Source organism: Ornithodoros turicata, chromosome 2 (assembly GCF_037126465.1).
Source record: "Ornithodoros turicata isolate Travis chromosome 2, ASM3712646v1, whole genome shotgun sequence".
Classification (NCBI taxonomy): domain Eukaryota; kingdom Metazoa; phylum Arthropoda; class Arachnida; order Ixodida; family Argasidae; genus Ornithodoros; species Ornithodoros turicata.
The window spans coordinates 64,767,670-64,839,758 of record NC_088202.1 but is presented as its reverse complement, the minus strand read 5'-3'; the positions used below and the strand labels follow the sequence as shown (position 1 = coordinate 64,839,758).

The following is a 72,089-nucleotide window of genomic DNA, read 5'->3' as shown; positions in this document are numbered from 1 at the left end:
AGGCACTATAGATCTATAAGTTGAGTGAACGTTGGCGTGGATATGTCACGGTGTCCTCTAGACGAAAAAAGTGCTTAAGGCTGAAGGCTCGGCAGTGCAGAGAACCTACGGATACGTATGTAAGATGAGGGAAGTAGGACAACCATGCACACACACGCGCATGACGCTGAACTATAAAACCGATCTATATATTCCGAAACTCCGAGTGGATGAACACACCGTTTGTATAGACTGCCGGTTTCGTTTCTTCTTTCCCGCTTTCTCCTTTTTCCTTTCGTTTTTTTTTTTTTTTTTTGGGGGGGGGGGGCGTGGGGGCTTATTAATACCTGAAGACAATTTATGATACAGCTATAGGATGTCAGGCTTCCTCGCGAACGCAGGAGCCTCTCTCTAGGGAGGAAAGCGCAAAGGCGGTCACGTGGTCGGTTTGTATTACAACACATTACTCTGCTCTCTTTTGACCACAATAATGCTCGTTGCCTTGTCGATGTCGTCTGCATTTTTTAGACACTGTAGATATGTCGTTCACCTCGAAACTACAAAAAAAGTTAAGAAATCACGACTTTTTGCCGTTGATTTATGCTGCTGTTTGATTTGCGATTATCTGGCGACTTTCTGTTGTCGTCATCTCTCAAAATCTCTCAAAATAAGCACAATTTCAGACATCGAAAACAAATAGAAAAGTAAAGAAAATATATCGTTCTACTTTCCTGTCTTTTATTTTCCATACTTAATACAGCAAAAGCCGTAGTGGCTCAAATCTATCCCTACTGCAGCCTAATGCCGCGTGCTTTTCGACAGCCGTACTCCTGGCTTTTCTTTTCGTCAGTGGAGAGGGTTCTAGCAGGTGTGCTGTCTTATCAGCGTAGTTCGTCTGAAGATTTACAATCTTGCTGCTCGCGCTTTCAGCAGGCTGCTTGGGACTGTGTTGTTCGCTATCGCGGCTTCTTTCATTCGATCATCTTTGTTTCTGTAGGTGAAGCGTATACGAAGACGGGAGTCAACTCCTGTAGATCACATAAACAAAATACAGAAACATCTTCAGAAAAAACAGAAAATATCTTCAGTGTCGGTTTCTCTATTTTGTTTCTGTAGGTGTGCAGAAAAGTTTATTGACCAGTTGATAAGCAACTGCGTGCACCACGTAAAAGTCAGTTGTGTAGCATCGATTGCTAATACGTATGAGTTGAATAGATACGAATGAAGCACGATGAACATTTGATTTACACATAAGAGTTAGTGACGTCTTCATGTTGGGAAAAACTTCGCCTGGCTGCATATGCGATCACAATGTCCTCCTTTTAACGTTGAAGCCAAAGCAATCGGGGGCACTCCAAACCACGTTACTCAAGCTGTGATGCAACATTTGCCTCAGCTTGCCGTCGTCTGGATCTTTGGACGTCGTTCCCGATTTCCGTTCTTAGCTCACCTCGCGTCATAGAGTCCACATCTAACCTGCGTGACACGCGCTGGTTGAGTTCGACACTTATACGTGGCCTCTTTCCTCTTGGATGCCATCTTCTTCCCAGTACATGACGTCACGTTTCTGATATCTCCTAGCCTGTAGCGCAGATGAATTCTTCTATCCTTTAACATATTTTAGCCCATCCCATGCTTCGTCCCATTTGTTTGTTCGCCGATGATGTAGGTCCTCTAAAACACAATTTTCCTTTTTTAGTCCTTGTCTAGAAGGCCATCCTAGTCAGCGCTGCTGCATGTGGCTCATCGCGGCGTGATGCGAAAAACATGTATATACGGGGTCACGCTCTACTGTCCGTACCCCTTGCATTTGTTTCCCAGATCTAGAAACATAGTCAGGACGTTTAACGTCTCCTGACGCAGATCTTTCCCTGCAGTATCTTGCTCAATTCTTTTACAACACCTCTGAAAAGACCCCATAACTATGCTAGTTCATCTCTGGTGTCCGAGGGCAGGGCTGGGGTCGCAAGGCGTGGTAGACTCTCAAGAAGTAAATCGTCATTCTTCCCTGTTAATGATGTGAATTTAGCAACTTCCGTTTTGCTGTCAGTGAGCAGTCTGACGTTCGCACCAGATCCCTTTATAATCTCTGCCAGCTTTCTCACGGACGTGTCTTTTCCTTTTGGATCGCGCACACTATTAGCAGTGTCTACGTCCTGCATTTCCATAGCAGGTTTTCAAGAAGCTGCTCGACTATTCGTATCTTCATGTGCAAAACATCAGGGACAATGAAGCGGGGTTCCATAGAGAACAATGGGGGGTGCCGCACTAAGTTTTTCATGTTGCCGTACATCTGCGTCTGCTTTCCACTGGCCGAACAATAACTTGTGAGTGTTCGTTTCACAAAATTGATTATCATAATAATACCTAAGAGGATCCTTAATTCAAGTGCTTATACGCGTTCGATTACCGATGCCAAACAATTTAAGAAATGCTTAAGCGACCATTGCGGGCGGAGGGGTGACGTGGAAATTGGAGCGATCTGCATGCCTACACTGGCGGCACTTTGCTGGGGGAAGGGATGAAGAGGGGGAGATGAAGGAGGAAGGCTCACGCGTCTGGCTGGCATGACCATTGCGCTGCATTGCCGTTTTTCAATTTCCACTTTGTACGTGTTGTCATTATTTCCTCCAGTTGACCAAAATGTTTCATGTACTTGTTTATTTACCTCCACGTATCTGCACATTTTTTTTCATGTGGTTGTATGCTGCTATGTTAACATTATGCTACGAAATGCTAACCTCCCGTTTGTATTGCCTCTATGGCCAACAGGGGAAATAAATACATGAGTCTGTACGTCTCACAGAAAACAACCGTCCACCTTCCGCGTACATGCTTTGAGAGCGATAAGAGATAAGAGCGATAATCAGCTTCTTTTGCCGGACTCGCCGATGCCACTCGACTACTGAAGTTTCTCTCTCTCTCTCTCTTTGTTTTTTTTTCTTTTCTTTTTTTCTTACAGCGGTTGCAGACCGGCCACTGCTGCACGGCTCATGATGTACTCGTACCGGGGCATCAAGCGCGGAATTATTATTTTATCTGTATCTTGTTGAGTTGCCCGCTTCATCACGGCTTCCGCGTTAACCACATGACAGACAGAAAGGCGAGGGGGATTACAGCAGCTATCAACGAAACCCGTGCACAAAAGTAACGGCCCACTTATTGTTTCCTTTGATTTTAGTGACTTTTTTTTTTTCCTTGCATACTTCATCTAATGAAATCATTCCTTGTTCATCAAGATATCTACTGGACCTGATAGCACTGCGGTCTTGTCTTGAGTAGAAAGTATGCTAGGACGTTGCCAAAGCTTATTCGCTCTGCGCGGGTTCTTGCTATTGTTCCTGTATGCAAGAGCTTTTGTGCCCCTATTTTCTGCGGCTGAGAATTCTGGGAGTCTGCGAAGGGAGTACGAACAGATGGGCCTTCCTATATGTCTTCAGACTGCCTGTAACTGCCATAGAACGAACTGCCATAGTCTGTCTTCAGACTGTCACTGTCTTCAGACTGCCATAGAACGAATAATTGCTAAAAGGGTATTCGATAATCTGTATGGGAATATACAAGGAATATATTACACGTCCGTGAGAAAGCTGGCAGAGATTATAAACGGATCTGGTGCGAACGTCAGACTGCTCACTGACAGCAAAACGGAAGTTGCTAAATTCACATCATAAACAGGGAAGAATGACGATTTACTTCTTGAGAGTCTACCACGCCTTGCGACCCCAGCCCTGCCCTCGGACACCAGAGATGAACTAGCATAGTTATGGGGTCTTTTCAGAGGTGGTGTAAAAGAATTGAGCAAGATACTGCAGGGAAAGATCTGCGTCAGGAGACGTTAAACGTCCTAACTATGTTTCTAGATCTGGGAAACAAATGCAAGGGGTACGGACAGTAGAGCGTGACCCCGTATATACATGTTTTTTCGCATCACGCCGCGATGAGCCACATGCAGCAGCGCTGACTAGGATGGCCTTCTAGCCAAGGACTAAAAAAGAAAAATTGTGTCTTAGAGAACCTACATCATCGGCGAACAAACAAATGGGACGAAGCATGGAATGGGCTAAAATATCTTAAAGGATAGAAGAAAATTCATCTGCGTTACAGGCTAGGAGATATCAGAAACGTGACGTCATGTACTGGGAAGAAGATGGCATCCAAAAGGAAAGAGGCCACATATAAGTGTTGAACTCAACCAGCGCGTGTCACGCATGTTAGATGTGGACTCTATGACGCAGTGTGAGCTAAGAACGGAAATCGGGAACGACGTCCAAAGATCCAGACGACGGCAAGCTGAGGCAAATGTTGCGTCACAGCTTGAGTAACGTCGTTTGGAGTGCCCCCGATTATTTTGGCTTCAACGTTAAAAGGAGGCCATTGTGATCGCATATGCAACCATGCGAAGTTTTTCCCAACATGAAGACGTCACTAACTCTTATGTGTAAATCAAATGTTCATCCTGCTTCATTCATATTTATTCAACTCATACGTACTAGCAATCGATGCTACACAACTGACTTGTACGTGGTGCACGCAGTTGCTTATCAACTAGTCAATAAATTTTTCTTCACACCTACGGAAACAAAGATGATCGAATGAAAAAAGACGCGACAGCGAACAACACTGTCCCAAGCAGTCTGTTGAAAGCGCGAGCATGTACGACGGCTGGATCAAGATAGTAAATCTTCAGAAGAAATACGCTGATGAGACAGCACACCCGCTAGAACCCTCTCCACTGACGAAAAGAAAAGCCAGGAGTACGGCTGTCGAAAAGCACGCGGCATTAGGCTGCAATAGGGATAGATTTGAGCCACTACGGCGTTAGCTGTATTCAGTATGGAAAATAAAAGACAGGAACGCAGCACGATACGTTGTTTTTTTTTTTTTTTTTTTCGTTGTCAGAAATTGTGCTTATTTTGATAGACTTTGATAGATAGAACAGAAAGTCGCCACAAAATCGCAAATGAAACTCAAACAACAGAAGTCGTGACTTCTTAACTTTTTTTGCAGTTTCGAGGTGAACGACATATCTACAGCATCTAAAAAATGCAGATGACATTGACAAGGCAACGAGCATTATTGTGATTAAAAGAGAGCAGAGCAATGTGTTATAATACAAACGGAACACGTGACCGCCTTTTACAATTGCGCTTTCCTCCCTAGAGAGAGGCTCCTGCGTTCGCGAGGAAGCCTGACATCCTATAGCTGTATCATAAATTGTCTCCCCCCCCCCCCAAAAAAAAAAAAAGAAAAGAAAAAGGAAAAAGGAGAGAGCGAGAAAGAAGAAACGAAACTGGCAGTCTATACAAACGGTGTGTTCAGCCACTCGGAGTTTCGGAATATACAGATCGGTTTTATAGTTCAGCGTCATGCGTGTGCGTGCATGATTGTCCTACTTCCCTCATCTTACATGCGTATCCGTAGGTTCTCTGCACTGCCGAGCCTTCAAGCCTCCAGCATTTTTTGCGTCTAGACGACACCACCTACGTCACCGCGACATATCCACGCCAACATTCACTCAACTTATAAAGACCTATCGTGCCTCAGAATACCTTGTTTGTATAAGCAAACTGATGGTTCGTTAGGCACACTTTAGCCCGCCAATTTTAGTCAAATCTTTTATTTTTGTATGTCTCAAATTTTGCAACCGTGTCCAATTTGTTAGTTTCTTTTTTTTTTTTTTTTGCGCTATTTCATAAACACGATTTTATATTCGGTCTACTCGAACGAGCCTCGAATTCTTCCGGGAGTCAGCATGGAAACACATGAGGATATACAGGTTGTCCTTTGTTAGGTGCCATAGTTGTTATTAAAAATTTATGAGAGCCCCGGACGTGCCGTTTGGGCGCCTAACATACCTGGCCTCTCGGATATCTTACCTAGCCGGTCGCATCAGTGTTCGATGGCTAACTGAAATGGTATACATAATTAGCTTCAGTAATTTTCAAAGATAAGAGATTGACCGAATGACAGCATCGAATCCCTTGGAGTCATTGTACATTCTCTATGACCGACGCATTGGTGTCTATAATTATTAACCTATCCTCGATAAACTTGGTTTGAAACCCTAGCACATCGTAGAACCTCAGATATCACATTTTCCAATGCAAAGTAGTACATGTCTCGTCTTAAGCTGTCGTTGATCTATTTGCTGCCGTTCATTTTAGTTCTTTCTTGAGTTTTCATCCTTCGTTCATCATCTTCACATAATGCTCCACGTGCAGTGGGGTAGGGTGCGCACCTCCGCGGTGAAACACCCCATCTCATTGTCATCATTTATTGTTGTTTTTGTTGTGCCGTTCACTCCGACCACACCTTTATTTTATGTTTTGTTTGATTTCTCACAGTTTAGCAGATACCAACAGACTTCGTAACAGACATAATGTACACACGTTTGCTCAACGATGTTAGTTCTCCTAACAGCTGTCAAGTTTTTAGCTTTTTATATCATATACCCTTACCACGTGAAGTAACACACAAATCTTTGCTCCTCGTATTGTTATTTCCTATGTGTCTTCTTTATCTGTTGTAGTCTCTTCTGCGGCGTGCGATTTCCCAAACCTGTGGTTGCGCGTGGCCTTGAACGTAGGCTTCGCCGCTACGCGTTCGTGCGGCGATTGAAGGCTCCTTTACATGTTCAAAATTTGGAACCCGAATGGAACCTTGAAGATGCCACTATTCATGCCAAAAAAAAATGCTCAAAAGTTTCGTCTTGGCAGAGGTAACATGCCATTAGAGAACGAATGCAAAGCGCTGCCAGCAGAATATGTAGCACGCCCTTTTCGTTCCAAAATACACAGGCTCTATGGGAGCTGTTTTAGGTGAAGCCTGCTTTACGTTTTGTCCCTAATTCTTGGGCATGAGCTTGTCCAGAGCGAGGTGAGTTGAGGCTGGCACGCTTCGCGCGCATTATAAGCCCCGCGATCTCGCGATTGAAAACATCTGATGGGGTGCTTGTCGCCAGCGCACACAAAACTCACTATGTGCAACGCACTTTTCGAGCACAGAAAGAGCGACAGGCAATCCACGTGGGAGGACCACGTGCTTTGGAGCGATCGAGCTGATTGGTGTAGGCGCTAATCTGTTGGCAAGATAGATCCCTTTCCAACCCAGATAAGGCGAACGTCTCGTCATTTCTGCGCTCGGAAATTACGTACTTCTTGTTTCGGCGCATTTGCATGCGACATTCAGCGTTGGATATTTCAACACACGTGCGCGTTTAAGGATTTCTTAAACATAGAATTGCTTTCAACGAGGAATATCTCCCGTCCTGCTATCTCGCTTTTGCGCGAAATCCCTTAATTAAAGAATTAATGAATCTTATAGCGTCCTCGATAAACTTGCTCCGGAATTGCCCCGAAACCACAGTGGTGCGTGGTGCTCTACACTGGCGGTGCCCTGGGCGGAGGCATTATCGAACATGAAACTGCACTGCACTGGTGGATCTGATGGATACTAGCATGCGCCACCTAGAGATCTGTGCTCGTTGGGGCTCGTAGGCTGCGCGACCCGTAGCGAGAGGCACCTGGCGAGCGGCACCGGTCGAATGCCATGTTGACGATGACTGTCTGCTACTACTTGCACGGCTACATCTGGCTTCTTGCCGCTTCCGCCTTCCTCCGTGCTTCCGGCAATCGCGATGCTTCTTGGGATTGCACTCTGGCGCTCGGCCGATTTTCTCGGTGTGAGTTCGGGGCAATTCAGTGCTGCACTGAACGGGTGCACTCCTTTAATCGAGGACGTTCAGTGCGCACCAGTGCAGTTTATCGAGGATGGCAAGCCGCACCAGGTCGCACCGGGGCGCACCGGTGCAGTTTATCGAGGACGCTATTAGGTAATTGATCTTGTAGTTACATACTTTCTTCGAGATAATCTTAGCCTGACCAACTCAAAAACGGCATCCATTTTGTTCCGCTAGTTTTCTTTTCTTTTTTTTAAAAACCAAATTCTGTAACGAATTTAAAAAAAAGACCCTGCATATGGATAATGACCAGTGCTATGGTGTTGGTGGATGACCGGCAAACAACCTGCAGGAATTGAATGACAACTTTCCCTGGAGTTGTGCCTCCAGGGTGGACTGTGAAACGAAACTGTGAAACATAAACAGCATATCAGTGACGAAATTCTTACTGCTAAAAACACCGCAAATGAAGCCTGGGACCTACGATACAAGAAAAACAAATTAGGTGTATAAGAGCTTTTTTTATGGAAAACTGATCAAAATGGACACTATCAACAACCGCGCCGATTTTTCAACATCGGCGGCGGCGGCGGCGCGCCGAAAGTTTTGAGACGGCGGCGGAGTCCAGACCATAGAGTTATAGCGTCCTCGATAAACTGCACCGGTGCGCCCCGGTGCGACCTGGTGCGGCTTGCCATCCTCGATAAACTGCACTGGTGCGCACTGAACGTGCTCGATTAAAGGAGTGCACCCGCTCAGTGCAGCACTGAGTTGCCCCGAACTCACACCGAGAAAATCGGCCGAGCGCCAGAGTGCAATCCCAAGAAGCATCGCGATTGCCGGAAGCACGGAGGAAGGCGGAAGCGGCAAGAAGCCAGATGTAGCTGTGCAAGTAGCAGCAGACAGTTATCGTCAGCATGGCATTCGATCGGTGCCGCTCGCCAGGTACCTCTCGCTACGGGTCGCGCAGCCTACGAGCCCCAACGAGCACAGATCTCTAGGTGGCGCATGCTAGTATCCATCAGATCCACCAGTGCAGTGCAGTTTCATGTTCGATAATGCCTCCGCCCAGGGCACCGCCAGTGTAGAGCGCCACGCACCACTGTGGTTTCGGGGCAATTCCGGAGCAAGTTTATCGAGGACGCTATTAATATAGGAAGACTCTAGAGAACGTACTTGACGCGCCGTCAATGGGATTCTCCTAGATAGGAGAATCCCATTGACGGCGCGTCAAGCAAAGCAAAGCAAAGGGTTGGCAGTGTCGCAGGTAATCTCATGGATGTGATTCACGTTGGATACGACAACGTTTATCTTGTGATTCCGATAGCACTACTCAATTCTGCACGTATCTCGAAGATTCGTGCGTACTCAACGCAATTACACGACTGGCCTCGCTTCCTACGGTGGACGCCGTTGCCTCCATCGGCTCGTTCCCCTGTTTGTCATACAACGCATTGTACAACGTGACTGCACAGCGTTGGCAACAAACGGAGCAGCTCCGCTGTAGTTAGGGGGCTGAAATTCGTCCACTAACACTCTCCATGACCAACGGATGGCTGCGCCCGGGCGGTCACGCTCGGGTGCTCGAGCGTGACCGCCCGGGCGCAGCCATCCGTTGGTCATGGAGAGTGTTAGTGGACGAATTTCAGCCCCCTAACTACAGCGGAGCTGCTCCGTTTGTGCGCGAACGAACCGTCCTATTTTCATTGTAAGAGATGTACTTGGGGGTATCAATACGAAGTAATAATTTTTAATAATTGGGGGTTTACGTCGCGAGACAACTGAGATCATGAGCGTGCGATGAAAGGTCATCACACGGCACCCCGTATTTAACGTCCCTCGCGGAAGACGGCGTGTCTAAGCAACTTGTACCCTGCCACCAGTTTGCTGGCGTCCTCAGCGTTGGAACCCGCCATCTCGGGATCAGAAGGCGAACACGCTACCGACTGAGCCACCGAGGCCGGTCAATACGAAGTTTACAAGTACTTAAGTAGTTAAGACGGTCGTGTTTACGACGGGATTCGAGGGTGACCACATCAGCGAGAGCATAAAGAGGTGAAACAGAGTCCGTACGGCGATACTTGTTAAATATGAAGCGAAGAACTAATCTCTGAACATGTTCAAGTTGCGAAATATTAGATTGTGTGTATGGATTCCAAACTGAACTGGCGTATTCGAGTGTAGGGCGTATAAGTGTTTTAAATGAAAGCAGTTTGTTTTGTGAAGTTGCGTGCGTTAGGTGTTAGTTGCGTGCTTCCTCGTAATCTCGTTTTTTGTGAGTGTTCCAACTTAGGTTCGAGGAAATATGTACCCCTAAGTATATATGTAGTGACTTTTGGGATAGTTGTACCTAGAAGCGAATATGGATCGAGTAGGGATCAATAGGGACTCCGGATGTGACCGTAGTTGGTGGTGATGATACAGAGCTCACATGTACATATTGGGATCTGTTAGTTAGGTATGCGTGAAGCCACTTTAGTCTGTAGAATAGAGTCATTGATAATCAGTTTTGCTAGTTTTCGCAGAAGTTTGGCGTGTGAAACCCTACCCAATGCTTTCGAGAAATCGAGGAAAACAACGTCAACTTGTCTGTCCCGATTTACTAGGTACTTCAGCAAGGTCTTAGGTGATCTCTGTTAGCTGAGTCACCGTCGAATCACTTGCCACCCTTTCCGAAATCCGTGTTGATTATCGAATAATGTGTTGTATTCTTCTAAATGTGCAATTATGTACTTGAATACTATGTGCTCTAGCAGTTTGGAACATGTACAAACACGATCGAAAAATTCAACAAGACTCCATCAGAAATTCTAATGGTCCATTAGAATATTTTGATGGACCATCAAAACAGCCTGTCGGCCCATTATAACTCCTAGAGGTTCGATAGGACTGCTAGTTGTCTGACAGATGCTGTCCCACAGCCCATCAGGTGGGCCGAATGGCCCCACAAAGAGGCCTGATGGTACCACAGGGCCCCTGGCAGCCCAACAAAGGGTAACCAACTGCCCATCAGTTGGGCTTAGTGGCCCCACAAGAGAACCTAATGGTCCGCCAACGAGGCTTTGCGGTGGAACAGATTATGCTTCATAGTAGATCAGGAGCTCCTAATGGGACATCAGAGCTATGACATAGCGTATAATCGCTAAAGCACTCCATGCAAGACCCCCTAAACGACAGAACTGCAAAAGATCAGACTGAAACTGCGTCCTGTCCTAGTCTTGTCATTTAGTCCTTTAGTGTTTCCTTGTATCGAAAGTTCTAGCTGTTATAAGAAATGAGCAACGCTGTAGCCGACGTTCTTACAGTATTCAATATGGCAGCTCGTATTGTCCTGTCCTGACAGGCCGATGGACTTCCGACCGTCAAGCTACTAATGTTTTATGCTGTCTGCCTCATTGCGACTCTGAATATTCTAGTATTGCTTCAAGAGTTAGTTAAATATGGTTCGTGATACGTGACACCCATAAAACGTTCCTAAAACTGATCAGCACTCAGAGACCCAAGCCGCAGCGTGTAAAGACGATCCAACATCGCCGCAGCGTGTAAAGACGATCCAACATCGCGCGATGCTCGCAGCCTATAAAAGGCCACGAGCCATGCGCCAGTACCGTAGGCATCCCCAAAACGACTGGGAGCTTCATAGGTGGACGTCCCTTTCCATATATCCGGCGGATCGTCGCGTGTCGGCAGCTTCAAAAACTTCTGACGGACTTCTCTGATGGAATGGTGTGTTGCGAGAGAGAAAAAAACGCGCGATTGCACTCCGAAAGTTCGATTCTCGATGGACCTACAGAATATCTCAACCAAAAGCACTAAGAAACACAGACGTTTTGTTAGTCTTGCGTTAATACCCCAAGCCATTCCTCACTTCAGTGTTGCTTATGTGAGTAAATGGAATAAATTTAGACACCTCACCCCTTTTATTTAACCGCAGCAGCAAACAGTAGTCTCGGATTCGCCAAATCACGGAAGACAAGCTATAAGTATGGTATTTGTGCTATCTGCATCTACTAGCTTCCACTTTGATGCCAATGCATCAAAGGAAATGGACACTGCCATCCTGAGTTCTGGAAAGTGGTTTCTTTTTTTTTTTTTACTTTTTCTGTTCACTTCTTGAAATGTTGCGCGCATCGTATATTTTGAAAAGTCTTGGAAACAAAAACAAAAGAAAGAACTGAAGCAAGAGAGATTAAATTGTGTCATGACAGAAGCGGGAGAAAGACTAAAAAAAAAAAAAAAACGTTTGCTTTTGTGGAGCTCTCATCAAGCCATCAGACCCTTAGGTTCTAATGGTCCCATCAAACCGCTAAACCGTTTGTCCTATTGGAGATGTCCGAAATTACGATAGGCCTATTTGCGTAATGGTTCGATTAGGATTGGCTCTGATGGGTTTTCGAGCGGGAAGTAATGATATTGGACGGAAATCGGAATAATTTCTGCTTGAACCTGGTTTAGGTATCGGTATGACCTTTGCACATTTCCACTGTGATGGAATAGAGCCATCCCAGTCAACAAAATTTGTTGCAGTAATATTGCACCAATGTTACCATGTCATATTGATGTTATATTGCTATTGTCCGCCCTCGTTATATTGCAGCAACGTTATAGAAACAACATTGCAGGAACACCGCATTGACACATTGCACCAACATCCCAGGAACAACATTCACCGGTAATCACACCCTCATATCCTACAGTCTAGAATCCAACATTTTATACATGTGCAGTGCAGATGCACTGAAAACATGGAAGCAATAAACGCCACCGATCTGCTTGTTTGTGTCATTTTGCTCCTTTCTGATCACTCCGTCCTTTTTAATATCGAGCGTTAGCAATGTTCCTGTGACACTGCCACAACATAGTATCAGCAACCTTGCTGCAATGTTCCGCCACAGTTTCATTGGAAACATTGTTGCAGAGCCAAACTAGCAATGTTTCCAGAACATAACCTGTGCAGCATTGTTTCAACATTGAGAATATGATGTGGTGGTAATGTCGCGCTTGGTTGTGAAAGATTGCTGCTACACAGCAACATTGCAGCAACATTACTGCAACACTTCTGCAAGTTTCTGTGTTGACTGGGATACTCTAAAGATTTCATAAATAGAATATGCAGGTTCCTAGTACACCATTCAGCATACCTTATGAGGAACTGATTTGGGATACCATCATCACCTGGGGATTTTTTAGGGTCAAGATTTGACGAGTCATTAAGTACACCATCTCGTGAAATCGTGATATCGGGAACACTGATGGAGTCACAAGCAAAAGGTGGTACGTATCCATTATGGTGACTGAAAGAAGAGGCAAATTGCTCATTAAAAGTATTTGCTATTAAAACTGGGTTATCAACATCAGAACCGTTTACAAAGATTTTATCAAGTTTACGTTTTGAGAGGGAAACGTAGCGCCAGAATTTTCCGGGATCGTTCTTTAGAAAGAGGACATTTCGCTATTGTAAAAATTAAACTTTGATGCTCTAATTTTGTCCTTAAGGTTACGTGGAGTGTCCACGTATAACTGAGTAGACTGTATTTTCTTTCTCCGAAGTTTATTTAACTTGCCTCAGTTGTCTCGCGACGTAAACCCCCAATTATTTTTATTTAACTTGCGTTTTAGGTGAATGATCTCCCTTGTTATCCAGGGATTGTGGCTTCTAGCGCGACGTACGGTTCTTTCTCGGCAGAAAGCGAGATAAGCAGTGTAGGACCATATCGCTAAAGAACTCCCACAACGCCTCCCAGGTTATCACACGGCATATCACACATGTTTTGAAAAGTATCAAATGAAAATTGAAGGTGATATCTAATATGTTGGTGTCATCAGCATTATTAAAATCGTGTATGAATGACGTTGCATTACGAGAAACATGTCGATTGAGTCCAGTACACTCAAAATGTACTATATTATAATCGGATATGCCTTCGGCGACGTCGCAGTTGTATGGACGTCTCGAAAGAGGTTCAAAGATAAACAGTAAATCAAGTACTGGAGATCGCGTTTCGCAAACACGAGTGACATCGTTCACAACCCGTGGGAGGCCATGTAGCAAGCAGGTACTTAACAAAGTACGCGAAATTGAGGAATTGTGGTGACATGTCCCTGTGGGCCAGTCAATGTCTGGCAGATTGAAGTCTGCCGCTAGAATTAACTTATTATTAGTGGCATGAAAAAAGGTGAGCATATTGTGAATCTTGGAAATTGTGGATTCATGAGAATCGGGTGGCCTGTAAAAGTCCGCCACAATGAGCGTATTAACAGGAAGAAATCCCTTAACCCACACAGCCTCCAAGTCAGAGGGTCAGTAGGGGACACTGTTATTCAAAACAATAGCTACTCCGCCACTGGGGATCCCTCTATCTTGTCTAATAATGGACTACCCTGGCGGGACGATTTCGGAATCATTTATTTCTGCGTGAAGCCATGTTTCATTAAGAATTACTATATCCGGGTTGTGGTGCAGTAATACATATTCGAAATCAGCTAGCTTGTTTAGTATGCTTCTAACATTCAGGTATCATGTATCACGTACATGATTTAGTAGCAATCTGTGCCCACGTCTGATGAAAATATTATTCGAGTGCAAAATAAAGTATGCCAAGCAAAGTTAATGTTACATGATGTGGTGTTTGTGGCTATAAATCGCCAGGAATGCACGTTTGACCAATATGTGCACGCTAACTACACGGGCCGCTAGCTGGATTGAAAAAAGTAGCCCAAAAACACCCGATTGCATCAATAGCGTCCGATTTCATCCCGAATTTCAGATTTCGAAATAGCATCCGAACCCCATCCCCAATCCATGAAAGACATTTAACCCGAACAAGTCAGACCCTATGTTAAACATGGAGAAGAACAGAAAACCGGACTAGTTGGTTAAAGTCAATCCCTCATGTAGTTGGCAGACAAAACTCGGACACGACACAAACACGGAACTGCACTATAAAATAACAGCATGACATTTTTTTTAAACTCCGCGTCAGCGCCGTGTAGCAACTGTGGCTATGAGAGGCGTGCAGATGTGGACAGATGGAGAGAGGACAGCAGGAAGGAGTGGCGAACAGGGGGGTTAGTATGCGGCCTGGGCGGCTTCAGGGAGAACTGTGCCGACATTCGTCTGGAAAGACATTTGTTACAGATGACGTTGATCGCGATCGTCGAATAAATTGTCGACGAGGAAACAAACTCAGACGACTCAGTAATATTCGCAACCAACAAACAACTGTGTATTATAACCACACTAGGAATACATAAATGAAGCTCTTGATAACAAAACTGAATACAAGTACGTGCTGCTCGCACGAAGCACAGAGTCCAAGTCTCCCCTTTTCGTCATGAGCATTCCCCGTTTTCTTTTCCTGGAAACGGTAGCCTCTCCCTGTGACCGGGAAGTCGGCCACCTTCCCCATTGGAGGCTTCGGACCAGATTCCTGGGTCATAAAAGTGTCGAGTGACAGTGACACAGCTCTGTCTTGCTTCCCAGCGAAATGGCCTCTGCTGTTTCTCAAACTTCGTTATTTTCTTTAACATCCTCCCCCCGAATGAGCTTCGCTCATTTCAAGAGGATACAGGTGTTGCACAGCTCTCCTGAGTCGTTGGCCGTTGTGCAATTGTACCTCGCAAGCCCTAACGTTGTTGTCACGGCCGCGATACAGGTCGCAAATTCTTCCCATCTTCCAATTTAACTTAGGTGCGTTACTGTCATGAGCAATCACCACATTTCCAATTTTTAAATTGTGGTTTCCCTTGTGTTTGTCCAAGTGTGCCGATCGCAACTGAAGCAAATACTCGCGCTGCCATCTATTCCAAAAGTGCTCGACGACACGTCGGCGATGCGCGAGACGGCGTCTCATATCCTCTGCGATGTTTGCACCGGGAGGCACGGGTAACGGTAGAGATGGAAGCATGGAGATGCGCTTGCCGATTAAAAAATGCGCTGGTGTTAGCGGCTCCATCTCCGTCGCTTCGGCCGATATATTTGTCAATGGCCTGGAGTTGACAGCCGCCTCAACTTCCTGAAGGATAGTCTCCAGTTCCTCATAATTTACCCGTGATCTGCCTAAAGTCTTGCGGAGGCATGTTTTTACGGTACGAACCATACGCTCCCACCACCCGCCCCACCAGGCGGCTCTCTCAACAATGAACTTACAACTGATGCGGTGAAGGGAACAGAAATCGCGCACAGCTGGGCTGCTCAAAAGCTCCCATAAGCAGCGTATGTCTTTCGCCGCTCTTCGAAATGTCAAAGCGTTGTCGCTGTAAATGACTTGCGGTAACCCTCTGCGTGATACGAAGCGACGAAATGCCATGAGAAAGTTCGTAGTCGTCAAGTTTGACACGATCTCAAGATGCACGGCTCGTGCCACTGCGCACGTAAATAGGGTTATGTAACTCTTGATCTCTCCGTCCGCTGTCTTAACATAGAGGGGTCCAGCAAAGTCAATACCCACGATAGCAAATGGGTCTTGCTTGTTGATTCTGTCACTGGGTAAAGGCGCAATGGGTGCTGTTGCTGCCTTCAACTTTTGCCTGTGACACAGGCTACATCTTCGAATTAATTTTTTCACAAGTTGACGGCACCGTGGGATCCAAAAGCGGTCTCTTATGTCGGTCATCGTCTCCAATACTCCGCCAAGCAGTATACGCCTATGTGCACTTGTCACGAGGAGCTCCGTGAAGGAATGATCTTGAGGGAGTACGATTGGGTGTTTCACTGCTGCTCCCATTTCTGCGTGCTCGAGTCTGCTCCTCATCCGTAATAACCCCTCATCGTCGAGGAAAGGATTCAGTTCGAGCAGCTTGGATTGAGGAGGAACTGGATATCCCTCACGAAGCTTCTTGATCTCGTGTGGGTAGGCATCGCGCTGTGTTTGCCGCAACCAATAGCTTTCCGCGGATTGCAGCTCTTCAGCGGTGAGTGGTCCTGTAGTATCCATGTGGGTACGTCTGCATCTATTAATAAATCGTAGCATCCACGCAGTCACCCGTAGGGCCCTGGACATGCTGCTGTAGCGATCTATCTCCAACAGCGATTGCGTTCTGTCTGACACTTGCAGCACGACGTGCGGATCTGTATCTTTGAATGTTTTCCGCTCTTCCTCTGTCACTGGCGTTTCACTGTTGTCCTCTGGGGCTGGAGTGTATGATTTGGGCCAATGTTCTTCGTGCTCTTGCAACCATGGCGGCCCTTCCCACCAAAGTGAACTACCAACGAGGGCATCTGATGAGATTCCTCTTCTGACCAAGTCCGCCGGATTGCAGTGACCTGGACAATGCCGCCATCTCGATGGGTCTGTCAGTAACTGGATCTCCATCACTCGGTTGCTTACGAAGGGTTTCCATTTCGATGCGGGTGAATGTATCCAGCAGAGTGCCACAGTAGAGTCCGACCATAGGTAGCACTGAACTGGTCCTTGAGCGATGATTCCTGCCACGCACTTCATTAGCCTCGCTCCCAGCAGTGCACCCATCAGCTCCAATCGAGGTAGTGTCAGCCGTTTAATAGGAGCCACACGTGATTTCGCTGTCAGTAAATTTACGAAGACGTGTCCCGTTTCTGCTTCCACTCGAAGATAAATTGCGGCGCCGTAAGCGCGCGGACTTGCATCGGTGAATACGTGAATCTGCATGGTGTATCCCGTATGCTCAGCAGTAGGAACAACGCACCGCGGCACATTTAACAAGCATAGTTTCTGAATGTCGTTGCACCAGGCTCTCCATTCTGCGCACAAGTCACTTGGAAGTTCGTGGTCCCAGTCGGCTCCGAGCTCCCAAAGTTTTTGGAACAGTACTTTTACTCGAATTACGAACGGCGACAGAAATCCCAGGGGGTCGAATATTCTGGCGGAGGCCTGGAGGACGCATCTCTTTGTGTTTCGCTGGTTTATCAGGAACTCCATGATGGTGGAAGGGTTGAACCTGAAGTTGTCTTCGTCTCTGTGCCAAACAACTCCAAGTACCTTCGTCTCCTCCTTTTGTCCTAGAGTTAGTATCGGATCTGTTGGTGGACCAAAGACGTCTTCAAGCTCTCTACAATTGGACGACCATTTGTCCAATATCACTCCTGCCCTCTTCATTATTTCGGTTGCCTCAGAGTGGATTCGTCGGGCTTCTTCCAATGTCGCAGAACCGTTGATGAGGTCATCAACGTACATAGACGTTTTTAGCATAGACGCGGTTTCAGGGAACTCATCTTTCATCTTGTCCAGGTGATGCGAAAGAGTGGCAGCGAGAAGGAATGGGCTCGCAGTTGTGCCAAATGGCACTCTAGTCATTCGCCATTCTTCCAGCTCGCGTTCTTCGTTGTTGAGTGCAGGGGAATTGGCGAACCACAGGAATCGAAGGAAATCTCTATCTTCCTGTTTTATACCTATCTGCAGAAACGCCTTCCTAACGTCTGCTGTTATGGCAATCCTGTGAAGCCGGAACTTTAGGAGAAGCTGCACGAGGTCGGGGACCATGTTTGGTCCTTTCTGCAGGAAGTCGTTCAATGATCGTTTCCCCTCCGCATGGCTCGAGGCATCGAAGACGACGCGCAGTTTTGTCGTAGATGACGACTCACGAAGCACAGGACGATGCGGCATGTAATATACCTGCCCTGTGTTCTGTTGTTGCACTGAAGGTGGTACCTTTTCCGCGTGTCCGTCTTCCAGGTAGGTTCTTATGGCGTTGTGATACCGTTCCAGAAGATCAGGATTCCGATGTAATTTCTTCATTAAACCGTGAAGTCTGTTGTATGCTACTGCTTTGTTGTCATGGATGTAGCCACTTGATTCCTCTTCGAAAGGCAGACTCACATGGTAACGTCCGTCCTCGAATTTGATGGATTTTCCAAAACTGTCTAGCAGTTCCTTGTGTCCTTTGTCTTGTTTTCCATCTTCTGTAATTCCAATGTGTTCGAGATCCCAGAACCGCCGTAACTCCACTGAGGTATCATCTTCAATTTCGACAGCAGTACGCAGTATGCATACCAGGGGATTGCTCTGGCTTGAAAGCGCGCTCTTTGTCATAGTTGGTCCTTGAAGCGTCCAGCCAAAGGTTGTGTTGATGGCCACCATTGCATTGTTTTGCGGATTGTGCTGAACATCAGTCTTTACCAGTTTCCACAACTGGTCTGAGCCAATGAGCACGGAAATTCCATTTGCGGTGCCTCCATTGGGAAACATCACTCTGTCTGCGAGGTTCATTCCACGTTCGTTCAACTGCTTGACGAACGCGTCGTTCACCGGAATGGCAGCCATGTCCTTGCAGACTATAGGGATTTCGATGGCTTCCAAGACGCATTCGGATTGATCAAACTGGCTTCGAAGCCTCAACTGCACAACGTTCCGCCTCTGGCTGGGTGTCGACGTGTCGTCAGCGAATGTGCTCAAGCGGAGATCAATCTTTCGGATGAAAGGCAAGTTAAGTCTTCGCGAAACGTCTTCTTTCACGAAAGTCCGCTGACTACCACCGTCAATGATGCCACGTACATAGTCGCAATCACTCCCAGTCACAGCCCACGCTCGAAATGTTTGAAGAACATCACCGTCGAATTTAGAAACTGTGTTCTTGTTGGTAGCAAAGAGGTTGATGCTTTCGACTTTGTCTTCTTGTAGCGCTGGTTTCCTACGCGATGGATCGCACATGGTTGTGGCATGGCGACCTTTGCACGTTGCACACGTGATTTTCCGACGGCAGTACCTTGATCTATGTCCTCGCCATGTGCAAATGAAACATCGCATGTCGCGTGAGAGCCGGTTTCTTTTTTCCTCCAAACTCAATGATGCCCTGCAGCTCTCGGTTGAATGGGTCTGCGACTTGCAAAAGAAACACTGAGGTGTCTCTTTCGCACTGGTATGGAGCACTGCTGCAGTAGGATGTTTCATCTTTCCATCTGGGCGCTTGTCGTATCCATTTCTGCTGTTATTCCTTTGTGGGTCACTGCTAGTGTCGCATCTTTCGCGGCTCTCTACCTCCACACAAAGAAAATCTAATATTTGGTACAGTTCTGATTCAGAGGACAGTTCCGCTTCTACTGATGCCTGAGCAGCACGAACTGCCTGCTTAACACTTCGGTGATAATCAACAACGATGTCGGGTGGCATGGCCTTCAGGAGTATATCGCACATCATTGATGAATATGTGAGAGGGCTTACCCCGAGTGCCTGCAGACCTCTAATATTTCCTTGGACGTAGTCATACAGGCGCCTCAGGCCTTTCACGTCACTCGACGACTTGACTTGGTTGAGCAACCGCAGTCTTGAGAGATATTGTTGCTCAATTCTTTTCTTGTCGCCGAATCTCTTCGTCAGGATATCGATGGCATCGTTGTAGCAGGCTTCGGTGGTCTGCAGTCCTGCCACTGCCGCTGCCGCTTGGCCGGTCAACCGAGATCGAAGATAGTGAAACTTCTCGGTTGCGTTTAGCCTTGGATTCTCGTGCACGGCACTGCGGTATTGCTCCCAAAATGGTTGCCAAGATAACATATCACCACTGAAGGTGTACAAGTCTAATTTCTGCAATTTTATCCCGCTCACGGTTCCTGCGGATGTATCTTGTTCGGTAACAGGCGACCTCTGGTGAGATTCGGGAACAGGACTCGCAGTCGTTGTCATGACCTGTTGTGGGGATGTTCCGTTTGTGCCTGTACCCAGTCTCTTAATTGCACACTTCAACCTGGCAAGCGTATGTAGTGCTTGGTCTTCATACTCGGCAATTACTGTATATTCCTCTTCAATTTCCTCACTGGGAAGCAGTTGCTCTATATCTTCATTAATCTTGTCTAGCTTACTGTTGCTAGCCTCTAGTCTTTCCATGAAAATAGCTAGCTCTTCTACAGTGACATCAGGTCTCTCAAGAGCGGAGCTCACCTCGTTAACGGTTTTGGTGTTCCGCCCTCGCTGTGCAGCACGCTTCGGCTTCAGTCTCTCGAAGGTGACACCTTCTGATGAAGTGCTCATGATTCTTCCGTGGAGTATTCCAAGTGTGGTCACTCACTGATCAGTCCGAGTCACAAAGTCCCGGGTTTCGGCACCATAAATGTTACAGATGACGTTGATCGCGATCGTCGAATAAATTGTCGACGAGGAAACAAACTCAGACGACTCAGTAATATTCGCAACCAACAAACAACTGTGTATTATAACCACACTAGGAATACATAAATGAAGCTCTTGATAACAAAACTGAATACAAGTACGTGCTGCTCGCACGAAGCACAGAGTCCAAGTCTCCCCTTTTCGTCATGAGCATTCCCCGTTTTCTTTTCCTGGAAACGGTAGCCTCTCCCTGTGACCGGGAAGTCGGCCACCTTCCCCATTGGAGGCTTCGGACCAGATTCCTGGGTCATAAAAGTGTCGAGTGACAGTGACACAGCTCTGTCTTGCTTCCCAGCGAAATGGCCTCTGCTGTTTCTCAAACTTCGTTATTTTCTTTAACAACATTATTGCCGACATTCGTGTCGTCGCGAAAATTTCGAGCAAGAATAGACACCTTGAAAACAATGCTGCAATCGCGAACTTTATTTTCACAGTTGGCTGTACCAGCCGCATGGCCGAGCGGGTTAAGGCGTCCCGCTCGTTCGTGGTAGCCACGCTCGTGCTGAAGACTGGGAAGTGGTGGGTTCGAATCCTACCACCGGCTGTGCTGTCTGAGGTGTTCCCTGGTGTTTCCGAAGACTTTCCAGACAAATGTCGGCACAGTTCCCCCTGAAGTCAGCCCAGGACGCATACTAACCCCCCTGTCCCCCACTCCTTCCCGCTGTCCATCTGTCCACATCTGTACGCCGCTCATAGCCACAGTTACTTCACGGCGCTAGCACGGAAACAAAAATAAAGTGCTCTCTGCTGTAGTTGTCACCAGCAAGCGTATGAAATGCTTTGCAGATAGCAAGCATGTGCAGTGCCGCCTTTATCAAATGCGATAAGGGAAATCTCGGCCGTATCATAACCCAAGCAGCACAATGTACTGAAAGTCGAGTGCAATAGGGGTGGCCGGTATGCGTCTTATCAATGTTCGTTAGTTTCATAAGTATGTTCAAGGTCTTCTACCTACCAGTCCGCCCCTATTGCACTCGACTTTCAGTACATTGTGCTGCTTGGGAAAGTAGGCCAATCAAACAACACATTTTTTGCATCCAGATTTCGCGAAGTGTAGGTGGCCCCGATGATGTACACTTGTGTCCGAGTCGCAAAAAATTCACGCAAGCAACAGCAACGAAAACAACAACACGTAAAAAAAACAACGGACATAGTAGCCATCGTCATTTCACCACGCGCAAGTCGGAACACAATCATTAGCATCGTGACTAGCGATACTCTACTATGGACAGGTCTTACTACAGAGGTCGAGTAGATTACCGCAAGGACCTCAGGAGGAACTGCATATCAGCCGTCATCTTTCTCTTTGTTTGCGCGGTTATAATCACAATTTTCACGGTCGGGTGGCTCAAGGGCATCAACGGCTATGTGCTACTTTTTATACCCGTCATCTTGGGATCATCCGTGGTGGTTTCTGGATCCCACGCTGCACCTAGTCCCGTCTACAGCCCTCTCGTGACACGAGGGTATTACGACACCCATTCAGGATCGCACACCGACGACGAAATGTACAGCCTCGCGAAACGGGCTTCTTCGCGTTCACCCTTGATAGGCTTCAGACGCAGTTCGCGTGGTCAATCGAACCATCCCTACAGGCGAGTGAGACAAAGACGTTGCTTCTCAACCCCAAACGCCCCGGGTGCTATCTCTGTGTGCAACACGATAAGTATACTCGATCTGAATAAAGGAAGGTGGTACGCAGGTGAGCACGAAGCCGGAAAACGGAAGAGCAGGTCGTACCCCTGTAGTCGGAACCACGACCACGGCGGCGATGCTGTTCAGCTGAGTGAGTTTCAAGCATTACCCTTCAGTGCCGTCGGATTAGACAGGAATAAGGCGGACCGAAAGTACCGCAAGGAGCTCAAATCTGGGCAGACATTCGCTGAAACTTTTTCCCGGGGCTTTGAACGTAATCAAGAAGCAGAAACTACAGCAGTGTCATCCGAGACCTTCACGACGGTGCCTGCTCCTCCTCAACGTCATTCCAGCCAGGAGGTGACTCCGCTTCACTCGAAAGGCTCGCCTGTTGACCCACACAATGCAATGCCTCAACAAGGAACTGATTGTGCACTGTTCAGCTGTCGCATTTCTATGCCAGGTTCCAGACATCTGCAGCCAACAAGCACAGGAACAACTCCAGAGCCTCGACTCCAGCATAAGGAAAGTTACGAGGACAGCAGTTTTTCCGACAGTGACAAAAGTGGAAGCAGCACAATAGACGCGCAAAACAACATTTATGACCATTTACATAGCCTTAGTTGCCGTTGTGACTTTGTGACCCCTGTGGCACCATGTCGTAGTTCAAGCGAGTCATCGGTCAGCCTTGGGTCGTCCAACTGGACTGGACAGGTCACATCAAGCCCTGCGCCTGTTTCGAGGCTATTAGTATCTACGTCGGCGTCGCCGTCGTGCTTCTCTCCCTCTGACCATCGTTCCAACCACGTAAGGGCTTTCGTAAGCTCGAGCTCAATACCGTCGAATATGAAAACCAGAGCGACAGGCCTGAGAAACGACGTCCCAGCTCTGTTCACAGGGGCCTGCAATGGAGAGCAGACGCTTGCGAAGAACATCTGAACTGATGTAACCACAATCAAATCTGTAGTTTAGTACAATACAATGTTGAATGTTCATTGAAATTACAAGGTGTATGACCGCTGGGATATATCCCATGTTGCGGTTGCCTAAGGCAGAAAATAGTTCTTGGAATATTTACCAACATGTAAATCAATCGAAACGGTCACATCAACCTCAAACAATGAAAAACGTGATAATCGATTGAAATTTGTTTTTACAGCACTCTCAAATACATTAGTAGATGGGTAGAAATCCAGCGAACCGGTAGAGATGTAGGAAGGGAGTTGCCTCAGGACAGAAGCCGCCGATATTTCGAACAGAGACTGTTCTTCTTCTGGGCACCGTCCTCATCATTGGCATGGTATTTAAAGGGTTAGGTGTGACGTATTTAAAGGTTCATGCGAATTGTGGGTCAACAGCCCGGAGGGAAGAAAGGTCCGTACGGGTTTTTACGGCGGGAGTGAATGGCTGCTTTGTTAGAGTGTGGAGGGGATTATGTGAACGTAGTGATCTAGGCTACAGACCGGTTGCAGAAAAATGGAAGGTTCACGAACACGTGGACGAAACGGGACAACAGGCAAGAATTCGCAAGCATAGCGAAAGATAAGGAGGTTAGTGGTTACGTGGGGAAAATTCCAGAACGAGCAATTTTTTTTTAGTATATATTTGTAATACAAAGTTGTGGCATGCAATAAAGAGAGCAGAAAGCAGTGGCCATGCAGAACATAACAGATGATAATGGAGGTAGATGGGAAAAGCATATTTTATTTGTGAAGTGTTTCTAGGGTGCCTTGTGATTTGTTGATACCGGACGGGTGGAGAGCGTTGAACTTGTATATGAGATAAGACTCCCTATCACGTCTGTCACGTGTGGATCTAAACCCGGTTTCTAGAATATATAGTTTAATGTTGTCAAAATTGTGACCAGGAACGTTAAAGTGTTCGGCGACTGCTTTGGGGAGTTTGTTCGACGTGTCGGTTCTGTGTCCGGTAAGGCGGTTGTTCATTTGTTGGCCGGTTTCACCAATGTATTGCATAGAGCAGTCGCCGCATTCAATGCAGTATATAACATTGGAGCTTGTGCATGTGAATGCGTGGTTAACGGGGTGGGTGTAATTGCTCGCAGTGCTTTTGATGGAGTTAGCGTGTTGAACGTGCTTGCATGTTTTGCAGCGCGGGAGGTTGCAGGGTCGTGTTCCCGTGTACGGGGCGCTCGTTTTGCTGATTTTGGCATTGACCAAGGAGTCTGCCAGGTTTCTTGCGCGTCGGTATGTCACCTGTATGGGATTTGTGAATATGTTGTTAAGTCGGTCACTGCTTTGGAGGAGGGGCTCGTGCTTCTGTAGAATGGCTTTGATGTTCGGAAGTGCGTTGGAATATCTTGTGATGAAGCTTATTTGGCACGCGTCGGGATTTTTTCGGTTTTCCAGAACCTCGTTTCGATCGAGTGTGAGTGCCTTGCGACGGAATTCGGTTAGGAGGGAGTCTGGATAGTCCCTTTGGGCAAGTGTACTGCAGAGTTCGTCAAGCTTCTCAGCGTAATCTGTGTCGTTTGAACAAACTCTGCGTAGTCTTACACTCTGCCCATTAGGAATTCCAACCTTACAGTGACGCGGGTGGTGACTCTTGAAGTGAAGGTATTGTTGTTTGTCAGTTGGCTTTTTGTACAGGGTTGTGACGAGGTTGCCGTTGTCTAGTGATATCGTGGTGTCGAGGAAGTTAATTAAGTGAGTTGACTGTTGTGATGTGAACTTTATGTTGCTATGCGCGGTGTTCAGTAGATCTACGAACTTTTGAAATTCATGTTCCCCGTGTTCCCATATTATCAGTATATCATCGATGTATCGAAGGTACACCGTGGGTTTTAATGAGAGGGCGCTGAGAACTTTGTTTTCTAGGAACCCCATGAAGATATTTGCGTATGTGGGTGCAACAGGTGTGCCCATACTTGTACCGTGTACTTGTAGGTAGTATTCACCATTGAACTCGAAGTAGTTCAGTTTAAGCACCAAGTCCATTAGAGCGAGTATGGTTTCCGTGTCTTTTCTGGTGTTTGTAGTAGAAATGGTATTGCAGAGGGCTGTGATTCCGTCGTTGTGTGGGATGTTAGTATACAGTGATGTCACATCCAGCGTGGCTAGTATTGTGTCCCTACCAAATGTACGAGTGTTGTTTATGTCTCTGATTATTCTGAGGAGGTGGGGTGTGTCTTGTACATGCGATGGCAGTGTTGTCGGAATATGGTTTAAATAGTGGTCCAGGAATTTCGAGAGTCTTTCTGTTGGTGTGTTGTTATTAGATACAATTGGCCTGCCGGGGATGTCAGCCGTATAGAGCTCGTTGGCGTGTACCTTGTGGATTTTGGGCAGTAAATAGAAACGACCTGCGTCTGTGTTTGATGGGGTGAGATATCTGAGGTCATCACGTGTGATGAGCTTTCGTTCGTGGAGGTCCTGTATGGTATGGGTTATTAGCGCCGTGTACTCCTTTGTTGGGTCATGGTCCAGTTTGAGGTAGTGTTGCGTATTGTTGAGTTGCCTATGTGCTTCAGAGATATATTTATCTGTGGGCCAGATGACGATACTCCCACCCTTATCTGCGGGCTTGATAATGATATCATCTCTGTCAGCTAGCGCATTGATGATGTCACGTTGTGTTTTAGTGAGGTTGTGACCACGCGAGCTTTGGGAAATACCGCGAAGGATGTCGTTGCTTACTTGTTTAATGTACAGGTCTAGTGCGGGTTCTCGGCCGTGATTTGGTGTCCAGGTTGATGGTAGTCGGAGGTCGTTGTTGTTTTCTTGTGTTGTATGAGCGAAGAATTCTCTAAGGCGTAGCCGTCTCGCAAAGTCTGATATGTCTTTGTGGATTTCGTATTCGTTAACAGAATTGAGTGTAGGGCAGAATGTTAACCCCCTAGAGAGGACTTGTAGTTCGTCGCTGGTTAGTGAGCGTGATATATCTATTACGGTGCTTGCGTCAGCGTTTTCTCGGGGTGGCTCAGCGATGTTGCGGAGAGTTGTGGTTGTGGTGCTGGAAATGATTTGTTCGGCTGCTGCGTCTGTCGTGTTAGTGGGTCCGGTATCCGTGTCGTTGTTGGAATTAGGTTTTCCGAGTTTTGAGTGTTCCTTGTTAGCTAGCTCGCGGTTGAGTTGTTGAATGTGTAGTTCGAGAGTGTTTGCCTCCGCGTCGGTGAGACTGATATTGTTCATATGGGCCTGGATCGTAGCGAGTTGCGCGTGGCACTGTTTCTTTAATATTTCAAGAAACGTACGGGCTGTGTTGTTAAGGGCTGATACATTAGTTATACATTATTACATTATTACACAAATACATTAGTTTTTGACATAGCACTTATTGCTTCGAATGGCATAGAGTTCCACACCTTGGCACCAAATAAGTCATACTATGTAAACATTCCTTTGTTCTAACGAGTAGAGACATAGCTCCGGAGTGGGAGACATAGCTACAAATAATCTGATCTTGTAAAATATAGCGTTGATAATCTCTAGTTTAACGTATAGTCATAAACCAGCTTATGCAAATACGATCCGATACATCATTAACTGAAAAGTCGATTTTACGCAAAAAAAAATAAAAAAAAGGAAAAAGGTGAGGGTTGGACATGTGACAGATTCACTCTGAGGGAGGCATTTTAACGTTCTCTTCTGAAATATGTAAAGGAAATTCAGGGCTGATTCGTACACTAATCCATGTTTCTCTACAGCGCCCATTAAACGGGACCTCTGTTACACGCATTATTCCGAGAGAATAATTTTCTCATTTTGGTGAGTACGATATTACAAAATACATCTTTTTCCTCACTGCAAGCACATGAAGATCCCCTTTCGAATGATGGCCGCAAAGAACCTAAAGAAATGTGAGAGTTAACCTGTTGTAAGACCAGAATTACAAAAACAGAAAATAAAAATACGATACAAAACAAAACAAAAAGTTATTTGTTGTCTGAAGCTTCTTTTACTTTGGGGTCGCTCATGATCTCAGTTGTCTCGCGACGTAAAACCCCCAATTATAACTCTTTTACTTAGGACGAACATGGAAGAAGGTGACTCACTGAGGAATGAGTTTCTTGGATACTAACCAATTAGCGAGCTTCCGTAACTCGTTATTGTGCCCTTCGTAAAATTCAGTCTCGTTTACGGTAATAACAGATCTATTTATGCCATCTTCATGTAATATGCTTTGCTCACGGTCAAATCTGCTATAGTCGTGTTCAACTTAGGAAAAGAAATATAGTCCGTTAGCTCTCAAACTATTACCGCACCGCAGATGGGTGGTCACAGAGAGGTCACGCTCACTGCTCCGCGAGATAATGTAACTCATTATGCTCACTCTGCTTCCGTATTGGCTGTTAAGACTGGCCACGTGACACTACACTACGCGGCGAGCCCTTTCACCAGCACCACCACCACGCTGCGTGGTGGCGCTGTATTTCTCCAGGGCGTTAGTCGTGACGTTTCCCACGTCTGTGAGCCCCACTGATCTCTATAGTATAGGCTGGATCGCGCATAGGGTGCTCCACAGCGTGGTCACCGGCCGCCATATTGGTGGGCCCAACGCATTCTGTCGTCTGCATTTAGCTCAAGCGGAGCTGCCCCTATTTTTAAAAATTTACTTTAAACTAAAGGGCATGTCATGCCAGTTTGTTGCAGTTTGAGTACACTTCACACGGACAGAGAAAGAGGGATAATTTTTCACAGGTAAGCTCTTTATTTTGAGGAAAAATCTGTTTATTCGTATCGCATGCATCTGACAACTCGGACTTGTTTGCATTGCTACTTCGCTGGTGCCATTACGTACTAAGAGTGTATGTGTGGCTGTTCCTATAAATCTCAAAACCATGTATTTTCTATAAACAATGCGCTTGTGCTATACAAGTTCCCCTCCCAGTCGCTCAGCTGTGCCGAAGAAGCGGATGCAGAACCTGCGCCAATATGCCAATTTGTTCAACTGTTCTTTTAATTTGTGAGGTACGCTGGAAGTAAATAAACTGCTGCGTTAACCTCGTATGTGCAGTCGCTCCTACAGCGTGTGCGATAAGTCATGCATGTGCATGCTCTTCGTGCACAGCGCTTCGAATTTCTCCAATGAAATACGCTGACAGCTGAACAACTGCAACGCACTTGTGATAATAACGTTATTTTAAGATGAGGAACGGGGAGTCTCATCGCCAGGATCTATACTCCACCCCATTCCTGGTGGTGAGCCCAGGTGTCGAACCGAAACGTTTTTCATTCCGGTTTTCGTTCCGGTTATATCATAAACGATCCGGTACCGGTTCTGCTCCGGAGCAAAAAAATAACGGTTCATACCGGTTTTAACCGGTTCCGCTTCTGCTGGGAATATTCATCCCCAGAAACAAAAAATCAATGTCACAAAATGTAAACCCGTTTATTCCGCAAACACGGTATTTAATATTAATAGACAGCTGTGAAATTGGTAGCTCCTGGTTCCTGTAGGTTACTGTCTGTTCAAATAGGCTTTCTCCTTTCTTGAAGCCCATGCTGCACACGGACTTGTTTGTCGTGATGTCATCCGTAAAGTACTTCCTTGCTGGGTTGGTGCGATCGCGTCCCATCCCAATGTCTGCTGCTACTGTCTAGCCAGCAAGCACCACCGCACGAGTACGACGCAAATCGAGGAACACCTTCACTCACAAACGCGCTCGACGGCTCCGTTTCATTTTCTTCGTATCCTGTCCACAAAAGAGTTGCCACTTCGCACGGGCTTGCCCTCACGTATACGTAAATGTATTCAACTTAGCTGCTCTCAAACAAGGGATGCGTTGCGCGACATTACCGATAGGGAAGCCGTTATGCAGCCCCCTTGGGTCGCTGTTTAGTTGAGGAGAGTTTTGGGGGATCAAACTGAAACGAACACTACGGCACGTTGTTAGAGAGTCACATGTACCTCTAAGTCTGTGTGCGTGCGCGAACGATAAACCATTACAAAGGGAGCCTAAGGGTCATAGTATACCGACATACATTCCGTAACCTTCGTATAGTATCCCTGACATGACTTCAGTGCACACGACGTCTGTTTCATTCGCCTATTCGTAGTCCAAACCGACGAAGTTTTTTCTTGGACCGAAAACCGTTAAATATATTTTTGAGTTTCCCTCCTGAGCCAAAAAAAAAAAAAAAAAACGTATACGGTTTCGATTCCGTTCCGGTTCGCACCAAAATAGCGTTTTTTTTCGGTTTTCGGTTCCGGTTTTCGGTTCGCTCCGACACCCTGGGTGAGCCCCTTCAGAATAAGGATCGAGGTCTTATTGTAGAACACACACAGAGACACTCATAGAACATAATACGATAACAGAAAAAGTCAAACGAGAACCTTACAATACCAAACCACATAATAACGAACGAGAACCATGGAACACCACACGAAAACCGAACAACAAACGAAAATATAAAAAAGGAAGTACATTACAATAACAATTAAACAGTGTGAAACCTTTCTGAGCAAAACGAATTAATTTTATAAGTTGACATTCACCAAATTCACCTTCATGCGTGTGCGCCCTGTGCACGACAGTTACGACCCCCTATTCGGAATACAGGCAGCGGAGAAGAAAAAGAAGGCAATTACCATTAAAAACTACAGGAACACGGCTGAAGCACGTTTGGAATACATCAGCACACTGATTCCTAAGAAAAATGCGTGCTAACCAGCAATGAGGAGCGTTTAAAGCGCAATAAATACTCCAAATCAAATCGCTTCCCATTGTTTCCTATGGGAGCAGCCGGCGGCAGTGGGCCCTCCAACATGGCGGTCGGTTGCCGCACCTCTCTCACACGCGCCGCTCTCCTATGCGCCATCAAGCCTTTATACATAGAGATCAGTGGTGAGCCCCCACGTATTTCTCATGGCGCACTATTCCGTCTCCTTATTTCCAACCGCGTATGTAGTTGACGGACTACAGATGGCTTTCAGCGGTATGCCCCTCATTCCGTACCTCTCCATTTCTCGTAGTATAATGTTGTGGTCTACGATCTCGAACCTTTTTGTTATATCAACAAGAATGCTTTAGTGTAAGATGGTTTAGGTCCATTCCCGATTTCTTCCGATATGTCAATGATGCGCAAGCAAATGTAGAGCCAAGCACATAGAAACACACACGGACGGACAGGGGAAGCGTTTACTAGCAACACAGTTTATTGACAGACTAACTGGAAGACGTTTGCAACGCGAGCAACCTTTGCAACAAGAGCGATCGCTACGGGAGAAAGGCTGACGGATTTCTGGCTTACATATGGTTCTCAGCGAGCTCCACTATAGTCACTAAATAAGCTTCGGAGCTTATTTAGTGACTATAGCTGTATCAGGTTCTCGAGATATAATACAGTGGTTTCACTCCAGAATCGTTCATAATTGTTACATAAGTTCATGCGAGCAGACAAATTCGAGTTTAGGTTCTTATGTTTGTGCTGCGTCCGCCTGTATTCATCCGCTTTAAACCATGGTTGCGTTCTCTCACCTTGTTTCTTGTGGCCTTCCCTTGGGTTTTTCCTTTCTGGGCCTTTCCTTCCCTCCTCCTCTTCTCACGCACGTAGTTTCCCTGGCGGAGAAGCTGCGCAAATGCTTCGGGAGACGTTCAGCGCTAGCAGACGACGCTGCGCCCGTTTACATGCATGTTTCTTGCAACGCTCTCGTAGGATTGCTTCACCTTAGATACAGTGTGTCCAGTTTTCGAGCAGGCGCTTCCTCGTAAGGGTAAAACGTGTGTAATTTTTACCACATACCTCAGGCTCTGTAGTTTCCCTTCCGATTGACACTGATAAAGTGGAAACAATATATTTACAATAACAATATGATTGGATGGCGCTGTTTCGTGGCGCTCGAACTTGACTGGGTCTCTCAGAAAGGAAGATCGTACTTATGTTTAGAGGGGGTAGTTTAACTCTTGAGAATAGTCTGCACCACACAAGAATGTGAGACCGTTGATTTACACTCACAAAGCCTTTTCCATACACTATACGGCCACTAATACTGTACTACTACGACTGTACTAATGTCACGCGTTAATTGAACTAATGCGATTAACTGAGCTAGAAAAATTGAAAAAAAAAAAGTCACTCTTTCCACAATGCGTCAGTTCAGGCGAAGGCGAAGTGCAACGTGCGCTTACTCAAGCGACAATTTTCATATGTAAAATTCTCGCAGATGCAATGCAAAAACTGGCAGTGTTCTTATTGCAATAGTACAAGGTGATGGACTAAAAAAATGCCATGTTTACTTTGTTAACTTTGGAGTTCAACTAGCCCGATTAGATCGATTTACGCGTGCCGATCTTTACATTTCATTGCGATCTCTTTACCAACCTTCTCATAACGTATTGTTAACTTTGCTGTTGACTCTCTAAATACTCTCTAGAAGTACTAGGTTTGACTACTACTTTTGTCGGACAGCTAGTCCAGCAACATATCTTCCAATTTTTATTGTCAAATACTCACGTGGCCTTGCTTGAAAAAAAGCGAAAAAAAAGCGAGTTAAAATGAGATATGTCAATTGCCAAAAGAAGAAAATAGCAAAATCCTTTCAATTTTACCACTTTTGGTTGCACATGCCTTTCAAGGCAGTTAACCCAAAACTTTCACCACAATGTCGAAACCTATTCCCTTCACAAGAAAGAGAGTTAAAGACAATAGACAGTAATTCGCAGCCGCCATTCATGCTAAGGTCGGTTTTTTGCAGAGTTCGAGGTAACTCATTTCAAGTAACTCGTCACTGTAACTAAGTTACTTTTTTGGTAACTTGTAACTTAACTCGGTACTTTTGTGCCGTGGTAACTTTCAGAGGAACGCGTTCTTTTTTCAGGTAACTTTGCCAAAGTAACTTAAGTTAAGTTCCAAGTTACTTTTAACTCTCTTTTCACTCACGTCCACATATTTCCTTGCTTTCTCTTCGGTTCCTTCATGGCATTTTTTGCCATAAAACGTGATATTCAATCAATGACAGTATTTTATACAGGAAGTAAGAACCGCTGCCATTGAAATGAAGCTGAACCATTGTGCGCCCACAGGGAGTAAGATGCAAAGCGTTCGAATAGACCTCTACCAGAGAAACGTCATCATGACATTGGTAGACAGTGTGAAACCGAAACCACGGAGACCGAAACAAATCGGAAGGTGAGGGCTGGGTAGGAGGGCTGGGAAGGAGAGGGCCACGAACGGGCGCTTGTTCGCTGCCTCCCATTGAAAGAAAAGTAGGACCGAGGGTCGCGTATCGTAATTCCCTCAAGACCGTGGCTTTCGGGCGCGACCTTGTTCATCTCGCGCTGTCGAACACTATAGGTGCATTCTTTTTGCTTGCACCTCCTGCACTACATCCGAGCTGGGTTATTTCCGTGCTGCACTTTTCTGTTGGAAAGAAAGGCATTACTAATAAAGTTCCTATCATCTGGAAAGTGCAGCTCACGAAAACCCGTCTTGCGTGCAGTTCAAGTTAGTGCAGTCCAGTGCAAGCAAAAAGAATGCACCTTATGAGATCATTTGTTTACAAACAGGGAGAGGTCTATTGTTGGACATAAACGAAAACGATCTAAGCGTGTTGCACTCCTCCGCAGGCAACTCAAGGTCTAACTCAACTGCTCACGCGTGCTGCACCTGCGTAATGCTATTTTGTGTCCGAAGTAACTTGGAAGTAACTCGTACTTTTTTTTGAAGTAACTCAGTAACTGCGAGTTACATTTTAGGCTGAAGAACTTCGTTATTAACTTAGTTACATTTTGACGAGTTCTTTTTGACGTGTAACTTCTCAATCTATGTTTTTTTTGTACGGGAGGCGCAGTTCGGAGGCGTCGGGTGCGCGAACGCCGTTCATTTCCGCAGAAATAATTTTCAGTATGTCATTACGTGTGGCGAGAAGCATCCATACTCGTTTTTTCACGAAACACGGGGATGAACGAACACTGTAGTTGGATCATTCCTTGTGGCTTTGCCTGTCTCTCCATGCAGCCGCCGCGTACGACTCCCAGCACGTTAGCGTTTGTTTCCCGCATGGCGGCACGAATGTGGCTCTGCACACTGCCTTATATATGCCTTATAGAACTCCACAACACACTGCCTATAGGCAGTGTGCTGTGGAGTTTCGGAATGTATTCACTCGTGGAGTTGAAAATGAAACAAGTTCTGTTTTGAGCTGTTGTGTTCGTGTTGCCTCTGTGTTGCTTCTTCACTATATATGGAGTCCCTCCACCCGCTTGCCTCTATCTACGCGTTTTACACTTATTTCAATCGGAGACTGTGGGGGTTTAGAGACTATCTGCCGTCGTGCATGAGGCACTGCGTGCTCCTGAAATGGTGATCCAAACAGCAGCAGGGTCTCCCGCGCACTCAGGGTTGATGATGTTATTCTTCCTGCAGGGATACAGACGTTCCGGTAAAGGACGTTTCGGTACACGGGCATCTCGGTGCACGCCACGTGCAAGGCGCTAGTTTTTGGTTTATACGACATACCAAATGCTCAGTTGCGTATCTAGAGCTACCTGCGCCCATGGCAACATGGTTAACATGATGTCCTTGGGGATGCGTTTTCGTGTGGTCCGCACTAGGTTTCACACTACAACCTCTCTAATGGCGGTTGCTGTAGATCATTTATGAATGTGCCAGGTTGAGTGCCTGACCTGGCACATTCACATCCGACCACATAATGGCGCCCCTGTTCACCTGGCGCCCATGGCACCTGTCCACACCTGCCACACCCTAGATACGCCACTGCAAATGCTACGAATATGAGGAAGCAAAGGGAACAAATGGATGATCCATTACGTAACTGAATTCAATCAATTAGTACCACAGTCGTGTTCGCAACGACTAACTTTTAGCGAGTCTGGCAGACACACCATGTTCATCTTGTACTAACTGTGTCTAATGGTCCTCTGCGAATATCCGGATTTTTCGAATACTGAAGCGAACACATGTGTATTCGATTCGAATTCCAAATCGAATATGGAATTCTATTCGAATTTCGAATCGAAACGATGCCTCTTCCAAACCAAATATATCGGAAGCTGCACTCGTAAGCACAAAAACGCCAGACTGAGGGAGGGTATAAAGCGAGTGCTGATCGCACGAACCTCCGTAATGCCCCCAAGCAGCACAGAGGACCGGGAAAAGGTTGGGAAGGCAACGGGGCTACTGGTTCTGCAAAGGCCGGTATCGAATGCAGGAACCCGAGGCCAGCCCGATGCTATGCCGATAGTACCCAGTACCATGACAAAGAAGAAATACGAGAGGGAAAAATTGTGAGGTCGTTCCCCGAAAAATCCCGATAGTCACCCGATTCGTGATCACGTGGTAGATGTTAAAAAGAAAAATCGTAGGATTTAACACCGTTCATTCCCCGACACCATGCCGATTGCATATCACGTGGCCGTGCCTCATACGGAGCAGGCAAGCGCACTTTTAGGACATCCAAGCTTACCATGCAGAGGCTGATGCAATCCAGAACCACGAAGGCTCCACGGCGTCTACAAATTCAAACGGCGAAACGCGAGAGCAGAGAGGCTGAGAGGCGAGAGTGACAGGTGACAACAATGCGATGACAGTGGACCCTGCGCAACACATTGTCGATTTCCCGGAAGAGTTTTCACAAGAAACGGACGGTGAAACGCCAACCGGGCTGCACGTGGTGGTGCTTCCTATGTTCGAAGGTATGAGTGATGGCCGTGATGTTTTGCTTACTATTCATTAGATGTTTCATTTTAGAAACTTAGGAGGAACTCAAAGAGACACAGATTCGGAACGTATCGTGAAGAGGAAGGGGGTATATGTCGCGACCTGAATCCAAAACAGGAGTGCCATGTGTTATCTTCTCTGGGAAAATGGAACGTGTGAGGTGGCCAACTAAACGTAAAGCTCCCATTGGTCCGTGAGTGCAAGCATCGCACAGTCAGGCATATGCTCTGTATACACAGTGAGTGATCAGACTTATACTACGTAGTACGTATATATGGAGATGCATTGATTATTTCTTTCTGCTTGGTGTATGTTTTGAGTAGAATAAACAGTATATTTACTCGAGCAATATGTGCATTTCCAAGTATTATTTTCGGTTATGCATTCAGTGGTCCCAGCTGCAAAGGGGCCGGATCCCGGACCACTTGCAGAGGGGACCAATGGATCAATTCCACTATAGTAGCACTTCAGGTGAAACTGTTTCCACTTTCAACTGGTCCCAGTCACTAAATGGGTCAAAATGGGACCTGTCCAATCAACCACTTGGAAGTGGTCCCACTCCAGATTTTTGCCTGGGTACACTGGGCACTTTGACTCGGCCACCGATTTTACGCTACACAATGATGATTCCTCATTCCCGAACGATACGATTTGCAAGTTTCACGTGTTTTAAAATGTTGGTTTGCAGATAAAAGTTGTATTTTCTCAAAATGCGGATTAAGTTTGAGTTTTCATGAGTGCTAATGCAGATGAGGTAATTGGGATGACCGTTCGTGATGCAAACTCGCCGTACATTACCAGGAAAAGGTCCAGAAATTCCACAAACTATACCAAACGTAACACATAGACGAGGATCCCGAGAAAAAAACTGGTTTGGGAGCAGATGATCAGTCGTATATCATGAACCCAGACATACAATGTACTCTCATTAACCTTACCACCGCAACGTCTTTCAGTTTTACTTGGTGGGACAGCGGTTAAATGCTGTTCTGATATTTTCTCCATGTTTGAACTGTCCCAACTGCATTTGACTTGTACATGGTTGTTGTCGCGTGTCTTTTTAGCCTTTTTACTGTGACTTTTTTTTTACTTTTGGTTATATTGCTGCAGTGAGTCTTCTTGGACCCTGCAATTGTGCTTCATTATACTTTCCTTTTGACAAGCAAGTACTACTGAGTCCAGACGAGTGCTGCTTTATAGCAGTTTTGGCAGGCTGAAAAATATGTAGTCACTTATAGTCAATCTGTTTCTCTTGTTTACCTAATAATAAATGAGAGCGTCACATGAGCGTCTTGTTCTTTTTGGATGCAGAACACATTCCGAACAGCCGTAGGAGGACAGCTTTTTTTCCTGTGGTACGTTAAAAACTGGCGGTACCAAAAATTGCGGCCAGCAGCAAGTACTGCAGAAATAGTCAGTTTTCCTTTTATTGCTCGGTTCGGAAAGTGTACTTCGCTTGAGATAAAAATCTAGCTACAAAAGCGACAAATGAAAAATAAAAGCCGGCGAGGAGGAAGGGGAGGGGAGACTCCTACTCAATACCGGGGACCAGTCGGGTTTGGGCCGGGCTCCAGTACCAAGACCCAATTTTGGTCCGATGTGTTCCCGGTGTTGCAAAGCCGGTACCGGTCTGATGTTGGGCCCCGGTGCTATCTTTGTCTCTGGGTCACAGGAGGGTTGTAGGGGATCCCATTCCACGCATGAGTATAGAACATCCAGGAGGATTAACATGCGTCCTGCTACTCCGTACACGCAGAGAGAACAAAAATTGTGAGGTCATCTCTTGACTGCCCTATACCCTGACCTGTCATCGGTAGGATGAGGAGAAGGGAAACGTCAGGGCACTTCGGAAAAAAATCCTCACGAGACTATGAGCCAGAATAATGAAAGTAATTGAAATACTGAGTAGAAAATACTTAAAAAAAGTATTTAAATTAGATTACAAGATACATTTCGTGAAAAGTAATTAGCAAGATACAAAATACTGAAAACGTATTTAAATTACTGTATTTCAAATACAATACTAAAGATACGTACATGTCTGCGATATACGTGTGCGGTTTTATACATAACTCTTCGATTCGGCTTAACAGCAACAACTTTGTGAGATGACGAATGGGGTTTTACAACAGGTTTTACAGTTGAATGACTCCCTGCAATAATTATGTAAATGACAATTTGTATCTTGGAGGAATCTGAAAAACTGGAACTAATGAGAACTTTTTTGAAAACTCGAAATTGCTGCACCCGTTTTCAAATACAATGAAGCGCATGTTTTTTTACACATGTATGATAAGTAGGTCTGTATTCACCGATTTCGAAAGACTTCTCTTGAAAGCGATGCAAATTGGTTTACATCATTATTGCAGCGATGCCATTCAATTGCTATCGGAACAGCACTTGAGTTTAAGTAGTGTGCTCTTTATGAGACGACTCATGTTTGTGTTGCTACTGATACAAATTCCACCAATGATACAGCTTTCGCGCACACATAGTCATGCTCCCTTCCAAAAAGTCACTGCTTCTTGACGGAAATGACACTGACCAGTAACAGCGGGAAGACAACGCGAAGACAAATCTGGACTACGTACAAGAAACTTTGTACAATAATGTCAAGTTTCCGAAAGCGAGAGAATCGAAGAACTGGTTAGACGGTAAGGAGCATCAAACTTAATAACAACAAGCTTCCGTGCATCCAGTGTGTGCTTCTTCAGGTTAAAGAAATGGTTGCCTGGGACGCATACATACTAATACCAAAGGACGAACTGGCGTGCGAAAAGTTTTCCTACGGGACAGTTCCCGTACAAAAATGCCTGTGTACCGAGATGTTCACCTAAGATATCCATGTGGATATCCGAGATTGTACTCACATGGGTGTCCGGTTACCGTGGGCTTTCAAGCAATGAGACAGCGGACAGATGAGCCAAGACATTCCTGTCTGAAGAGGTCACTGAGATATTGCCTACACTTGCGGATATCACTCGAGCAAGATATCAAGGTAAGTTCCTGCCGATATCATGGCATCGTACTCCTTGCCCTGGTTACGAACATCTGTCCTTCCCCTGGCAGCCGGACTACTGTGACTCCCGACGAACGGAGGTGTGTCTGACACGTCTTCGGTGCCTTGTCCCTTCACTCGATATCTACTTGGATCGTGCAGAGCTTGCCCATTCCCAACGTACACCCACTGCGGGCAGACTGAAAGATTGGACCACTTTCTCCTACACTGTCGCATTTTTGATCGCTTCCGTTAAGGCTGTCTAGTCGTACCTCTCTCCAAAATGGGTAATCCTTTTACACTAACTTCGCTATTATCATTTGGGGCAGTTCACACGGGAAGGTGGAGTCGGTCCGTGGCAGCTTGCATCACATCATTTGTCCACCGCTCTCACCGCTTCTAGGTAGCACAGTCCATATAACGTCCATGCACTATTTTCCTTTTTTCTTTTTTGTATTCCATCGCTCTCTTTTCCACACTGCACTGCCTCTCTGTTGACACAAATTCGTCATCCTTATCTATCATAGTGGTGGTGGTGGTTACTAACCATAGTTAGTAACTAATAGCTTAGTCTTGGCCAATCTCCTTTGGTGGATAACGGACAGCGTCTGAAGAAGAAGAATAAGAACACGTGGCACGTGCAAGAGTTCCCTGGCCCTGGCCAATCTCCCTTGCGGATCGCGGCCATCTTCTTGGGGAGAAGAAGAAGAAGAAGTTCCTTGGATAGCACTTGCAGGAAGAAGGTTCATAGCGCGTTTGCAACATGGCATCGTCAACGCAACTGACGCACCACAGTCCTTACTTCGTGGCGGAGCTCCCCTCTCCACCTTATCCTCCAAAGTCCCCGCCGTACCCGGCTTCCATTTACCCAACGTACTATGAGCTTGAACCGTCATCGTCGGTGCAGCCTCCTTCGATACAACGTTCATCATTTGGACACCAGTACCACCCACATTTTGAACTGCCGGACACCCCAGACATTGTGGGCTCCCCCGTTCTTCCAGCGCTTCAATCAAGTGGAAAATCCGAAGAGCAGGTAATTCACTCCAGTGAGCAACCGCTCCATACCACCGATGAGACTGAGCTCCAGGCCGAAGGTGCAAGCTCCGACGGCCACAAGGACGTGGCCTGTTGCCCTACGAATCCATGCATCGGTGCGATACTTGTGGTAACCCTTGTTCTGCTACTGCTTTTGGGAATGGCCAACTCCCTGTTTCGTGCTGCGGGAGAAGAGTATCGTGACGGTAGTCTAGGATTCGAGTCGCAACGACCCCCAGTTCATTCAAGGTCCGCTCAAGACACGACGAAAAGATCGACAACATGTACATCAGACATTTGCCTGTGGGAAGGGCAGTATCTCGACGATAATGTAAATTATTCTGCAGACCCCTGCGACGACTTTTATTCGCACGTATGTTCAGCAAATTGGTTCGCTGAAGGCGCAAGTCCGTACATGTCCCGGGCGTCCCAGGCAGTCATGAACGACCTCTGGGAGTACCTTAGAAGTCAACCCGATAACGCTTCGTCCAAATCATTCGTGCACCACGCCGCTGTCCTTGCCCGAGGTTGCATGCGAGGGCCACACAAAGACAAGGAATGGGCGGCTTTCCGCTCAATCTTCTCCGACCTAGGCATTCCTAGATGGCCGTATCATAGCGACGAGCCTGATGCAGAGGCTCACGACATCGCCAAGGTCGCTGACAAGTTCCTCGGTACATCGACGTTTGTGACCTTGCTGCTCCGCGAACGACCATCAGATCGAGAGCTGGAGCTGCACCTCGACTCACCTCCGATCTTCCTACGACGATACGAAGCCATGTTTCCCGATGGACACTCGAACACCTACGGAGACTTCGTCTACAAAGTGCTGGCCAAGTGGAGAACGCCATCCCATCTGACTCATGACCTCGCCCACGAAATAGTACAGCTGGAAGAAATGATGTCGCAAGCCGCAGCTTATTCGAGTCGAAGCGTTCCCATCGTGCATGTTACCAGGCCTGTCGTCAAATTCAAAGCGTTACGAAACTGGGACTGGTTCATTTACTTGTCCTATTTTATTCAAGAAGTGACACCGAGTCTCGCAGTGAGCAACGTAGTTCTTCTCGACCCAAAGTACATGGATAAACTTTCCATCATCTTAACCAAAGTTCATAGACGCACACTGATCAACTACATCGGCTATCGTGTGGTCATCTACATGTCTCCCCTACTGCCTGTGAACAAAGTTGGTTTTATGGTGCCACTAAGTCACCAGTACAACGTTGGACGTTCAGGTCGCCTGGAAGCGTGCATGTTTCTGCTGGAGCGCATCTGCCCTTTCGGTGTCCGAACTCTAGCCTGGTCGGCAGTTAACAGGAAGGCAGAACCATTCATCCAGGATGAAGGTGGCGTCGTTAGAAAGACTCTGCAAGACCTGGTCCGTTACGAGATGAAGCGATGTGCCCTTACTGCACCATGGCTAACACTGAACGAATCTCGCGTGGCTGCTTTGAAGATGGAACGCATGGATATTGAGTTGACGCCTCAAACGGAAGACACGTTCTTTTTGCCGACCGTTCCGGAAGCGGGCCAATTACTGATGTCATACTACAAGTTATTCCGTTTCATGCGCACTCAGTATTGGGCAGCCCGGCATCTAATGCATTTCCCGGAGCCGACGACACCGACTGAGTCTGCCTTTCTTCCAGGTTTTTCGTACGATCCACAGCGTAACCTGATAACACTCTCGCCAGCCACCTTCGCTTTCGCCGCTGCAATTACACGCAGATTCGAGGCGACGTCGGTTCCTTTCCTGATAACCCCATTAGTTCGTGGAATGTTCTCTGCCATAGACTTCCGCGGCAGTTCCGTGGACAGTAACGGAGTCAGTCGTAACTGGTGGTCCTCGGCCTCTAAAGGCAAGTTTTTGACTCGAGCCTGGTGCATTCAGAGCGCATTCGTTCAAGGTGCCAAGGTGTACGCTAAAGACAATTTCGACAACTCTCTGTTTCTGGAAGAGAACGTTGCCGACGGGGCCGTGCTCCGACCTCTGCATAGCATTTTCCTCAAGTTTACGCACAGAGAAGAGGAAGGGAATATTCCCGGACAAATGCCCGGCTTGACGCGGGACAAGCTCTTTTTCATAAATTATGCTTCGACATTCTGTGAGCCTGCGCACGATGCTGTCTACATTCGTAATCAGTTCCGATACAAGACATTAGCACCTGCTTCGTTGAGGGTGAACGGTCCATTGAAGCGATTCGATAAATTTTCGGAAGCGTTCGGTTGTGCTTCCGGTTCACCAATGAATCCCAAGCACTCCTGTACGTTCTGGTAAAAGCCTGCTTTCGTATTAAAGGAAGTCTGGAACTGTCGACTTATTTCTATATTAGAAGTTTGTTCCACTGGCAGAGCAAGTATCGCCCCGCTACGGGTGCGGGTCAAGCGTATTTGCTTCCTGAATGGAGCGCTACCTGCCCTCGGCGGAAGAAAGCATTCGTGCGTAGTACACGGCGCCGCAAAGTGTCTTGGATTGGTCACGCTGTGTCCATTGCCACGAACTTTTGCATCTTGGAGGAGGAAAATCTAGACCCAGCCAATGGAGGTTGTCATACAAGGTGTTTCGTCTAAAAATTGATACAAAATTGGCGACGTGCTCGCCGGAGGATTGTGGGACTTTGGGAACCTTGCGAATTATTTGACTTTGGGAACTTTTGCCGCACTTTAGGAAGGCTTTGGACGGTTTCTAATGCCGGGAAATTTAATTTCTTTCAATTGAACTTGCCAATCGAACCTTACTTTTTTACAGAAATATGAAGCCTTCCACGGATAACCACAGACCCAACAAAAACTATGCACAGTATTGCAACTGAAACAGTCTAGAAAAATTAGCAAAAATTCCGCTTTACACCGCCTACTTGATTGTTGCAAAGAGTATACGGAAGGTGCGAGGAGGGGAGGAACTGTTCCCGCCTCTTGTTTTATCTTTGTTTCCCCCGCTTTGACTTTGATGCTGGTGACGACCGTCTTACATAAATGAAGGCGGGACACTTCCTCCTCTGGACTCACATTTCGCGCGCGCTTGTTTGCGAAAATCAAGCAGGTGGGGCTAAAGCGGAATTCTTACTTATTTTTTTGACTATTTTTGTTGCGATACTGTGCATGTAGCTTTTGTTGCGTATGCGGTTATCCGTGGAGGACTTCATATTTCTGTAAACAAAAGTGAGGTTTGCTTAGAAATTTCCGAAGTTAAATTGAAAAAATAAATTTCCCGCAATTAAAAATTGTCCAAAGCCTTCCTCAATGGTGGCAATCGTTTCAAGAACGTAATTGCCGAAAGTCGCACAATCCTCCGACGAGTACATCGCCAGTTAGCATTTTTTATCACTTTAGGTGAAATACCCTGTATATGTTACGCGCCGTGCCATATGCGAAATTTCATACAGCAGAGCGGAACGGCGCACACACATATCCGGTCCCGGTTTCCCGATTTCCCGTTTCCCGGTTTCCCGAGGAGGATTTCTCCTTCGTTTTCCTCTCCCAAATGCATAGCAAAATGTACCATTTCGAGGGGGGTCTGGCTATGTCACTGCAAAGCCTGATCAAAGTAGATACCTTGACCTCCTGGGATGCTCTCGTGGTCAAGAGATGTCCCATAAGTTCTCAGCCTGAACAAGAAAGTGCACGCGTGCAGACACCAAACGCAGCACACTGGCACTCTTCAAACTCTTCAAGAGAGGTGCCTAAAAAAATCACGCCGATTCAATGCGTGGATTGGTTGTGGCAACCGCCGGCAGGTGTCGTTAAAATGGAGATGGAGAAACTGAAAGCACATGCGGTGATTGCATATTTGTCCCGGAAAGTCCTCACTCTGTCTGCAATCCATGAAGACATGGTGGCATCGTTGAGAGAGGTGCTCCATCTTACAGCACTGTGAAGAAGTGGGAAGCTCTATTTAACCAAGGGCGGGAAAGTGCGGAGCACGACCCATACGTGGTGGCAGGCCTTCCGAGGTGGCAACTCAAGCAAACATCGACATGTCCACGACAAGGTGATGGAAGATCGAACAGTTGACGTATAAGGACTATCGTACGTGTGACGGGGTATTAAAGACCACAGTTCAACTGGACATGCACAAGGTCTCCGCGAGATGGGTTCCAAGTTTCCTGACTCACGAGCAAAAACGCGTGCGCTTCACAACTTCCAGAGGCAATCTGCAGCTGATGCGGTAAGATCCTGTGAAGTTCTCGCACGTTACGCGACTATCGACGAAACCTGGGTCCACAACTTCCAACCTGTAGTCAAAGTGCAATCCAAATAATGGAAGCACCCCTCTTCCCCGACACCGAAGGAAGTTCGGTATGTTTGATCTGCAGGAAAGGTGATGGCCACGATTTTCTGGGACTCGGAGGGCGAGCTGCTTCTCGATTTTCAAAAAAAAAAAAAAAAGGAGAGACCATCAGCGGGACGTACTACGCGACCCTGATTCACCGCCTATGGGCCACTATAAAATGAAAGCGCCGCGGCATACTCAGGAAAGGTGTCCTTCTCCATCAGGACAATGCACCTCCGTACCGGGCTACTGTGGCCATGGCGGCCACCACCCACCATACTCGCCGGATCTTGCGCCCTTGGACTTCCATCTGTTCCCCCAAGTTGAAACAAGAATTTTCCAGAATAAGCTTTTCCAGTAATGATGACGTCATCAATGCCGCGACTCGCTTTTTGGAGGGCCAAACTCGGAATTCCCCCACACGTACCAGGGGGAATTCCGAGGGATTCCGAGGAATTCGGGGGAATTCCGAAACACCGGTAGGCTAAGTGTGTAGATGTCAGAGGGGACTACGCTGAGAAATAAAATTACCTCGTTTACATCAGCTGAGTTTCTGTGTCAGACCGATAACTTATGGAACAACCTATAACAGTCATAATAAAAAATAGTCGTCTCCCTCCTGATGCGACGAGGAGAATGCGATAGGTCTGGAAAACATTTACCCTGTGAAATACGAAAAGAAAAATCGCTAAAATAGTTAAAATATTCGCTACGAACCACGACTGAGAACGGCGGCTGCTACGACCCAGGTACGAGGTGAACTGGCCGTGATGTCAAACACAGGTGATGTTGCCGATTGGCTGATGGTCTTTTGTGAGAAAATAAGAAAATTTGCTAGTGTGTTTCCAAACTTCGTTATGGAATATGTTTTGATCTAACCTGGATCGTATGTAACCGTTGACACTGAAACCTACCGGAAGTGTAACGTAGCCAGTGGCTTAACCAGTATCACATCTCGGGGGTGTGTCAGTCTCCGCAGATGGGGTATGACATCACAACATGCGGGACAACCACTTTTATACTCGTCGGCGAAATATTGTCTCACACGGCGAAATCTCACAAAATTTTAGGGGGTGTCTCCCTGATTTGGGGGTGCAGGGGGTTCTGGATAAATCACTGAATGTAGCCGTTGACTGTCGGCACGGTTAGCGGAGCACGTTTTCCTCTCTTCGTTTTCCCTTCTTCGTCAGAAAGTATTTCTGTCGGAGGCCTAGTGCGAACTGCGGCGTACCGGACGATTCCCAGACACTTTGTGCGTCGCATAATCTCTTCCTCCGTCGCAGACAATTTGCGTTTCGCCATAGTTCTACTGATTTCTACGACAAATACGCGACAGCGGGGTTTGTTGTCCAAACCGAAAGCATGCACCCACGTGGTCCCGTGGAGTGGTGTGCCCGCTGTCATCCAGAATTGGCTGATAGGACTGGACGTTAGTGACATAAGATGGGGTTGAAAGAATGTATCTGGCGGTCGCGCCCCGCGATTTTTGCGCGGTAACTGCGACCCCAGTGTACGCTGAATACGGTTAGAAGTAGGTGTGTGCATGGGCCGTATAAGAACCGTTTCCGGCAGAGTACTCGACATTCGCGAGAATCATTTCATGGTCCCTTTAATAGCGTCGAAGGAGAGATAAGATGGGAGCTAGCTGGTTGTACATAATAATATAATGTTTATTTCATCAAGTGGTTCGTGGAGGCAAAATTTAGACCCCGAGAGAAGGAAAGGACGTACCACGAAGAGACGCTGTTAACAGTCCTGTGTACGTCTCTTCCTTATCCCGCAGTTCCCTTCGAGGAATTAGTACCTTCTTACAAACATATCACAAACATTTTACAAACAAATCTGCAGACCGTGACGGAAAGTGTTGCGACATTTAGCAGCAATGCCTGACGTTTCGTCAGCGACATCAAAAGTCACTAGCAGCTGCCACTGGAAATCGAAACACCTTCCGAGGTTGTATGCGTTTTTTTTTTTTTTTCACTTTCCCGAGCAGGGTACGATGGCACCTTGAACAGTCATCATGCTTTCTCACGACGCGTGCCGAGAGCTACAGTTAGGTGCACAACATTTATGACGTGTATATTCGGAAGTTAGCTGACACACCAAACACGGACGGAGAACAGGGCCCGCTTGCACGAAACAAACTTAGTGTAATACTTAACGAGTTCCCCACTTATTGTAGTGCCGGAGCCGTAAGTGGCTTGCACGAAACTTTTACAACACTAAAGTGATGGCGCTCGCTCCGCGCAATTTAGGACGCTGGCCAAGGGTCCTAGGAGCACCCTAAACTGCCGCACTAAAGCTTAGGACTAACATGTCAGCCGCTATGAACCGTGTAGCGAGGATTCGTCGTCGGCACCAACTGTATCTCGCAATACAGTACGCATTTTCCTTGCAATACCAACAACGTCTCATTTTTTTATGCTGTGGTTGCCGTACGTTTTGTGCTTTTCGTTAGCGACATCTCTCAAAATGATCGCCGCGCGAAGTGCCTCTCACCGGCACTGCCGGTGGAGATGATCTCTCCATCATCAAGCAATTCGACACATACTTTGGGCCACAGGCTTTATTTTATTTAACGAAAGTACGCAACAAGTGACCTAATGTGTTCTTGCAGCTACAGTGATATTACAATACCTTATTTTGGATCTACAAACTGTTTACGTGCGACGGCAGAAGCAGACGACTTCCCACAATCCAAACATGCAGTGACGCACGACTTCCTGGGATGAACTCCGGAAGTTCTCTTCCTACCAATGAGAGCTTCCGAAAATTGCTACTGCTCGTAGCCACGATCCACCTTAGAACACTTAACTTAGGGCGTTCGTCGAAGCGTTCGTGCAAGCCACTTAACTGCAACCCTAAACTTAGTGCACTAACGCGTTAGTGCAACACTTGCCAAGTGTTACACTTAGGAACGTTTCGTGCAAGCGGGCCCAGGGCCCGTTTGCACAAAAGTTGTACAAACCTCAGGCTCAATCTCAATAGGCTTGTCTGTTCACTGAGAATGCTCTCGCTGCCCGTGCGAAAAGCGGTGCCAAAGCTACTGAGAATCAGTCCTCGTCCTCAACTTTTATACCAAACGGGTCCAGAACTTCGGCCAAGCCAATGCGTTCTCTTTCTTCGCGACTTCGCGTTCTGTGTCTGCCTTTCTTTGCAAGCGCCTCTGGTGAGAGGAGTGGAAATGAGGAATACTATCCATGCACACGGGACGAGTGTGTTCTCCTAGGAGATCTTTTTCTCGGTGGTGGGAATACTCGGGCTTTTTGTAACCTTGAGTTAAGCTTCGGAATTGGCTAAGATCTCTGCACGCGCCACGCTCTTAATATCCCTACAAGATTTCATTCTCCCAGGTGAACTCGTCCGGTATATATTTGTGTATGCCTCCGGGTCTTCGTTCTGTGGTCGAATGTGCAAGCTAAGAGGATTCCGATGTATTCCTGTATTCATAACGTGGATGTAGGGTGTGGTTTGTGTCTCCAGGAATCCTGCCCTGCTGGAAATAATAGACATGATCTCATTGATTTCTCCCTGCAATTTTAATGAGATTCTATGAGAAATCGGACTGCGAATTCGTTCAACCTGTAAAAGCTGACTCTTTCTCATTGACTGAATTGGAAGTTAAGCAGGGAAGCTGCCTTGGCGAAACCGGGCTCCGCCATGTTGTGTGGCGAAGGCCCATCAAATGAGTAAGGAACCAATTCAACGAATTGGTTTATTGGCCGTCAATGAGAATCGCTGATTTCCAATTGATTTAATGCGACCCGACATGTGTATTACAGACTGCACCAATAAAGAAATGAGGAATTGGTTTAATATGTATCAATGAGAAACTCCTTCCCAATTCATTTAATGCATTTAATGGCATTAAAAATCTTGCATGGCCACCAATTGCTGAAGGAACGAGCGTAATGGCGACCAACGGGACATATGATTCTCAAATTAAGTAATGATGTGATTAGGAAGAACGACGTCCGCGTAGAAAATGAACTAATTCGACGACCTCGTCCAATTCGAACAAATGTTCCAGAACACGCATTGTATCGAAAAATATTGCAAGTGAAATTTGAATGAAAATCTGAAATTAAGTTTTATTCCGAACCAATCAACTGAGAAGGCGAGCAGGCCGTTGGCCGCGATGCCGTCAACAGGCGCGTTGTAATACATTTCCGTGCCGCAGTGTCTCGTCCGAGTTGAAAATAGTTCGCGTTATTTCAAATGTTTGTGAACATATATCCTCAAAAGTACATGTGCCGTGGTAACTTCGTATTGCACCTCCTACTGTAAGTTATTGTTTCTGCGTTCAGTACAAGATTCCAGTGCATGTATGTGGAAGCGTTTCCGGGAGTCTTACGAAATGTTGAAATGGTAGGATGTGCGCCGTCGCTCGCAAGCACTTGGCGTCATTCAGGCTTCATTATGAGGATTCTATCCGTTTCTAAGGTATGTAGCCGATTTGACAAGCATTCCCGTTTTTTCAACGCCGTTTTTCATGTTTTAACCCCTCTTCGTAGGAATTACGACCGTTGATGGAAGGATCGTGCAGTCAGTGTGTTGCCACCCGCGCTGTGTGCAACGGTATGTAATATATCTTGTCCACTGACATGCTCCTGTTCCAGTATCGTTTGCATGATCTTTTGAAATGGTATTTCTTGAAGGTTATGCTCGTACGACGCAGCTGGCATAGGGGTGTCGGCATTTGTCAGCAGATGGTCAAAACGGAATCTCAACGAAGCTGCTGAATGGCCTTAAATTTCACGCCAGAAAGGCAATCTGGTCGGGGCACACATACGATCACATACGAGTCACATACGAAACACAGAAGAGCATGATCGCCGTGGAGCTCAGTGCTTCAAGATTTTTTTTCGTCGGCGCTGTTCGGACACTGGGGATACATCCTTATGAATTTACTCATTGTGGATTGATATTGTGTGTGTTGATGATGGACAGAATGCCTTCACAATGTGTAAGTGCAGAATAAGGTTTTACTATGTCTTGCTAGCGATTTTCAACTGCTTGGTGTTCGCTCTCATAGAAAACATCAGAAATAACTTTCACCCTTATATCTGCCACTTGTAATATTTTCGCATCTACTGTACGGTTATATACGCAAGAATAAATGTTCACGCAGAAACGGCATCCAGTATAATTCTTTTTTACAGAAAAAAACATGCTTTCTGCTCATTTGATGTAGCAGAACCAAACGTTACCGCACATAAAAAAAATGCATCAACAATGATAATTTCAAGGTGACTTTAATGGGAAAATTCTTGCTGCAGCACATTGGGGCAATGGGACTGGCTTCCAACGGGTGTGAGTGAGCGTGGTTCCACTTCGTTCCCATTGACATTTACAGTGATTTCGCACTGAAACCCACCAAATTCCCGTTGTTTTGTCCAAAATCGTCGATTGGGAATGAGAAATTTTGGTCACTTTCAAAGAGAATTGTGAACGCGATATCCACTTAAACCGAATGAGATTTCTGGGCTATTTTGAATTGGACTATTTCCAGTACAGCCGTTTCAAGGAACACACACAGCTCTGCGAAAGGCCTTGCACTCAATGCGGGTCTTAGTTACCAGCGTTTTCGAAATTGACTTATCTGAATTCCCTTGCCTTAGACGCTTATGAGTCATTAGTGTGTCAACCTTCGCGCTACTGTACAAAGGGCCCTCACAGGGTTGAACGAACAAGAGAACAATTGGAAAGAACACGAACACTGACATCAGCGGTATATGTTATTGCAATGTTGTTTTCATTTAGGTAACCTGTTAACAAATCAGAGGGAGTTTCAGTTGCCTCTGTGACAAGACTCTTTTTGGCTCACAGGCACTCTTTTAATGCACCGTTCGTGGTACTTAATCCCGCAGAGATAGCCTCAACTTGATCAGCTGGTTGCAACGAAGGAACTATGTCTGTGAGGTTGTCCGTGCTTGTCGATGATCTGGACTCCGATAAGTCTTCTGCGTCATTTGAGTATTCGATGTCTTTCGCGCTTCCGCGAGATAAACGCGTCGATAGCATTCGTTCACAGGAAGATACGAAATGATTCACTTGCTGCGCTTGGAATACGGAGGGTACCATCATTTGTAAGTCAGTTTGAAGATTCAACGGCTTCGTTGATGTGCTATCCACTTCACAGAAAGGACTCTGATTACTCATTCCACGAACGACGTTACCCAAAAGTAGCGCGCTTTCCGGTGGATCCTTGTTGCTATGTTGCAGCTCTGGTGTATAACCAGCAGGTGTAGCGAAGATACCGCCTAAAAGTTCTCTAACCCGATTCGTGGTATATACCGTCGGTAGTAGCAAGAGGAAGTTATCTGTAACCCTACCGGTGTTCAATGTAGTACACCAATCTTCGTTCCATTCTAAACCCTGCCGTGCCGAGGTACGATTAGCGTCCGCACTGTATCTTGTTTCTCGTAAATCATCACATTCCATCCTAAAGGGTAAACTTCCCGCGTTTCTACAGCCTACTTCTTCATTCGCCTTCAAGGGGGCAGGCCATCTCCTCAAGCTGCCGATACCGGAGAAATCGCTGGATCCCGAATTTTTAGCAGCTCCATTTTGAAACGACGAATTTGGTCCTTTTGTATAGCCCTCTTCGACAGTGCCCTGAAAGCTCAACTCAGGTGAGGAGGTCCGAACTGCAGCAGAACATGACGGAATTCCTCGAGATGGTTCTTGCGTTTCTTGACTGAATTGAGCGTTATCACAGATGTCGCCTTCTTCCCCATCCCGTGTGTGCTTGCTTGACATGACGACGGATGCCACGAGGATGGACGAAATAAAGACGAGGGTGTACACGTTGAACCCTTTCCACCAACCTACTATGACGACGGCTGCTCCCATGACGCTCACTACCGCCACGACCGCCAAAACGAAGAACGGCCTTCGTGACAGCTTCTGGCTGCTTATAAGTGAGCTGAGAAGATTCTTGCGTTGATGGTCCATCTAAAGATGCTGTTGTACGGAGCTATGGAGATATTGGCGGGCTTAACTTGACCACTCCAGGAACAATGTCGAAAAATCAGAATGGGTGTGGCACACTCCACGTGCAACCTTCGGTCAAGCCTGATGATGATTGTGCTGTGGTTTGAATACGAGGTGACGATAGTCAGGAAAGCTTCTGAGGGCCAAGTAAGAACCAGAGTAATAACCACCCGCGGCGTTACGTAATCACCGTCAGTCATCACGCAACGGCCGCCTGACCTCATTAGCCGACGCCATTCCTTCCCTCTCATCGCTTCCCCCCCCCCCCCCGATATTATTTTCCTCATCAACGAATATACACACACTTAAGTACACTTGAAAATATTTTATTGAGCAAATTGCATTTAATTAACTTTAACCGTCTATCACAGTCTCTCGAGATGAGCGACAACATTTGTTAGCTAGCTCGACCAAGTCAAAACGAGCAATAATTGTTCTACTTGAGTTCCAGCACAACTCACATACATAGATATCAAGGACTATCACAATCGTTCTGTTAAAGCTAGCTATGATACCAATAGGACACCTACATCAAATCATAACACTCATAAGTCAATTATTCGATTTGTCACTAAAAATTTTACAGTATGCTCCTATCAATCGAAATCCGAGGGGCTCAGAACATAGAGGAACAGGACTGTTCTGTTCTGCGCAAGTTAATGCAAGATGCGGCGGAAGGACCCGGTGACCCATCTCTTCCAGTTCCCATCTCACTTTTGTTTCAGATAACTTCGCGTTGTAACCACTGATCTCGATTGTAAAAGGCTGGATCGCGGATAGGGAGCGCGAGCGTGCGGCAAGCGGCCGCCATCTTACTGTACCCACAACAATCGCCGCAGCGATCATGGCAACTTCTTGCAATTACGGTCGTACCAACCGTACCGGCAAGGATACAGGGCCGAAATTTCTACAGGTGAGTCATTCTTTATCAAGGAATAAATAGGCGTCCATTTTGTACATTTATTTGACAATTATGAAGTTTTTTTTTCCCCAAAACCAGCACTGGGTGCAAGTTGTTTGATCGCTCTTCCGAGGTTCAATCAAACACAATTGCATTTTACCTGGCGGCAAATACAGTTTGAATGCATAATATGCTGGAGAGAACATATTACACTACGCTGAGTGTGGTGTAATCAATATGTGCGAGCACTAGAGCGCTTTTCTGCATGCATTGCTAGCACGGTACACGATGTTCTCTACGGAAGCAAGTGCACAGTCATTTCTTTGAATCACTTTCGCGCACAAGTTCAGTATTACGACGTAATGAGACCAAGAGAGTCAATCTTTTTCATGTATTGGTATTGTTTTGTGCCTTGGTTTGATTTGTGACAAAGAATCCTACGTAACGGTGGTGTGGTGTGACTTATGGATACCGCCTTTGTGTCTGAGCTATGTTGTAAGCTTGTTGCGATAATAATAATTTGTAGCTTCTCGTGTTATTTGTAGCAGTGTTTAAGACGAAAGTGGTCTCTCAATACAGGTTTCCTCACGGGGGCTACCCAGAGGATCGTCTGTGCAGTGTGATGCGATCGAGCTTGCAGATAGGTATCATGTGTTCCTCATCCACGGGTTCCTACTTTACGGGGAGGAATCACCTCAGTGCACGCACTGTGGTGAGCCTCTCTCAATGTTGCACATTCTCTTTACATGTTCACATCATGGATCACATCACTTCAGAGAGTTGTATATGCACCTTAGGCCCCTTCACCCAGCATTGTCTTGGTGATGAAGCTATAATTATTTTTAAAACAGCGTTTAAAAGTTGCAATTTTTAAAAGATATCGGGATTGTGAACCCCGTTTTAAACTGATATTTTAAACATTTATGCAATGCTTTTACTAAACAACATATTTATTTTTAACTAGTTGCATCCTAACCAATGTTCTCTCCTTCACAGCTGCCTCGACATACTCAAGAAATGGGTGCAAAACCTGAGCAGTGCCCACAAACTTCGATCACCGCAGCACCTCCAAAAAGTAAAAGCATATGTGTCACATGAGATTTTTAAAGGTATTCATAGTATATAATACCTTGTATTAACTGTTGTTGATCTAGCAAACCTCTACAGTATACACCCTCAGGAATTAAAACTTGTTGGGAAACTGTGATCATTGTTTCAGTTAATAGGCATGCACATGTATGCTATAAGAAGAAAATTATTTTTTGAGAATGCACTACTGTTGATCACATTCATGCAGCTGTAGGTTTACCATCAGCCTCTTGGAACTCCCTGTAGTTGCCTTAGCTACGGGAGGAGTGTCCTCCAGCATGTCAACTACTTGCAAAAATATTGGCGTATTTAAGATTATGACACAATTTGAAGGATTTCAATTCAGGAAATTTGCAGTGGCAGATCCTGCCACAGTGAAATCTACTGAATATTTTATGGTGTCGAAGTGGCGGCTCCTTCAGGATAGGAATATCGTAGATGGGAGCGTGTCCGTCCTGTGTAGTTTTTCCCCCCTTCGTTGCTCCTCAGACTTAAGGAGATGTTTCCGTTCAATCTGAATACCAGCTCGCTTCTCTACTCTACTTATGTTCTTGAAATTAATAAAGTGTTGTTTGCCTCAAGGCAATTTGTAATACACTGAACACATAGGCAGCAAAACAAAAATTTACAATTCAGCATGTATGAAAATTGGGTGCAACAAATTTACATAGTGTACCTGTACATTGTCATTCCTGAGATATATATTGTCATTGCAGGGAGGTCACAAAACAATAAACGTGTTGTTTTGTCACCTCCCTGCACATTCATTGTATCTTGAAATGCATATATGCAAGAATAAATGTTGAACTTGAAAAATGTATATTATCTTTATTCATAGAGCATAACATCACTTATCTTCTTTACAAGAGCATATCGTGTTACATCTTTGTCACGCAGAATGCACAACCAAGAAAGCCATCTTCCACTAAACATCACCTTTGGCATGATTCAGTTGGTACCATTTCATAGACAGGGTACACCAGGGTTCCAGTTTCAAGCTCCAAATCGTCATGTTGCAGTTTGGAAACCGTATATTCGTAGTTCAAGAGAGCCCTCGCACATTAAAATGTACGATGGGAGTCACTGTTAATGCAAAGTGACTCCTATGAGAGAGACTGACGCTGAAGAAAAGTGTGCAAACTGGGGAAAGTGTCATAGAGAAGATCTTCAGAAATCATGCCTGGTTTCACGGCAGTGCTACCACATTCCCTTTTAGATGACGATGATAATGATTGGAGTTTCAGATGTGCAGCTGCATTTTTTTTTTTTTTTGCAACGTGCTCCACATAACAAGCATGACAAAGTAGGCAGTGGATGGCAGGCCCCCGTCCCTACGCAGCTTTGTTCACGCTGCAGTTCTATTCAGCAAAAGCATGTGAGTACGCGAGAAGGACATTCAATTTCACCTGCAAATAATCAGAGCAAATGAAGGAAGAAACAAAAAAAAAAAAAAAGAAGTGCTGTACTTGAAAAGGAGATAAGTCTTATGTCTCAAGGAGGTGTTACCACTTACTAAGTAACTTGATTAAGTTTACGTACATCAATACCTAGATTAACTGGCCCAAGCGTGATAATTGCGTGGAGTAATTGTTTGGGATGCTTCGGTGTGTCCATATTTGCGAGCCATTACGTCGAAGACACCACTGTCGTTCACTAAAAGACCCTTTCTCGCTTGATAGAAATCACAACGCATACGCCTGTCAAAAACAACGGCTGTGATTCTACGGGGCTATTTCTTTCTACCATGCGGGTATATCCTTTCTGGGACCGTTCTTTGTGGAACAATTTTTGTCCAGAACGCAGCACGGGAGATTATTACATGGTCGTTGTTAATCTCACATCGTTTCTTATTGAAATATTGGCTGGGAAACCTGCTGTAGTACAATCCCCAGCGCTGCACTGCATTGACGGTCTAGTTTCGGAATGCAAAACATAACGTAATTAAGAATCGAACGGCAGGACACCAGTAAAACACTGTTAGGATACATCAGTATACTGTCACCTTACAAAATTATGTGACGACAAACAACGATCAACGCCTGCAGCGCAATAAATACTCACAATCTCTGTTGCCTCCCATTGTTTTCTATGGGCGCACACAGCGCTTTAGGGCCTCCCAACATGGCGGCCCGAATGCGTGCCTCTCCCCCATGGGCCCCTCTCCCATGCGCGATCCAGCCTTTATACATAGAGATCAGTGGTTGTAACCATGCTGCCGTTATCAGCAGAAGCGTGGAAAAGAAAAAGCGAAAGGGCATTTCCATGGCTTCTTCGCGGGGAACAGACAATTGCTCACCGGACAGTTGCTCACCACAGAACCGCTGAAGGCGGACAATTGCTCACCGCCTCTATCGGCTGACTGATTTCATATTGCGCTTTGCCTGACAGTTGCGCAAGACATTGCATCGTTAACACATGATAAAATTGTGTGGAACATTGCAACAGTACTTGCGTGATCTTTAGAATATGTCACAAACATTTTAACAGTGCCATAAGCGGCACAGATCGCAGAAATAAATTAACTGCGCGGTTCGTCCTCAGAAAATCCATTCCAAGTTCATGTCTTTAGGAGGCCTTCTGGAAAGCGTACCTGTCATGGTATTTAGTTCGAAACTTTACCATGATACAAAAACGACAAAGGCGTGACTACTCTTCTAGGAGGACTGGGATTCTTTTGTGCAGATACGGGGCAGTTTCTTTCGCTTACAAGCACGTGCTTAGAAGGTTACTGCCCTATGCATGTTCTTACAAAGTTGTTGGTTCGGTACCAGAGAGAGAAAACAAAAGATAAAGAAAAAAATAGCCATAGCAGGACCTATAAAAGCAGGAGGCGACTGTCAGCATCTTACAGACTCCGGTAGAGTTCATGATGGAAGTCGTCACCTCTAGCAGGGGGAAACCAAAGCTTCTTTTGGACAGTTACGAGTATGTCAAAAAGATAGCTAAGAAAGATTGGATCCGCTGGCAATGCAAGTTCCAAAGGGGCAAAGGCTGCAAGGGTGCAGTGACCACAGACGATTCTGTAAGTATACCTTTCCTCTCTTGCTTATAGTTATTTTATTATGTAACTGTAGCGTAGATTCCCGTGAGGTTGGCATTTTTGTTCACCAGATTTTTTCCTTTAAGGTTGCCAGATTCTGGTCAATACGGGAACACAACCATGAGAGAGACGAGGGCGCTACACATGTGACAAGAGTGCGGTGCGAGGTTAAAGAAAATGCCAAAACTTCATCTGAGCCACCTGGTAGACTACTAGCTGGGGCGCTGAGGTCTGTTTTGTCAGGCCTGCGGCCGACGCGGCAAACAGCATACTCCCAGACAACTTCGAGCAGGCGGAATAAGAGCTTGTTTATTCCCGTTCAGTCACTTTTAAGCCAACCTACCGGAAGCGATCCACGCCCCCTCTTCCGTACATGCTTATCTGCTGACATGTGCATGAACTCCTGATAAGCGTATCACACGCATATCGTACATCTCCCTTTCTTCGGGAACAGCGTCAGCACACTAATATAACAAAGTATAATTAGTACAAGAATAGCTCTGATCCCTGGTTCAGAAACTACAATAACATTCGCAATGAAGAATACGATACAAACGTTAACATCTTTACAAATTAAGTCTTTGAGGTGGTTTGATGCAGCGCCCACTCCGAGTATGTTGGTGCGAGTCCCTGCACTTTTCCTCAGAAGCACTTTCCCCTTGCCTAACGGTAGAATCGCCAGTGGCCACAGACGAGTCGTCTGTGTCATGTGTAGACGTTGGTTCTATCCCGGGTGTAGTCTCCTGTAATGGCAGTGCTCCGTGAAAACTTTCACACTGCACGTCCCGTGATGCTGGAAGTCTCCCTTCATCTTGGTCGCATGAGGAGTGGTAGCGCACCAGGTGACTCCTCGTTCGGCGCACGTCCTTTCCGTTTGTCTTCACCCAGAACGACCGTGGTGTGCCGGCCCTTCGTCCCACGATTCCCCGACGTTTGAGGTCGATGACCCAGACCTTATCTCCCTTGTTGAGTTCCGGTAAACGTCGAACCCCATGGCGAGAGTTATAGGCGGCTGCCTGACTGTTTTTCAGCATCAGCTCCTTCCGTTGTAACTCGTTGTAGTCTGGGATCTTAGGCAGAAGGTTGCTGTCAGGAGTCGGTATGGTTGTCCGAAGTCTCCGACCCATTAGTAGTTCAGAGGGACAGTACCCATTTTGCAGAGGAGATGACCGGTAGGCGAGTAGTGACTCGTAGGGGTCGCCAGTCTTTTTCATTGAATTCTTGATGATTTTTACAGCGGCTTCCGCGAGGCCGTTACTTTGGGGGTACCGAGGGCTTGATGTGACGTGGCGAAACTGGTACATCTCGGCGAACTTCTTAAACTGTGATGCTTGCTCTCCGGAGAACTGAGGTCCGTTGTCCGAAATGACCTCCTCTGGGATTCCATGACGCGCAAAGATAGATTTGCAATGCTCTGTCACCGTCGCCGATGAAAGGTTGTGGAGCGGGACGATCTCCGGGAATCGAGAGTAATAATCTACTACGATGAGCCACCATCGTCTGTTAATGAAAAAAAGGTCCATAGCCACCTTTTGCCAAGGTCTCCGGGGGAACGGTGTTTGGAGTAATGGCTCCTTTCGGTTCACCGCATGTTCAGTGCAGGGAATACAGCTGCGAACGAAGTTCTCGATGTCCTGCGCTATACTTGGCCACCAAACGCTGTCTTTAGCCCTTGCTTTGCATTTCACCATTCCCTGGTGGCCGCTGTGTATCTGCTGCAGCCCATACTTCCGATGCGAGGCTGGTACGACAATCCGGTCCTTGAACATGAGGAGGTTATCTGCAAGGGCGATGCTGTTTCTGCACTCCCAGTAAACTTTCATTTCTGGGCTAAGATCGCGGCGAGAGGGCCATCCGATCGTGCTGAACTTGATAAGTGCTTGGCAAATTTTGTCGTCCTTCTGCGCTGTACTGATAGCTTTGATGCTCATCGAAGTGACAGGCAGTGAGCTTTCCACCATCCGGACGTATGCTCCGACTTCTCGGTCGAGTATCGATGGGCCCGTTGACTGCACTGGGTTCCTCGAGAGCGCATCGGCAGCAATGAGTTGTTTTCCTGGGACGTACGTAACTGTGTAGGAATATCTCATGAGTCTCATTCTTATCCTTTGAAGACGAGGCGTGAGGTCGTCCAAAAACTTTGTGCTAAGTAGCGTCACGAGCGGCTTATGATCAGTCTCTAAACGGAACGACCTGCCGATCAGGAATTCTTGAAATCTATCGCATGCCCAGGCGAGTGCCAACCCCTCTCTCTCAATCTGAGCGTAGCGACGTTCAGTGTCACTAAGGGTCCTGGAGGCGTAGGCGATGACGCATAACGACCCATCATCTTGTTCTTGCAGGAGGACTGCACCTAAGCCGTAGGAGGATGCGTCGGCAGAAACTATAGTTTCGCGGTTTACGTCGTAAATCCCTAGGACGGGTGAGGAAGACAGTATTTCCTTCCAACGCAGGAAAGCTTCTCGTTGCGGCTCCTCCCACACGAATTCACTTTTACTGCTCAGCATGGAAGTCAAGGGTGCTAAGAGGTCTGAAAGGCGGGGCACAAAACGTCCGAGATACGTCGCTAGCCCGAGAAGACGTCTGAGCTCCGTTCTTGAGGTCGGGGCAGGAATGTTCGTGATGGCATCCAGGGTTCGTTTGTTGGGGCGGATGCCATCTGCCGCAATAGTGTTACCGAGAAAGTCAACAGTTTCCACTCCAAAGACGCATTTCTGGGAGTTTAGCGTGATTCCGGCTTTTGTTAGACTGTCCAAAACAGCGCGAAGTCTTGCGTCGTGAAGTTCCCTAGTTGAGCCGAACACCAGTACATCGTCCATATGGCAAATAACTCCTGGCAGACCCTCCAGCACTTCAGTCATGCGTCTTTGAAAATGTTCCGGTGCTGATGAGATTCCGAATGGTAGTCGGTTAAAACAAAAACGACCAAATGGAGTGATAAAGGTGGTGAGGAGGCGACTGTCACTGCTCAATGGAACCTGCCAAAAACCTGCGTTGGCATCGATCTTCGAGAAGACTTTTGCTCCTGACAGCCGTCCCAGCGTGTGTTCCACTGAAGGGATCGGGTACCACTCCCTTAGAACAAACCGGTTAAGTTCCGTAAGGTCGACGCATATGCGCACCTTGCCGTTCCTCTTCGGCACCACCACCATAGGCGCGCACCACTCAGTTGCCTCTTCAACCCGTGAGATGACTCCTGAGCGCTCCATCTCACGTAGCTCTTCCCGGGTGCTTTCGTACAATGGTAGTGGAACCTTCCTCGGTGAAGTTACGGCGAAGGGTATCGTTCCGGACTTGACGCGAAGGCAGTAGTCTCCCTCAATAACTCCCAGGCCTCGGAAGAGTTGCGGGTAGTCTTTTCTTGGGTTTACGGACATATTTTTGACGTTGTCAATTTGAGCCAGTAGACGAAGGTCCTCTATTGCCGGCTTCCCCAGCAAGTTCTTCTTCAGTCCCCGAACGATGAAGATGTTTTGATCGGAATGGTTGCCCTTACAGGCAAGTTGTAGTGTTACCATTCCAACGACGTTTAGCGGTGTCCCGTCGGGACCGCAGAGTACTCGAAGTGGTTGACGTAGCGTCAGTTCCGAGAAGTGTCGGTTGAAGAGAGCTTCTGATAGAACGGATTCGTCGGCTCCTGTGTCAATGCGGAAAGGTAACAAAACTCCATTCACCACGACGTCGAGGTCCCACGTCGATGCGGGAGTAGATGATGACGCAAGTCCCAGGAAACCTTGCATTGCTCTTGGCTGATCCTTTGAACGGCAAACCGCAGCGAAGTGTCCTCGTTTGTGGTATTTATTGCAAGAGGCGTTTTTAGCCGGGCAGGAGCTTCTAGAATGACGAGAACGTCCACACCAGCCACAAGTTGGTTGCTTCTTAGCGGTTCTTTTGTTATCCCCAGATGCGTAGTGTTGACCTGGTCGCACTTGTTCTTGTTGAGAACGTGACCTTCTACTGGCAGCGGGATTATCTGGTTTGGTAGTGATGCGACCTACCGTTTCAGTAACAGGGTGGATTTCGGCTTGCTGCTGTTTCACGGCTTCTTGTTGACGCGCTATGGTGAGGGCGCTTTCCCATGTTAGTTTAGAATCCAGCTGCAATCTTTCTGAAAGGTGCTTGTCACGTAATCCAACAACGAAGCGATCTCGCAGGAGGTCATCTTTGAGTACCGCGTACTCGCACGTCTCTGCAAGCTTATAGAGAGCTGTAGCAAAATCATCAACTGACTCCGAATCACCTTGTGTCCTGCTGTTGAATACAGCACGTTCGTAAATTATGTTTCGGCGAGGAAGGAAATAGGCTTCGAACTTTTGCAAGACGTAGTTGAAATCCCGTGTTTGCTCGTCGCTAAGGCTAAATGTCTGGAAAACATCCTCTGCTTGCGGACCCATGATGTAGATGAGCGCATCTACTTGCTGTTGCCCCAGTTGCTGATTGAGACCGGAAACGGTGTAGAAACGTTGAAACCTCCGTTTCCAGGCTGTCCATTCGTTAGGTGCTGCGAAGTTGAAAGCTTCGGGTGGTTCCGTTCGGAAACTTGTGGAAGACGGCAGTGTTGAAGCCCCTTCCGTCTTTTGTACGCCGGTGTCGTTATATGGGCCATCTCCGCGGACGGCAGGAACAGCGTAAGTTCAAGCGAGTGAAGAAGACCCGACCACTTCTGACACCATGTTTTGTCAGGCCTGCGGCCGACGCGGCAAACAGCACACTCCCAGACAACTTCGAGCAGGCGGAATAAGAGCTTGTTTATTCCCGTTCAGTCACTTTTAAGCCAACCTACCGGAAGCGATCCACGCCCCCTCTTCCGTACATGCTTATCTGCTGACATGTGCATGAACTCCTGATAAGCGTATCACACGCGTATCGTACAAGGTCCTCATCTACTGCTGTCAGGGAGAAGATTGGAAATCTCGACACTATCCGCCGCGACCTTCGTCGACAAAAATCGAAAGCAAGACCAACGGCGCCACGAAGCGTGCTGGAGCTCCACATCGAAGGAAAGTGGGCAACAACAGGTGATCCAGAAGTAGAACAGTTCCTCCAGTATGACAACTGCGCCAGCCGTCACGACCGTATAATAATGTTTGCTAGCCGACAGCAGCTAAGAGCATTGTCCCAGGCTCACACCTGGTACGTCGACGGCACATTTTCGGTGTGCCCAAAAATTTTCAACCAGCTCGACGTGCTATACGGTGCTTGGTTGGAGAGCGCACACTAGCTTGCGCTTATGCCCTGTTAGTAAGGGGGGGGGGAATATGTTTATTAAAGATAGAGAGAGGTTAGTAAGGAAAAGCCTTGCGACATACGAAGAGCTCTTCGAAGCAGTCCGGAACGCATGTGAATCGTGCGGATACTTTCCAGGCCCCGATGTCGTCGTTAGCGACTATGAACTGGCTGCAATGAAAGCTATCAAAGAAGTGTTCGGCGACCATGTTACCACAAGAGGCTGTTTCTTTCACCTGTGCCAAAGCACTCACCGCAAGGTAACGATGCTAACTCAACATTTCTGTTTATACTCCGGACGCTACGCTCTTGAAACAAGTGCATTACTGCATAACGTACTTCTATCTGATCGCCGTTCACTATTTTCGTTTATAAATGTTATTGTTTTGGTTCCTTTAGGTACGGGAGTTGGGCCTGACTGACAGATTTAAAAACGACGATTTGTTTAGGAGGCATTGCGGGATGCTCGACGCTCTTGCTTTTGTACCGGTGCACCTTGTTCAAGATGGTCTGGAAATAATTCGGAGCAGCGCACCGGAGGGCACGGAAGATCTCTTCGATTATTTCGACAGCACGTACGTCAACGGGGTCTTCCGTGCCATTCCTGTAGAAGGCGAGCGACAGGTGACAAGGATGCGTCGTAGGCCTTCGAGTTTCCCGCCGCCAGTGTGGAACATGCTGGACGCAACCCTGCGTGACGAGGACCGCACGAACAACGCTTCAGAGGCATGGAATCACGGATTCACAAAGCTTGTCGCCCAGTCACATCCAAGCGTTTGGAAGCTGATAGAGTGTCTGCAAGACGATCAGGCTGTCGTAGGGACAACGCTGCTTCAAATAGACATGGGAAATCCTCCAGCGAAGAGGGTGCGACGAGAAGTCGTGAACTTGCAGGCACGACTGAAGCGCCTTTGCCAAGACTACATGATTCACCAAAATCTCCCAAGACACCTGGAAGCAGTGGTTAAATGTATCCGCTTCTGAGCCCTTACAATGATCAAATAAATTTTTGCTGTCACAAAAGCATCCAGAAAAATGGGAAGTAAAATCCACTAAAATCACAGCATGACAACATGTAGACAAAGGTGGTGAGCAGTTGTCCGCCCTCAGCGGTTCTGTGGTGAGCAATTGTCCGGTGAGCAATTGTCCTGGATCCTTTCTTCGCATCGCTTCATTCGGAGATCTGTGCGCGGCCCAGTGCAGAGTTGAGAAAAATCCAGGAGAAGCCTTTGGGAACAGTTTTTGAATGCAACAACATTGTATCGAAAACGCCGTGCTGAACAAAAAGTGGTTGCCTAGAGGGTGAATGATTATCATTGTTGAAACCTCATGTGATGCGGTTAATAGTTAAAGCATGTAAAAAATTCATGCGAATGGTCCAATCTTTGAGTACAATACAGAGGTCGAACAATCTAATTTTACTACATGCAAGATTGAGGAAGCGACAATGTGCATCATTCATAACTAAGACATCTCACAAAATTCACTGGCGATTTTGCGCCAAATGCGAGAGAAATACGTTAGCATTAACCGCCTTTTCCGATTCGTACTTGACATCCGTCTTAAGCCCGACTTCCGGTTGTCCACATCCCGTCTATACTTGAGTTCTGGTATGCATTTCCGGTCTAACCTGACTTCCGGTTGTCCATCTCCAGTCAATGCTTGATCCCCGGTTTGAGACTTTTAATTACTATATGAAAGTCCATTTCATTAACCTTTAATTAGCCTCAATTACTTTCAATAACCATGTAATTACATTTGAATTAATTGATTAACTTAATGAACGTAATCTTGAATTCCCCTCATTACCTTTAATTACATTTACTTGCCTTAATTACTCTCAATTCCCATTTAATTGACATTAATTACAATTAATTACCTCCGGTATAACCTGCGGTTACCTTCGGTATTCTTTAATTTCATTTAAACCAGCTCCCGTGGCATACTGGTGTGACGTAGCCCTGTTAACGGGGCTGACGGTACACGACCAAAAAAAATCAATGGACTCAGCACAAGGTAAGGGAAAACTCCGAACAGCAACAGTGGAAATAAATATGGGTTTAATATCCCGGGCTATACAACAGGTATTTACAGAGGGGAAATGAGATACAATCTATACGCGTCAAGCCCCGGAATTCCAACACACAGCTAGTGGGAGCTCACCGCCTTGAAGTGCGTTGTCTTCACGTGAAGCGTACTGGCGACGAAGTTGGTGGTCTGGATCCAGGGACTGGGACAGAAGCGTTCGTGGAGGATGGCTACACACGGCAGGAGAACGTCAAAGCCCGGGAGCTGGCAGGCGAGACGATGCAGGACGATGTGGGTCACGGCAGTGACAGTCTTCCGGCGCAGAGCCTTGCGGACTGTCTCACAGGAGGATTCCGAAGATGCCGTCTTTTGTTGGGCGTCCGCTTATATAGCAGTTGGTGTCTTTGACCCGTGGTCCACTTTCACGTCTGGCCTTGAGACTTCCAGGAAAGAGACCTTCACTGTCCATTTCAACTGGTGGGAAAGTTCCCCAAAATAGTTTTCCTGCGATTCCGGCGACCAGCACGACAAAATGGCCGTCACACAGGTTAGGGTGATAGCTTTCCACGCCGAGACTGGGAGGTGACACGGGTTCGAATCCTGTCACCGGCTGTGCTGTCTCAGGTTTTCCCTGGGTTTTCCGAAGACTTTCTAGGCGAATGTCGGCACAGTTCCCCCTGAAGTCGGCCCAGGATGCATACTAACCCCTCTGTCCCCCACTCCTTCCTGCTGTCCTCTCTCCATCTGTCCACGTCTGTACGCCGCTCATAGCCACAGTTGCTTCGCGGCGCTAACATGGAATTTAATTTAATCTCTCTTTAATTACATATATCTTACATTCATTACCTTTAAACTCAACTTTCTTGTTTTAATTACCTTTAATTACCTCTGATTACCTTCAATTACTCTTACTCTTAATTACCTTCGACTGCTTCAATTTTAAATTATTTGCCTCCATTTACATTTACCCTGTTATATCCCCATTGTATGTCCACTTATACCGCTGTCTCGGTGAGGCTTCACCACCTGACAGACGGACGCACACACACACATAGAGCGTACATACAGCTTTTTTCATTTTGACACTCCTAATGCTAACGCATTAATACGTGAGTGGGTGATTGATTAACAGGTTGACAAAAAGTTTCTGCTGGCTATCCCTCTACCCTATTCTGTCGACAATAGGCCACGAAGAAAGACGAACTTTGCATTGCGTTTACGGCTGCGGTGCCCGAAGGCCGCGAGAAGCTGAAGTCGATTGTTACTGGTTTACTGAGAGAAAGAATCGTACTAAATTTTAGTGATCAGGACTTTCCACAAAGAGTTTGTCTTTCATATAATGACACGGAGGGAATTATATGTGAAAGCAAGTGAGAATATTTTTATCCACTGTACCAATATTCACAGAAATGACTGGAAAAAGTCACTAGTTAAGTGAAAAAAAGAAAAGAGAGAATGGAAAAGAAAATTCCAATGTTCTCGTTGCTACTTATAGGTAGAAGACTTATACCCGTGACGCACGGGCAGGCTAGAACTCCTTTGAAGTAGAGGTCCTCTACAGCTTTGATGGACCCCTTAGGAAAATGATTTCGCGCCGCTGACACACGACAATGGCGATGTGGCATTCGTGTATTGCGGAATTCCTCGGCTACACGGGCGTAGACTTCACCATTGTGTTTCTGTCTACGCAAGTCACGTAAATTGTCTTCCCATAAATTTATTACAGCCCATGTACCCCTTTCTTGCCACTGTACGCGCGACTTTTTGGGCGCGATTATTTGGCCGCGAGATTATCGAACTTATTATCGCTAGAGGAACACATGATGCATGTTTCTCGGGAAGGGAAAGGTGGTGGAGAGGAAAGGGTGAAGTGGAAGACCGAGCGGAATCCGCTCGGGGGGAGGATAGCTGGGTCCATGGGCCGACTTCAGGGGAACTGTGCCGGCATACGCCTATTACACATCTGAGGGAAACCCAGGAAAAACCTCAGACGGCACAGCCGGCGTTACCGCTGCGCCACCGGAGCTGGTGTCGCACTGACTCACGCTCACATATGGCATTGTTTACTTCGCATAAGATTTCTTGGTCATTGGACTCCATGGTATGTGTTAGAGTCACTAAATAGGGGTACAGAGTATCGCATTCCTTTTCCGCGCCAGAGCCGCCGTTCGGTGTCCGCGATTGGGCCGATCGTGTCACGTGGTTTCTCCTTCCAAGAATGCGCCGTCCATTGTTGAGTCCCCTCCATCCAAAACTGGTTTCCTCGGTTGCGAGCTGGCTCGGCAGCGCGTGTTTCTCCGGCGGACAAGGGGCAGATTGCGTGCCATTGCTAGGGGACGCAGCCACGTCGGACCCAAGATGGCGGTCTCACCTTGCCGGCGTCGCTCAGTGTCTCTACTCTGCTCCCTATTTAGTGTGGCTCTAGTATGTGTGGGCCTGACACTAACGTGAATGTCACACTGGCCTTTGTCAGCTGCCGGAGAGACCACAGCTTGCAAGGATGGCAGTAGACGATTTCAAGAACCAGCGAATGATAAAAGTCAAGCGTAACGTTTCCGAGCTACATTTGAAATATGCTGTCTTTTCACTGCAAAACTGTTCACGTAAGCGATATTTCTATGTTGCGACATTTCATTATTTCAAACAAAAGTATCGCCCAAAGTATCGCGTTACTTTTTTAGTAACCGTAGCGGTACTCCGTCACTTTAAAAAAGAAGTATCGATATCGGTATTTCGATACTTTTTACTTAAGTAACGAGTATCGCGATACCATATTTCGGTAACGGGCACAACACTGCCTGAAGACCATGGCTTTCGGGCGTGACCTTGTTCGCCCGTAGCTTCAAGTGTAGTTAAAGTCTACCAAACTGGTGGCGCTCTCTAACACTATGACGTCATTGTTTACAAACAGGGAGAGGTGTATTGATCCTTGGAGAGCGACCAGACAGGTGAGCGCACCCCTACCCACGCTACTAACGAACAGTCAAAAGAGGGGTGGAAGAGCTGCTCTGTACCACTTAGTAATTTTCACTAATGTATGTCTTTTTAGATATAATTGTCTCTTACTTTGTATGACTAATTTAGGACAGTCACTTTTAGGTTGTTGATTGCATGTTTTCAACAATTTAACTGCTGATTGATCACCAAGACTGGTTTAAAATGCATATTTGCATGAAATGTACCGCCTGACAATCGGCGCGAGGGCCAGCATTGTCTCTTCGCATCTATAGAAGTTTTTTGTTGTTACCCAATTATTTTTGCTCCCTCTTATATAGCGTTCTAATGGGCCCTTGAGGTATCTGCATAAATAAATCAATATCATGCATATATCCATCCATCTGTGCACAAGGACCGCCCGTATTTAGGCACCCTCAGTGGGCACCCTAATTAATAGTGTCTGTTGAGGTGCGTTTCCTCGTGAAGGAGGAAGAAATCAGAAGAAGAAGAAGCGTACCCGTACCGAACCAGTCTTTCAAGATGAGGTCACACGTAAAGCCAGGTGATGGCCCGCAGGACTTCGGCAGGAGGAATACTGCGTCGCTCGCAATTTTCATTCTGATCGCAGCGGTCGCTGTCACGCTATTGGTGTTCGGATGGTGGAAGGGATACATTCCCTATATTATCCTCTTTCTCTCTACTATCCTAACAGCATCGGTGGTCATTGCTGGGTCGGTAAGTGGACAAATGCTTCTACGAAGGCCTGTGGCTCGACGGGAACGAAATGTGCCATCATCATCGGACGTCGAAAATCTCTTGTCGTCACCACAGCGTCCTTTGCTCCTCAGGCGTAACTTGACACGTGACGGTATTTCCGGGCACGGTAATCGTCGGCCGAGGCAATGCCTGTCTTCACCGTGTATTCGCGGCATCGAATCCCAGAATGACAAAACACGAGGTCTTCACATGGCAAACATCCGAAGAAGCATGTCAGACGCAGGGAACTGGGGCGGACGAACTCCTGTCTTTCGTGTGGAAGGTTACGTAAACCCGGAACACTACAGTTCCACGAATGACCTATTTGGAAGTATATCAGCGTCTCGCAAGGAAAGTTGTATGGCAGAGACGTCAACACCGAACTACGATGAACTCTCTGCCGACGATTCAACTGAGAATCTAAAGCTGTCATCGGCTAAACGAACCAGAGCCGTTTCCCTCCTACCCATTTCTTTGCAAGGCAGGTGCTTTAATGTGGCACAGAAGCGCAATTTCATTCATAGTAGGTTGAACGGAAAAACAATAAGCGCACTTTCGTCGGGTAGCGGATACGAGTATCTGTCAACTGAGCAACGACAACCCTCTGCTGCTATCGATATAGCGGAAGGAAATGAAAGGAGAATCCACTGGAAACTAGATGTGGGTACAGCGAGCGACTCCACAGAAAACGAGAGCATTCGCCCTCTGAGCAGTTCCTCCGATATTCAGAATGACCGTGGCCTATGTCCTGCAGACAGCGAATCCCCATTGAGCACTCCGTCTCTGGTGCCTTCTTTCTGGAAGGCGGAAGCTATTTCCCCCTCGGTCACGCCATACTCCATAAATCCGTCGACTCCAGCTCCTGGACTGTCCGGCGCAAGTTCAATATCGCCGTCATACCTCTATTCGTCTGACTACAAGCGTTCGTACCTTCTCGAGGCGTTCCTGGCATCAAGTTTACGCTCTTCAGAAACAGAGCTTATTAACGATGCCGTCGTGCAAGATTCAACGAAGGAATTCTTGCCAATATGTCTCGCGGATAAGCAGCATAAGCCCAGAACGACGTCCAAGAGTGATCTCACAGAAGTGGTCGCCGTGCCATGCAATGAACGAGAGACCGTTGGAGAAGAGATAAAAGAAGACTTCATGATTACAAATCCCCGTCATCCTCCCGACGACATTACACAGTCAATTCAAGCGTCAGACGCACAAGAGGATTCCTCTATGGATGCAAAGCAATATTTCGACTGGAGGAAAGGTGAGCCAGCACGATTCTTATGACGAAATCTACCGATCGTTGTAGAGCAGAAAACTTTACACCACCAGGAGTGTGCTTCAGTGCCACGTACATCACGTTTCATTGGTAGTTCCACTCGCTCTTCGTTGGTTTCTGTACTCAGCCCACACAGGAGCCGCAGTGGCTCAGTCGGTAACATGTCGGCTTGCTGACCTCAAGATCGCGGGTTCGATCCCGGCCGAGGACGGTAGCAATGTGGGAGAGGCAAACATTGGTTCCACCGTTTCCAGATTGCACCGTGTGTCGGAGATTTCCGGAGCACGTCAAAAGAAGCCTTGATGGTCGAAATTACCCGCAGTCCTACCCTGCTGCACGTGCAAGCACTTCATGTCGCTACACTAGGCTGACACACCTTACGTGTAAATCTACTATAATTACCTACTACTCCGGCGCACTACATTGCGCTGCACGAGAACTCAATAGCTGCACGAAAATGAGCTTAATTCTCCATTAGCAATTCTCACTTGAGGGGTAGACACAATATTAACTGGTCATCTACCAGTTGAGTAGTACTCAAATTCACGGTAAATTATCCTTCAGCCAATTACTAGTCAAACGCATGTAGTCCCTGAAACGTACTATACTCTAACAAGGGCAGTATTACGTTTTTGAAACGTGATGTGGGCAAACTTGCGCTTGTTCCATCCTAGAGATGGCAACACATCGTATTGATAGCACCGTTACATATTATTCAGTAAGCACAATCGTGTTGTGGCAAAGTCAAAGTTGTGCGAAAAGTCAAAATTGTGGGCAAGCATTGAGCTTGTCCCATCCTACAGTTGGCGGTAGAATCAAAGTCGGAAAGCTTTGGTGATTCTTATGGTACTATGAGACTTGTTCCGATTATGCAAGACATGGCTCTGTGAGGACTGAACATCTGTCTTGCGCGGTAGTCTACCCTTTATCACCCGCCAATGCTTGTGCTTAGGTACTGCTAGTAGTGTACTATCTCATCAGCTACCCAGTATTAGAGCTGTATAGCATGTTTTATTTATTTATTTTAACAATACTGTTGGCCCACGTCATTGTGGGTCGTTACAGGAAGTGGCCGGCATCAAACATCAGCAACAGTTTTTTAACAAAAGTATTGACATTTTGTTCTATTGCGATCGCGGCTGGGAGACCATTCCAGTCCTCCACTGTACGTGGAAGAAATGAGAATTTAAAAATGTCTGTGTGAACTAAAAAGGGGTTTAACGCAAAGTTGTGTTTATGTCTTGACTTTAAGGCATTATCCACCAAGAAAGGATAATCAGAATGAAATAAGTGAAAAAACTGTTTTAGACGGAGTACCTTAAAATGTTCTTCAATTTGGAGCAACTTCATTCTGTGACACAAACTGGTTGCATATGTTGTTGTACGGAAGTATCTGCATATGAATCGAGCTGCTTTTCTCTGCACGCTCTGGAGTCGTTTTTTATGACAAATGAGGTATGGGTCCCAAACTATACAACCGTAATCCAGAATGGGTAGAATAAGTGTTTTATATGCTGTTAACTTAACATCATATGTCGAGTCCCATAGTTTTCGCTTCAGCTGGAATAGCCTCCGCATCGCTTTCTGACAAACATAGTCAACATGCATATTCCATGAAACGTTTGCCTGAAAGAACGTACGTACATGTTCCCTTAAATGCATGTGGTTATTTGAATGTCTTCAGCGGAACAGCCTATTTGCTTCGGGTCAGCCAACTTGTTATAGAGGTTGAAGAGGAAGGGAACTGGGGAAGGAAAAGAGGAGGTTGAAATAAACAGTTCTGGGGCACGTTCTCCAGGAGAACGGTGGCGGACTTGACTGCTCCTTTACCGAACCTGTTGTACATTATTTGTGTTTGTTTCTTTGCAGTGTTTCCAAGAGGCTTCCGGCTAGTGGAGTAGTTTTTCACGATGACTGAATAAAACATTTTTCAACACGCGCAACAGCAATTGTTACAATGTGCCCTCCACCACGAATCTGTACAATATTTCATGATGGGTTCACTCTCTTTTTGAGATTAATACTTTTTTTCAAGTGCCTGGACGACCCTTGCATGAAGCTCCGAAATAGGAATTTTGTGCAGCTCAAATATGCATTGCTGCGGAAAGTTCATTGCGTCTTCCTGCCCTCCCTCCGTTTGTTGCTCCTTTCGTAATCGGTGGCAGAACGTTGGCTATCCGAAACGAGGCACAAGGGCGGAGGATCTGACCGTAACAAGCACCATGACGTCATAGCATCTGCCCTTGTGGCATCCCAGAATAGTGACCCGGAATTTCTGGTCAAGAAACATGGTTAAAGAGAGGGCTATAACATGACACCAGTAGCGGATGCAGAAGAGGCACGACAGAATATGTGCCACAGTTTTACATACTGGTGTTGACTTTGCACATGGTGAAATTGCCAGGTGCGTCGCGGATGAGCTGCGTTGCAAAAGTTCGCTGTTCTTACCCACAGAGAAAATGCGCAATAGTAAATAGTAATAGAAGAAATTAATAAACATTACTACATTAACAACATTACATTAATAATAGTACATTAATAAACTATGAAAATCACAAAGGCACAAATACGCTAAGGCACTAATGAAACTAAGGCGCCTCGGAAACAAAGGTACTAATAGGCTAAGGCATCTCATAAATTAAGCATACTCTACGTACAGATTTCCGAGAATCGACAGCGGATCATCCATTTCATTCAGAAAGCATGGTAAAAGATAACTTACACTTTGTGCACCATAAGACGTTCTACATCGATGTATGTACAATGATTCTTGAGTCCGAAAATTATAGCTACCCTACTAGCACAAAACGTTTTGTGAACGTCGAGGAAAGGTCTAGCCACGACCACATTTTCGTCCAAGAGACGTCTTCAATCTGATCTACATAACGTCTTCTGTCCTGGGATAAGTTAACGCTTTCCCGGGTCTTGAAGACGTGTTTGTGGTCGTCTTGAAGATGTGTAAAAAATGTTTGAACACACATTTGAATGTCAGAAAATTCAGCCCTGTGGATATACAGCGGGTATAGGGACTGTGCGACAAACTGGTGGCGCCGCGATGCGGCCTCCGTAGAAAGCACCTTACGTGATGGCCGCCGGGTAGCCAGCTTTGTTTATATGTGAAGTGCGAGCGTCTTTTTTGCCACATTGGAACTGTTGCATTGCTAACTGTGCAAGCACCTAAAAGAACTCTTCACTAAGGTCCTGATGCTTCATTTCTCGTGATTTCTATGCTTCCAATACCATTAGTATTATTCAATACCTCAGTATTAGAGTCGCAGCGACTAGCATTCGTGACGCGCCTTCCGCCATTGCATGAGGTGTGCGCAACATGAGCGAATATATTCTATTTATTTTGTTCTAGTTTCGATGAAACTGAATGGGGACCTGCAAGATAATCAACCCCAAGAACACAATGACCTCCTGGGTACTTCCGAGGAAAGTCATCAGCGGACAGGGATAACATCCCCAGGACTTCCCTACCAGGTCCTCAATTTGTTAGAAATGTGACAAAGTGAGACTCCCCATCATATCCTCAGGACCTCCTATGGGAGCTACCAAATGACGTGGCTAGTACAGTTCTGGGAGCAAGCAGATGCCTTAGTGAATTATTTATTTTGGGAAGTGAGGGCACATTTGCAGCACCCAGTCAGCGTGTGTGTGTTTTTTTATATATTTTCAACCTCGGTCACCAGCTACCATTCGTGGTTTCTTATGTATATTTCGTTCAGCGTATTTCTCCTCACGAACAATGAGTGTCACAGTTTAAAAGGCAAAAAAAAAGATGTATATAAAAGGCCCCAATTTGGTATATGATGCAGCAACATTTCCTTTCCAAGACAGAACAGATACAAGTTATTGCTTGTCTTCCGAACTTCAGCAGATTCGGGAGTCCTCTTCGCATCTGAGTCAAAACAAAGGGTGAGGTATCTAAGTTTAACTTGATTTCGCACATAACCAACAATGAAGTGGGAAATTCCTTGGAGTATTAAATCGCTATCAAGATAGTGTCCGTGTTTCTTACTGCTTTGGTTTGATGCATGCATCGTAAGTGAAGCTTGAGCAGTGAAACGCTATTATTTTTGTCTCTTCGGAAATAAAATGCTCCGCGCAACCTCCTGCCAGGGACCCTTTGTGGACACTCATGCAACAAGACCGCAGTGAAAGGTCTAGCAAACTGTATTTTAGTGCACGTCAAACTCTGCACATGGACGGATTCCTTTAAAATCGGACGATCAGTATTTGCGCCCCTATATCTCTTTTTATTTTATATTTTTCTTCGTTTTTTTTAATTGATGCATGAGCACTCCTTTTTTGATTGTTTTGGGCAATGAGAAATAAATCGGGAAGTTGATTACTGGCTAGCTCTAGCAGCTATTAAAATGCACCAACGCAGTATTAAAATAATTTACTTCTCCTGTGCTTGTCCTCCGGTTGACGGCCGCAGGATGTACACAAATGACAATCACTGGAAGCTCCTATGGTGACAGCCTGTGGACCTCCTCCGTTCATCCCATCACGG

At 46.4% G+C, this 72,089-nt stretch overlaps 4 protein-coding genes across 4 annotated transcripts; 2 read left to right on the top strand and 2 right to left on the bottom strand.

The window, feature by feature from the left end:
* Window positions 1–15,183: 15,183 nt before the first annotated feature.
* LOC135384724 (uncharacterized) lies at window positions 15,184–20,601 on the bottom strand. The gene has a single exon (XM_064613912.1). It carries the CDS (start codon window positions 20,599–20,601, stop codon window positions 15,184–15,186), a length of 5,418 nt encoding a protein of 1,805 aa, XP_064469982.1.
* An 18,175-nt stretch (window positions 20,602–38,776) lies between these two features.
* On the top strand, window positions 38,777–41,329 carry LOC135384723 (neprilysin-2-like). The gene has a single exon (XM_064613911.1). The coding sequence runs from the start codon at window positions 38,777–38,779 to the stop codon at window positions 41,327–41,329; it is 2,553 nt and encodes an 850-aa protein (XP_064469981.1).
* Window positions 41,330–55,916: 14,587 nt separating this feature from the next.
* Window positions 55,917–59,744, bottom strand: LOC135384722 (uncharacterized protein K02A2.6-like). The gene has a single exon (XM_064613910.1). It carries the CDS (start codon window positions 59,742–59,744, stop codon window positions 55,917–55,919), a length of 3,828 nt encoding a protein of 1,275 aa, XP_064469980.1.
* A 6,335-nt stretch (window positions 59,745–66,079) lies between these two features.
* Window positions 66,080–69,513, top strand: LOC135383634 (uncharacterized). The gene is made up of 2 exons (XM_064613018.1): window positions 66,080–67,555; window positions 69,440–69,513. The coding sequence occupies exons 1-2, from the start codon at window positions 66,082–66,084 to the stop codon at window positions 69,469–69,471; spliced, it is 1,506 nt and encodes a 501-aa protein (XP_064469088.1). The 5' UTR covers window positions 66,080–66,081; the 3' UTR covers window positions 69,472–69,513.
* Window positions 69,514–72,089: the final 2,576 nt, after the last annotated feature.

Coding starts and splice junctions, on each gene's coding strand:
- LOC135384722 (XM_064613910.1), bottom strand. CDS start 59,744: ATGGGTCCGCAAGCAGAGGATGTTTTCCAGACATTTAGCCTTAGCGAC.
- LOC135384723 (XM_064613911.1), top strand. CDS start 38,777: ATGGCATCGTCAACGCAACTGACGCACCACAGTCCTTACTTCGTGGCG.
- LOC135384724 (XM_064613912.1), bottom strand. CDS start 20,601: ATGAGCACTTCATCAGAAGGTGTCACCTTCGAGAGACTGAAGCCGAAG.
- LOC135383634 (XM_064613018.1), top strand. CDS start 66,082: ATGAGGTCACACGTAAAGCCAGGTGATGGCCCGCAGGACTTCGGCAGG. Junction 67,556..69,439: donor ATATTTCGACTGGAGGAAAG/GTGAGCCAGCAC, acceptor GTTTCTTTGCAG/TGTTTCCAAGAGGCTTCCGG.